Source organism: Eucalyptus grandis, chromosome 2 (assembly GCF_016545825.1).
Source record: "Eucalyptus grandis isolate ANBG69807.140 chromosome 2, ASM1654582v1, whole genome shotgun sequence".
NCBI classification, from domain to species: Eukaryota; Viridiplantae; Streptophyta; class Magnoliopsida; order Myrtales; family Myrtaceae; genus Eucalyptus; species Eucalyptus grandis.
In genome coordinates, this window is record NC_052613.1 from 55,820,774 (window position 1) to 55,881,339 (window position 60,566).

Genomic DNA, 60,566 nt, shown 5'->3' on the forward strand with positions numbered 1-60,566 from the left:
CTCGATCTAGAAAGGGTGTTTCGGCCTAAATTGCCAGGATCACTGGGGAAACTGATCCACTTGAGATACCTGGGGCTAAGGTGGGGAGTTCGATGCTAATGCGCGAAAGCGGTTTGAAAATACAGCCTTCGCAGCCCAAGCTTGACACGAGTATCCATCCAGGTGAAGACAAGGTCTGGGCTTGAGGTCCGGGCAACTTCACTCGGTAGATTCTCCCTGTAGAGGGGCTGCAGAACTCAGGTGCTTGGTTGTACACATAAGTCACGAGCCACGGGGCTTTCGACTTCACGTCGTACGTCTCCTTGACGGCGGCGGACCGCCATGAGGTGCACACCCCTCCAAAAGCTAGAAAGTCTTCTATGGCTAGCCGTTGAGGGATGAGCTTCAGGAGCTCGTGGGAGTTCTTCCCAATTCGCCATTACTTCTTAGCAGATTGAATGATCCGTTTTTCTGGTGTGCAACTTCTCTGATGAACTTCCTCAAAACACGAGGCGGGTCCTCTCTGATGCGACGAAAGATTAACTTTTGGGGATTTAGTTATCTTTTCGGTGTAGGATTTACCCTAATCTAAATTACGTCTTTCGACAAGTCCCTTCGGCTTTCTTCAAATGATGCATGAAATTGTGATTTAAAGCTAAATTGACCTTTAACACTTAAATAATAATTTCTTAAGTATTTTACACATTTTAAATTTAAACTCAGATCTTCATCGTGTTCCGAACTTTCGAAGAGTTGAATCCTATACTTTGTATATAAGTATGGGTTTATTTTCCTAAATAGACAAAACTTCAGATGTGTTTTTCCCACCACATTTATATTTATTATTTTTCTTTTGACACGCAATGTGTATGCTCTTTTGTCCTCAGCAATGTTTCAACATAAGGAAGGCTTCAAGTTACATAATTCTTTATCACGAGAAGACGAAGATTGCATAAAAAAAAGAGGTAAACAAGGAAGTAATGAGGATCCGTTGTTGGACCATAACATCTTATGCGGCGGGGCGGTGATGTTATTCACTAGCGACATGATTTTTTTAAAGGAATAATGATATCAATAGTCCTCAAATTCTAGTCTCGTGTACAATATCATCCTTCAGTGTTGTGTTTAACGTGACCCATCATAGAAATAATTAATTAATAACTTTGTATCAATAACGCATCTTTTTTTTTACCAAAAAAAAAAACACATATTTTTTTTTTTAGGGTTAATACCCTAAAAAACCCCAAACTGGTACACTTGTGACAAATTTACCTCAAACTATTTTTTTGACTACCAAAAACCCCAAACTTATATATTTTTGACAAATTTACCCCAAATTGGTACACTTATGACAAATTTACCCTCTATTAGTTTTCGTTAAATTTTGACTAAGTTAAATGACACGTAATAGTTGATTGGTATACTAATTTGCGATTTTATACTATTTTTGTCACAATTTACAATTTTTGTGATTTTTTTGTGGTATTAATCCAATTTAACGGAGTGTATATTTGTCACAAATTTATCAGTTTAGGATTTTTTACGGTCGAATAAATTAGTTTTGGGTAAATTTGTCATAAATGTACCAGTTTAGAGTTTTTTATGATCAATCGGAGTAAATTTGTCACAAGTATACCAGTTTGGGGTTTTTTATGGTAAAAAAAATAATTTGGGTAAATTTGTCACATGTGTACCAGTTTGGGGTTTTTCAGGATATTAACCATTTTTTTTATACCGAAAATCCGACCTAGCTCACCTTACAAGAGTACAGCACCGACTATACCTCGGGAGATTGGCCCAACAACCCATCACCGGGCCCCTGCTTAAATCATGAAACTACTCTGAAAGTCGTGAACAACTCAGAGAGTCAAACCCCTGACCTGGTGGCCAAATTAGGGGTACGCCTCAACCAGCGCCCATACGTGAGTGGGTTCAATAACACATCTTTTCACTATACTTGTGTCCAAAATAAAAAAAAAAATCGGTGGTTTAGATGGAGAGAGTGGTGAAAGTAATGCGTCAACAGTTGATGAGGGAAAAAGAAAAGTTATGGAGATACGGGAGAGTAGAGAAATGAGAAACAATAAAAACTACCGTACCATGTTGTCCAATTGGCTATGTTCAATCAGAAAAATTTGATAAATGGTGCGGTTTTTTTTTCGCAAGTTGCTAAGTTCTCTTAATCTATCGTTATCTATCTATCGTTATCTATCTATATTTATCTCTACTATATATAACAAATTTCTAGATGACCAAAATATCTTTCTCTCATCTCTCAGTTAAAAAAATAAAAAAGAGTAAAGAGGGCATCCGACATTATTTACAATTCAAATTTGATTTTCATAGGCAATTACTTTACAAATTGCCTTTTAAAATTTTGATGAACACATATCCTTAATATTTAAATTCATGTTCATTTCCCCTACTTAAATTTTCAAAAATTGAAATCTAGATAGGTGGTTACTAAGGGCGTGCATGGTTGTGTTTTTATTTTTTGTTCATGAACAGATTTTATGTTTTTTTGTTCCTGGAAAAAAAAAAAAGAATAGAAACGCGTTTGTTTGCGTTTTTGTTCCAAATCTGTTTTTTGTTCCCGGGAACAAATGTGGAACATAAACAAGAAACAAAAAAATTTGTTTCTTGTTTCTAGAACAATTTGGAGAAACACTTCTTTCTTTTCTTTTTCTTTTCTTCTTCTTTTTTTTTCTTTGGCCGGTCGCCGGCCTCGGAGCATGACCGGCAACCGGCCGTCGAGGGCCGGCAACCTCAGAGCGTTGCCAACGCAGGGCGAGGCTCGGCAAGCTTGGGCTCGCCAAGATCCGTCGAGGCCAAGCTCGTCCAGCCAAGGCAAGGCCACCGGTCCTCGTCGGCCAGTCACCGGCCATGGCGAAGCCGGCGACCGGCCAAAAGAAGAAAAAAAAATAAAGAAAAAAGTAAAAATAAAATAAAAATATTAAAAAATTAAAAAAAAAAAAAAAAGAACACAAATTTACCAAACGTATTTCTATTCTTTTTTTATTCCTGAACAAGTTTACCAAACACGTTTTCGATAAAAAATTGTTCCTTAGAACATACCCGGAACAATTTTTGAACAAAATACAAACAAATGCACCCTAAGCCAATTATGCACATCTTTTCTCACGAATTGTAGTAGATTCTTCTTTTAATCCACAGTAGCTAAAAATGCGATGTGAGGCTTAGTAAATTGTTTATAAACTCTAATACTATGGGCCTATTTGTTTATTTTTGTTTTTGTTCCCCAAAACAAAAATTTATGTTCCCCGGAACAAAAAATTCTATTCTTTTGTTCCGGGGAACAAAAAAAGAACAGAAACGCGTTTGTTTATACTTTTGTTTCCGATAACAAATTTGGAATAAAAACAAGCGGGAACACTCTTTGGAGAAATAAAAGAACAAAAACACAAACTTGTTTGGTTTTTTTCCTCCTTTTCTTCTTCTTTTTTCTATGGCCGGTCGCCAACCTCGACCATGGCCGGCGACCGGCCATTGAGGGCAGAGCATCGTTGGCCAACGCGAGGCCGAGCTCACCGGAGGCTCGCCTGGCCAACGGCGATCTCGCCAGGCCACCGGTGAGGCTTGGCCTCGCTAGATCTGGGCAAAGTCGAGCCTCACTAGTGGCCTGGCGAGGCTCACCGGGGCTCGCCTTGGCGGAGAGGCTCTAGCAAGCTGCCGGATGTTGCCCAGCCGGTCGCCGGCCAAAGAGAAAAAGAAAAAAAGGAAAAATATAATAAAAATATTTAAAAATTAAAAGAAACAAAAAAATTATACAAGTTTACCAAAATGTGTTTATGTTCTTTTTCTATATCGGAACATAAATTTTGTATGATTATCAAACATGCGTTCTTCTATTAAAAAATTGTTCCTCAAATGAAATAGATTTTTCTATTTCTATTTCCATAAATAATTTTTGAACGTAAACGTTACTAAACGCACTTTATGTGAGATTTTGTGAGACCATTATTAATTTCTAAAAGCTTAAGCTATTGAAAGAATACATTGTTTAATATTTAATTATTTCAACACTCCCCCTCATGCTTAATATGGTCTTTTTGCCTAATACTAAGCATGAACATATTTAATTAATGAAACAAATGGGACCTGGAAAAATTTGAATTCGGGACATCTAGCTCTAGTACCATGAAATAAATTGTAATTCACTTGTATTGCATACATATATTTGTGCAACATATTACTTAACAGAAAAGAGAGGAAAAGATCTACGCAATACCCCTAGCTAATTCTAAGAGATACACCAAATATTATGCTAACTAAAAGTGAAAACTAAATCCTAATCGATAATAAGAGATACGCAAAAAATTAGAAAAGAAAAACAGAATGTTCCGTAATATAATCCAATGACATGGTACCTGAAGCTTGGAATTCCGAAGAGGGAAAAAGATTCAGAAATCAGGTTGGAACCATTGGCGTTCATGACGGCACCATTGGCCTGCATGACCGTGATCAGTTGCATCGGAGAATGTCTCGACGTTTCCGTTATCCATGCTGTAAATCTTCTGCTTCTTCTCTTCTACGTAATAGACGTGGTTTGGCTTGATTCCGGGAAGGCAAGACCCAGCGTTAAACTCCACGGAGAAGGAAGAGTTGTCATTCAAGAAGAGAGACGCGTTCCCCAAGCTCTTGACCTCTTCCTGAGTTCCCTTCTCCAAATCCACTTCGAAAACTCGGAATCTATTCCCCTTGCCACCCCTTGTCTTCCAAGCCACCAGCAATGAACCCGAACATTCGACGAGATACGGCGCCCAACCTTTGAAATTCTGCCCTAGGACTAGTCGCGATTCCATGCGCCTCTCTCTCTCGTTGAGAGTCGTTATGTGATTTTCCGCATCCAAGGCCACGAATAGCCCATCGTAATAAATCAGTTGGAGGACTTTAGGCCAAGGAGGACCCGTCTCCGCCGGGCGACTCACTACCGTCCACTCATCTTCTCCTGATCTGTGGAAGGCAAGGCGTCCTCGTCCAAGATCCCAATTCACAGCGATCATGACAGCGTAGCTCCTGGACAAAGAAGGGCTCGAGGACAACGCGATCCTGTCGATTCTCAAGCAGACGCAAATGCGCTGCATCAGCCTGTCGAATTCCACGTGGAGACGTGACGTGCGGAGAAGCTTCTCCAAGGCAGGGAGTTCGATGCTGACGCTCGAAACCGGATTGAAGATACGGTATTCATGGTCCCAGTTTGACAGGAGCATCCATCCCCGTGGAGACAAGGTCTGGGCTCGAGTTCCCGGCGACTTCAGTGGGTAAATTCTCCCTCTAGAGGGGCTGCATAATTCAGGCATTTGTTTGTACGTACTAGTCACGAGCCACGGGACTTTCGACTTCGCGTCGTACATCTCCTTGGTGGCGACGGACCTCCATGAGGTGCACACCGCTCCAAAGGCTAGAAAGTCTTCTATGGCTAGCCGTTGAGCGATGAGTTCTAGGAGCTCTCGTGAGAGTTTTTCCCAATCCGCCATTACTGCAACTTCTTTGATGAACTTAATCCTCAAATAAGGTCCTTTCTTATGCGAGGAAAGACAAATTTTTAGAATTCGGTTTACCTTTTTGGCTTAGGATTACCCCAATCTAGATTACTTTTTTCAACAGGTCCTTTCGCAAAAATCTTAAAAGTTAGTTTCCTTTTCGAGCTTTCCTGGATAAAATCTGTAAAAGGATCCATACATATCATTTAATCAAGTGATAGCCACGCCATGGTGACTGATGCGTGAAATTGTAATTTAAAGGTAAATTGACCTTTAACACTTAAATAATAATTTTTTAGGTATTTTACACTTTTTAATTTAAATTTAGATTTTGTCATGTGTTTTGATGAGTTGAATCCTACAATTTGTTAGTGAGAGTATGGGTTTATTTTCCTAAATATACAACACTTCATATTTATATTTCTTATTTTTCTTTCGACATGCAAAATGTATCCTCTTTTCCTAGGCAATGTTTCAATAAACAAAAGCAACACTTCAAATTACGTAATTCTTTATCAAAACAAGATGAAGATAGCAAGAAAAAGAAGTAGCGGGGGACGATGTTTATACACCAATAACATTGTCTTTTTCAGGGAATAATGATAGTAATAATCTTCAAATTCTATTCTTGTGTACAATATCATCATTTAATAATGTGTTTAACGTTATCTATAACAAATAATCAATTAATAACTTCAAATCAATAACACATCTTTTCACTATACATACTTACGTCCCAAAAAAAAAAAAACAATCGGTGGCTCAGATAGAGAGGGCGGTGAAAGTAATCCATGAAAGTTGACACGGGAAAAAGTGAAGTTCTGGGGATGCGGGAGAGTGGAGAAACCGAGAAAAAAATAAAATCTACAACAATGACCTTCAATTAATTATATTTATCTTTTTTTTCTACAAAGAGCCTAACACGGAATGTTATTTTCTTTTTTTAAGAGAACTTGCCACCTATTGTTTAAAATAAAAATAGAGGAAAAATATAACTATTTCATTAATAAATAAATTGAATAGTCATGTCTCATTTTAAATGCGCTTTGTATTTATGTCATCTTACAACCTTTTTTTTACTTGATTACCACAGGTACCCATAATATTGATACGTGAATTATAATCAATTCAATAAATATGTCACCATTATAGATTTAGCGTTATGTACCTCAAAGCCACGTTTATTCCAATGTAGCTCATTTTTAGTTAGGTTAGTTATTATCTTAATATGCTTGATGTAAATATTGAAAGAAATTGTTGACATTGATTTAATTTTAAATCTTTTAAATTAGAAATTATTATATATCTTGAAGATGACAAGTTTTTGGTATTAACAAGCAATGTTTAGTTTTGCAAAATTTATTCAAAGTTAATCTATCACTTTTCAATCTACCTAATAAAAGTTAGCACTGGATCTGCCTAATGTGCCTGTCAGAAATACTCCTACGATCATTATATTAAAGTTTAAAGGGAACAAATTATTTACTTTTGTTAAAAAAATAATGTTTAATATAACTGCCTAAATAGAAAAAGATCATTGCCAAAACAGTGGTTACTTCTGCACAATCTCGAGTTTAGGAGGTAGTAATTGTTAATATAGACCGATGCGTATTGTAAAGATAATTAGGCTTTCAAGGCAAATCTTGGTTGGATTTCCATTTATCAAGATCAGTGTTCTCTTACTTAATTCAAATTGACGGTGAGAAGTGGTCTTAAAATACAAAAGTTGCTGATTTTCTTTTCTCTCTTGGGCACAGAGGATTTGTTTTTTCTGTTGGAGATGATAAACATCCACGTTTTGACTAACGCTTGAGCGTGTGTGCGATTTCATAAACCCATAGAAAAATTGAATGCAAATGATTGAGATATTGAGTTATCCAAACCAAACATAATCTTTATATTTTTGTTTTAAACCCAGGCACATGCAAAAGTTGGTTTGTCAGTCATCTTTATTGTAGCATTCTAGGTCATCGCTTGAGGTATTACTATAATGGAGACAGAGGTCGTTGCTACATTAAGTACTCGCAATATTGATGAGACTTTCATTTCTGTTTATATGCTTGAGTCGTCTTTCACTCTTTCTTGTAACATGATAAATTATAACATGTTTGATATGACATCTTGAAATTTATTAATAAAAGTGGCATGATATCTTGTGATAATCTTGACAAAAAATGATGATGGATATGAGTTACTCAGAAAGAATTCTTAATGCTTAGATCATTTATATGAAATTTTTCAATCTTACAACTCTCCTGGAAGTATTTGGAATGCCTTGAAGATCAAATACAACACTAACAAACAAGGTGCCGATAGATTTACTGTTTTGAAATATTTTGAATTTACCATGATTAATGGAAAATCTGTTTCTAAATTAATGACTATGTAGAAAGAACCACTCATTTTAATAATTATCTGTTTCTTATATAGTTACAAGCTTTGCTCACGCTAAGAGATCTAACAGACAAGATTGAATATCGGTGATCTAATGATTTTTAAAATTTAAAGGGTTTAACGCCTCAGCCACTTAGCATGCGTTTGGGAGAATTTTGGCATAATGAATTTGTATCTAGATAAAGTACTTTGCCTCTAAAGATTTTCCTTTAATGCAAATATTATTTGGTAATCAATGTGAAACACACTTCAGAAAGCAACTGGTAAAATTGAAATACACTTTAGCCGAACTTCTTTCTATGAAGTAGCAGCTCAGAGCGTACTACTGTCGGGACCTTCTTATAGGAGTTTCGTCAAAGAGAACTTCTTATAAGAGTAACGTCAAAAGAGAATTTTATGATAGACCAAGAGCACCATTACAAGGTCGTGAAATCAAGGCGGATGGACACAAACAAATCCGGCGCAAGGCAAAGTGTCAAAGAGAATGTTATGATAGATCGAGAGCACCATTTCTTATCATGCTTGGATCACCGTGTCTCGGGCATTTGTAGCTCGTACCACGTTCATCGATATGAGCGTTCAAGTTCACGCGGGACTTCAGCTGACAGATCAAGAAATATCGAGTTAGCCAATAGTCTAAACGATTTCTTAAGCTCTGTGAGGTATCTCATGGTCCTGGATGATGTGTGGATGACTGAAGATTGGGACATTTTACGAAGGCTTTGCCAAAGACCGGTATCGGAAGGCAGGACATCAAGGACAAACCAAATCATAGAGACCCTCCACGTCTGCAAGTTGGTGATCTGCGTATGCACAGACCAAACGATATGCTGAGAAGATTACCTATGAGCACCGAGACGAATCATCTTTAAAGAAACTACTTGATGTTGTTTTAAGGACATCAAGAATGAGTGACACTTGCTACCAGGTTGAGTTGGCTTGATGATTCTATATTTCATAGTTTTCAGTGGCCAAAAATTTGAATGCTGCATACCTGTGGAGAAAAAAAGAACAAGAAAAAAAACAATTGATCTTAGGCTAGGGAGTGTGACCGATGCATAACGAGAGCAAGGGAAATGGAGGCCCGTCCCAAAAGAACTAAACCATAAGAGAATCAATTAAAACTGATCATATTCGACCATCGAAACCCATGAAATGGAGGACTGTGCCACCATGCCGACTCCCCTTCGTTCGCAAGGTGTGAGATTGATCGCCTGGATAGACAACAACACAGAGAGTCTATATTCTTTGATTTCGTTTCCCATAAGATCAATATCACAACCAATCCAATGAGGTCTACAAGTTTAAGTAATATCCAATCTGATCATTTACTAAATAGTTAGATAATTATTTAACAACAACATTTTGAGGAAAGATATTAATAGATATGTGTAGTTGCCATGTATTGCCCAAACAATAAAATGTGATCGGGAAATGCACCTAAGATCAAATATTACGAATGAGAAATACAGACTTTCCTTTTGATGCAGCAATCACATAAAAACATAAGCTTTGAGATTCAATAGCTAAATACATGGCAATTAGATCATGAGCCACGATCATAAAGAGCATACCACTAGAGTAGAAAGTCAAATTAATATAATGAATTCAGAAGCTTCAAAACTCTTTTGTGCGAAAGAATCAAAACACATCAAATGATATCAGCCATACCTAACAATAGAAGTATTATGCAAAAATATGTGAAATTGTTCCTCCTAAAAAGATTATTCCAAAATAAATGGCAACAGTTAGGAGAGCTCGACCAACAGAAGCAAGTTATCAGATATCTGAGGAGAGTCCGGCCAAAACCACACATGCAAGTTTCCCTGTGGATGGCTCATATGTGATAACTTCTTTGAATTTGCATGATCTAGCAGACCGAACTTTAAGTGGGGATGCTCCCTCTAGCGTGAGCAGATTTTTCTTTTGGAACTAGCTAGGGATGGGCGCCACTATTCCAGCCCAAATCTAGTTGTCTTAAATAAGACTCGGGGATCTTCCTCAGCCCATGTCACCCTTCGCTCATTCATTCGGTGCCCTTCCTGTTGGGGCATCCCCTTACATTATCACTCTGGCTATTCTCATGAATATCCTCAACTTCGGTCGCCACTTGCTAGTGCTATAGAGCAAAGAAAAAGCCCATCTAAACTTTTGCTTATTGGCGATCACAATGCACAAAGTCACATCACATGTATTGGACTTGTGAGATGGGTGGATAGAGTCAAAAATGGTTCAACCCAAATTCACTCATTAAACTCACTATAACCCATTAAAAACCCATTTAAGAGCCAATAAGTTCTTAAATAAACCCATTTAAACTTGTCTTTAAAATCTAAGGCGACTCATTTATGACCCACACCATTAAACAGGACTTAAATCACATGTACATGTATATAAAAAGCATATAAACTCCACTATGGAATATTTAAAAGTGAGACGAAATCTAATTCCAATATTACGTGAGACTTCATAGAATCAAGCTATCTTTTGTAACTCGTGAAATTGATATCATTTTTTTTTTCTGCGACAATTCCTTCTTCTATTTTCACGGTTGCCAACAAGCTCAGGAATATTTGGTCAGTTTTTACTGAGAACTGAGAACTGAGAACTGGGCCTTTTTTTTTCCTGTTTTTTTACCAAAATAGAACCCGGGGTAAACGGGAGGCGCGCATCTTCTTTTACCGAGCCGGCACTCTCGCGCACGGTCTCTCTCTCTCTCTCTCTCGCTCTCTCGCAGATTCGCGCCCGCAATGAAAAAAAAAGTAGGGCGGTGACAAGGACAAAACATGGGGGACGTTTGATTAAAGCAAAACACCCGAAGATTTGATTAAAGCAAAAGACCAGCGAAGAGACGACGCAATGAGAAAGCAGAACCTTCTTCTTCGCTGCCACTTGTTCCGTTCCACCTTTTGCGCCCTCCCCCGTCTTCCTCCTCCGGACCGGCACCACATCGCCGCGAGCTCATGGCGGCCGGCTCCGGCGCCGATCGCCTGATCCGTAAGATCCACGGCTGCTTCCGCCCCCCTCCTCCTCCGCCAGGTCGGTGCTCCCTCTTCTGTCTCTCTCTCTCTCTCTCTCTGAGTGGTGTGTTCCGCGATCCGGAACTGAAGAGCTCGCCGCGCTTGATTCTGTCGCGTGACGTTTTCTGATTCGGGAGCAGTCCGTCGTGGTTCTCGCGTTGGAGAGTTGTTCAAGTGACGAGCAATTCGAGCGGAGGTGAGACTGCTCGTGGCCTCTGCTTTCCGGAATTTGTGCGTTCGGAGCGTGTCGCGTGCCTGATCCTCTTGGATAATTCGCGTGATTAGTTAGTACCGAGCGTCAAATCGCCAATCTCTGATGGGAGATGAAAACTTATTAGTGCGGAATTTCGTGAGAGTTCGAAGAGCAGTGAAGGTTTGCGATGTGGAGTTCGATGTGGATCTGGATGTCCGGACGTCGTGACGATACGAGCTGTTTGTTAGTTCTCTTCGTGTTAATTAAGATGGTTGTCCTTCGTGTCGCTTTCGAGTACTTGAATTTGATCGCTTCCATAAAGGTCGAATTACGTGCCAGTTCTTTTCCTTGTGACTATGTTCGAGTGAAAAATATGAAACGCTTTACCTACGAAACTTTTTCGACCTGTGTTGTGTGGCGATGGTTTCATTGAAATGATCACTGGTTCAGGCTTCTTCACCTGCAGTTTGCCTGAAGAAGTCCTTCTTACTATCTCCGTGCATGCTGCCCGTTGCCATCTTGTACTTACAGGTCCAGTTTCTTTTGTGAGGCACTACTCATACAAGGACATAAAGAAGGCAACGGGCAGTTTTTGCAGGATCATCTATAGCGATGCTCATGGGGCGGCTTACAGAGCCAACTTTGATGATGCTGGGCTTGCTTTGGTTAAGGAGGTTAAGGAATTTGATCAGAGTAATGAGGTCTTCTACAGAGAAGTGCAGCTCTTAGGCCGTTTGCATCACCGCCACCTCCTTGCACTTAGAGGGTTCTGTATGGGGCAAAAGAGGTATGACCCTCATCATTCAGGCGAATTTTGAAAACCTTTGTGATGTATTTCATTACAAGATTTTGTCTTTGAATGTGGGCAACTGCTTTTTTTAAATTTCTCTCCTGTTGGTCATCTTGCTTGTTCATCCAATGTACCTTAATTGAGCAAGTATCCCTTTTCCTGTGATTTGGAGGAAAACAATAACTATTCTACATAGTGGTTTATCTTCTACTTAATGAGAAATTGAACCCTCTCTGTTTAGCTGGAATTCTCACGATTAGATGACAAATGGTTCTACACCTTGCAGTTTGTTAGTGTTTGACAATGTCGAGAATGGAAGCTTGAAGGATCATCTCAATGGTAATTGTCAGTTAAAACATTTTCTATGTATTGGCTTGATAAAATTTGGTCTAAAGAGGGGTGCTCTTAGCAGATCCTCTTAGGACTCCTTTGAATTGGAGAACAAGATTACAGATAGCCAATGGTGTAGCTGCTGCATTGGTAAGTGAAGGAACTATTGTAACTTTTAACTTTAATTTTCATTTCTTACGTGGGAACAGAGACAAATCAAATTGGGAGGCTTTCCTAAAATATGAAACTGCTCAATTAGTGTGCCCTGCAATCTGGAACGGTCTATGGTAGACATGATTCAAAAACCTTACATGAATCTCGCTGGAGAGCTAGTTACTAGATGACCCGAGACATCGACCATATGTTTAGAACTTGTCCTTGGTAAAAGTATCGTAATCCTGGATGATCGCAAAAACATGAATGGACATATTGACTGTTGAATCAAGCTTTTGGTCTGCATGTTTTTATCTGTTGAATCAAATGACTTACAAGTTAGCACTACAAGATGTATTAGGCCAATCCTTCTGTCATGCTGAATTTGCTGGGAGGAAACTAGCTCCATCTTATGCGTACACAAGATAGTAGTTTGTTTTTTCACGGAAAGTCTGATTTCAAGTTGACAGAGGCTCAATCTGTCTGCAGGAATATTTGCTCCTATTTAATGATCCCCCAGTATATCATGTATCTGTCAACTCAAGCAATGTCATGTTGGATGAGAACTTCATTGCCAAGGTAGGGAATTTGTTTCATTTCTTTCATAGCATTAGTCCAGCATCTTCTTTGCCTTTTCTGAATCAGACTAGAGTTAATCTCAATTCACAAGTTTTTGGAATTCAATCAAATTGATACACTGTTGCCACATAGTCAAAAGCAAAAATGACATTTTCCTTGATTATCTCAGCTATCAGACGTTGGTTTTCTTGGTTATTCTGGGAATCACACAGGAACTACTCATCCAAAAGGTGATCTGTCGTCACCATACATGTTGTCTTTGCAATGATATGAATGTGCATCCTATTCCCTTCGATTAATATTTTTCAAAAATCCCTCATTCTCATTGCAGATTGTATTGAGGCAGAATCCAGAAACATCATTTTCCAGCTTGGCATGCTGATGCTGGAGCTCATCACTGGGCAATCATCAGAAGGGGGAGGCGCCAATCTGATCCAGTGGGTTCAAGAATATCATTTGGGTAGCTCCATTTATAAGCTGATAGACCCAGATCTTGGAAATGACTATGATTCGAGGGAGCTAAGAAATCTCCTGGAGGTAGCGAGACTATGTATCAAATCGAGGGACAAACCGGTGCTGTCGGCTGCTAGACTGTTTCGGTATCTCCAGAAGAAGATAGATAATCCAGTCAGTTAGTCCTTGAAGCCATTCGTTTATACTATTTTATTGGCTGTGTAAATTCATGCCTATAATCTCTATAGCTGTATCTTCCCTTCTTTCGTTTTTCCCCTTTAATTTCTTTTCATTTGAGAATCAGATGATGATAAAACACATGCGAGGGCATAGTGCTGGGTATCTTATGTCACGCAGGTTATAGCAGATAATGAAATGCTCTAGCACTTGAATAAGTGCCTTTGAAACGCCAAAACCCAAGGTGTCCCTCTGAAGCATCTACCCTGCTCTTCACTATCAAATGCGACTTGCAATTCACCGGTTCTATAATGTGAAAACACAATGGAATCGTTCACTTTTACGGCACCGAAAGAAGGATTTTTTATGACTTTCTTTTTGTAGTCCAATCGATTCTGTAGATCCTATACCCAGTTAAATTTATCCATCAAAAAACATACGTTTTTTTTTTTTTTTTAATCTTTTTTATCTTTTTGGGGATGACGGATGAAATTGCTTATTTAGACAAAGGAGAGCATCCGATGCTTAGGAAGGAATCTTAATCATACAACATGCAATTGACTAGTTTGTTGTTTTGTTGCATGTCCACCCGACAGCAAGTCGACGTCGCCGACGCTACTTACCCATTTCTCATCAGCGGTTTCTTTTGTCCTTTGTCCTCGCTCGTTCTTTAATTCCATCACCTCCACCTTCTCACATAATCCCCAGAGAGAGACACGCACACCGATATCGCCTTGAAAATTGAATTTTACTTTTCCTTGGTTCGATAAACCTTTCCCCAGAGAGAGAGAGAAAGAGAGAGAGATTCCTTCGCCTCGTAATCGATTGGGCAGATGGAGGACGAAGAAGGGTATCGGCGATGCGCTCTTGTGCTCGTTGCTGGCAATCGTCGGCTTTGATTCTGGAGAATTGAGCTCTGTGAGCTCTCTGTGCTTGATGATGTCTTTATTTTCTTTCAGCACTCGTTCTCCGTGTGGCATTTGTGTTGAGTTGTTAGGATTCAGCTTGCTTCATTTACATTCTTTCCTTTTGTGGGATATATAAACCTAGCAGGGAGAGCGAGCGGGAGTATGTTGTTTCGGTTGCGGCTGATGAATGCTGGCTTTTTTTTTATTTTTTTTGGGTCTACTTGCATGTGGTGGGCTAGCTGCTTCTTGATGGCTTTGTATTAACCTCGTTTTGATCATGGAGTGGAAATTTCTCCTCGTGCCGATCCAGTCCTTGTGGTCTTATGTACATGTGTGAGGACTGTGAGGACGGTGGTTGTGCAGCAGCCTGTGCAGCATTGTATTTGCTGCATTGCAGTTCATGATCGATTTGTCGATCCCTATTGTTTGTGCATTGTAATTGATTGTTTTGATGGCTCTGACAGTTCTGCGGTGAGTGTTGATATCATAGCGCATGCTGTTCGTGTCCTCCTCTGCAGCTATTTTCTTAGCATTACTTGGATCGAGCAATTGGACGTGTGCTCTGTAGTTTATGCAGATGCAGCCTATCGGCTATTTTCATTGGATGAGGACCAGTTTATTTTTTTGCTTGTGGTAGAGCTAGATGAGATTGGACACTGTTGAGATGACATTCGATCTGCAAAGCCATCCTGATTTTTCTATGCTTCTGCTTCAGGTCAGGAGTAGATGTTCCGACAATGAGAGGCTGTTGATTGCAATACTGAAGTTGCTGTAATTTAACTTCCAGGAAAGGACGGTTGATTTGCCTTAAGAGGTAATGCCAGCTTGGACTTGTAAAACAATTTACCAACTTGTAAAAGTCGGCTCATGATCGCTGTGAAATGTTCATGGCCTGAAATTGGTAGCAATTTGTGTGTAGTTCAAGAAATAACAACTTTCTTTTGGATTTTTTTTTTTTTAATTCCTTCCGCCCTTTCTTTCTACTATGAGGTGCAAAAACGTGGTAGCAATGGTCACAACCATCTTTTACTGGCAGGTTCTATTGATTGACACGATCCAACAGGCAGAATGGGCGTCTCTGGGAAATGGATCAAAGCCTTAGTTGGTTTGAAAAAATCACAAAAATCACCTTCAAATAAGGATGAAGAGGTGGGTATAAGGCTGGGTTCGTGCTACCCTACTGTTGAAGTTTGTATGTGCATCATTGCGAGCATGGTGGGCTAGGGGCTCCTGACTAAGCCAATTTGATGTGAAACAGTCTCATTATGGGGGAATGAGCGAAGTATGGGTAGTACCTTGTAACACCCTTCAACAGAGCCACAAAATGAAATGTAGAGCTTTTCCTGGAGGGACTCCTCTTTCACTGAATTTTATGTAGGATGAGTGGTGCCCTGCGAAGTCAATAAGTTATCCAACTTTGTCAAAGTGGAAAGGTCTGAATACTGAGAAGATACTGTTCAAGTCGGCAAAATATGAAGTAAACCTCTGGACGAGTATTGCGTAAAGACAGACTATGACTGCATGATATTCACATGCTAAACAATAATCTCTTCTTTTCTTTGAAGTCATGTTGTCCTAGCTCAAATATCACTCCTTTTATGATCTTTGTATGGTTTTTGAATTTCAGCCTCTTAATAACTACAGCATGATTTTGTACCCTTTACAGAAGGTGAATGGTAGCCAATCACATTCCAAGTCTCTGTGCTCTGCTAACTGTTCAGTTGGTACGGAGACCGAAAACATCCACGACCAGCTTAATTGCAATTATGCTTCTCATGTTGGGGATGCAAATGAACATTTCATCCCTGATCCTGCTTGTAGTCTTTCCACCTGCTTTGATGTACAGAAAACTGATCATCACCAGCAAATTTTAAGAGAAGAGTTGGCTGCAGCGCGCATCCAAACAGCTTTCCGGGGTTTCCTGGTATTGATTTTTGCAGCCAATTCGATCTACATATGATCTTCAGTCTTTATTGACCTGATGAGAGTCTCTTGAATAGAAGATTTTAGTAATTCCCAAGATGATTGACGGCATGCTCGGTCAGGTCAAAAGAAGTCGCTTTAGGAAGTTAGTGAAGCTCCTTTGTTCTGCTCACTTATTTTATCAATTTCATTTTCCCACTTGTCATATATTTAATTGACAGCCAAGGAATAGTATGGAAATGTCAAGGCATTTCAAGTGAATGAAAGTTCATGTGGAATGATCATGGCAAACAGTGAATTGAGAGCATGTTATGGATTTGTCTTGTAAGTGGTCGGCAATGTTGTGCTGGATAAGTATTTCATGGGTTCAACATATTAATGAAATGGTCATCATGACATGACAATTTCTTCACCAGTAACTGTATTCAGTATCTGATTTAAAATTCTTGAGGGCATTTCTCTTACAATCTTTTGAAACAGCATAAAATGGTATCATGATATCTGACAGAGCATATGAAGGTACCTCTACTTACAAATATCTCTTTTTCCATAAGGTTTTTCTTTATGATCACCAGCTGCTACTGCATAGTATCCTAGTCAGTCACATCATTCTCTTTCTACGAAACTTAACGACAAGCCAATTTAATCGATCAGGATGTCAATGGGAACTTGTAAAAATGGCTGTCAAATAGATGTTTTACCAAGAGCTTTTAATGAACTGAAAGTATTGGCAGAGCTATAGTTGTATCTCACTCAACTTAGTCTCATTGGTCAGTTTCATGGCTTCTGCACCAGGCAAGAAGAGCTTTAAGTGCTTTGAAGGGGTTGGTGAGGCTTCAGGCCCTTATCAGAGGTCATTCTGTGAGAAAGCAAGCTGCAATGACACTGCGTTGCATGCAAGCTTTAGTAAGAGTTCAAGCCCATGTACGGGCAAGGCGGGTGCGACTAGCATTGGAAAGTCAAACAGCAGAACAGAAATTTAAGCAACAAACTGCAAAGGAGGCTCAAGTTCGGCAGATTGAAGTATGCTGCTTTTATTGCAATTCTCATATTGAAGGGTCTGCATTTTCTTCCACCTCATTCATCATAGACGAGGAACTTTCGTTTTTTTTTTATGTATATCAATGATACAATATATTACCAGTTGAATGTCAGCTGTACAAAGCTGCATCTTCAAGGTCTAGTACTTGTGTTAATCCATTTAGAAATTATAATGATTACAGAACATCATGCTTAACCACAGAGGGACCACATATGCAGCAAAGGAAATCATTCAAGTATCGTGATTTCTTAAATTAGTTTGATGCACCTACCACAGTAACTGATGGGAGATAACAACTTATCAGATTTTCTTTAGATGGTTCCGATTATTTCACTTTATTTGCTGTCTTAAGGAGGCAGTCACACTCTCCACATGTTGAATGGATGCCACTGGATGTAGGTCCTGGACAGCATCAATAGTGGTTGAAACCGTTTGGGAGGGATGAAATTTTAGAACTTCTACTTAATGACTTTCCCTCCTAGCAATGAAAATGAAAAACATAATATATAAAAATCATGAAATGTTTAAGGTGCTTCGTGTTAATTTTATTTCCTCATCTTCACTGGCGGTGCTATCTTTTTTGAGAACACGGTGCCTCTAATTATGGTCTCAGTGTTAAATTGTTAAATGATGAACAAAATTCTGCCACATGAACATAGGAATAACTATTTACATGGTCATGTGCTAGTTTTAATGAGTGTTTTCGTTTCTCACATTTTAGCAGGAAGGTTGGTGTGACCACATAGGATCTGCAGAAGAAATTCAAGCCAAGTTAGTGAAGAGGCAGGAAGCTGCAGCTAAGCGCGAAAGAGCCATGGCTTATTCCTTAGCTCATCAGGTAAGCTATATTTGATATTACCATGGATATGTCTGTGAACTATGCTTTTCCTCCATCTTCTAGGGTGATGTCAGATTTTAAACTCAGTTTGACTAGAGCATATCAGATTTTAAACTCCGTCTTAGGCTTGCCAATTTAAGTGTGTGGACTCAACAGAAAGGTAAATTTGAGATGGAATAATTAACCTAAGAGCCCAATTAAATTCAATACCTTACAGTTCAGCCTTCAACTAAAATGGATGTGTTCTTCGTAGTTTATAGTAGTTTCAACTTTCAATGCAAAAATTTGCAGTATCGATTAGTCTCCACATGAATGTGGTACAGGATGCATCTTCTCTGGTTAGCTTAATATTTGCATCATCAAACAATGAAGTGCACCAGGATTGTGTATGCCTTAAAATGTATGCTCGCATCACTAAGTTGCACACTATATGTGAAATGAACAAAATTAACTTTGTCTTACAAGGTGCATGAATACATAATTACCCATTTTCTTACTGACAATTTACTGAAAACTAAGCAGATTCTATAATATGTGCTTAGGGAAGTGGACTTTATGCACGATTGCCATCTTTTCTTGACTATGCCGTGTCATTTTTTGCATGGTTAGAGCCTGAGACCATTACTGCAATCAAAATACAATCACAATCTAGCACTGAGTTTCATGAGCCTAAAACTCTCTTATAGTACTATGCAGTGGCAATTACAATTTCCTTGATTTTACTTCATAGTGGCCTTTTTTTTTTCTTCATGCAGTGGCAAGCAGGATCAAAACAACTGGCAGCACCTACAGGGTTTGAACCTGACAAAAGCAGCTGGGGATGGACCTGGTTGGAGAGATGGATGGCAGTTCGTCCATGGGAGAACCGATTTCTCGACATTAATATCGGTGATGGAATGACAATTCAAGAAAGTGGCTCGGCACAGAGTGCGGATGACACTAGAGCCCAGTCGAAGTCTGCCAGCAAGAAACCGGGTTCAACAAATCTTTGCAATCAGAAAAGAGGGTCTTCTCAGACTAATGTCGTTGGCTCTTCATCTAGTAAATCATTGAATAAGATGCCCTCTGATCAGGCAGTCCCTTCCAAGCCAGAGTCAAAGCTTGTCAATGATGGAATTCAATTGGCCCAAGCCAGGCTTGGTCGTAGTTCCAGATCGCAAAGTAATCCTAAAGAGAGATCAGTGCCATCTGATAAACAGGCAAAGAAGCGATTCTCTCTGCCTAATTCTGGTAAACTCCCTTTCTCCCTCTGTTTCTATCACAGATCCGCACACAGACATGTTCATACGAATAGAGGGATGTATGAATTGCACTGAACAACCGCCGCGGTTGTTAAAAAAATTTCCGCTTATAAACGTCAGGCTTGCAGCGCACATCCTCTACTTTTAACGCTGTGTTCGCATGTCTAATATGCCCGGTAGCCGGTCTTGCTTATAAACTCGTATTCCTGTTATCACAGAACATCATCGGGAATTAAGCTCATCTGAAGTTTAACTCGATTTTATCAGGATCGACCGTCGGGGCACCAACTGCTAAAAACCCCAGCAGAACTGCTGCATCGAGAAAATTGGATCTGCCGGCAAGACGTGTTTCCGAGGCGAACTGATTAGTAACCCTCTCGAATTATGAAGAACAAAAGGTCCAACCTCATTCCACTTTGAGGCTTTGCACATAATGCCCGAATTGCAACAGACGCAAGCAATTGCTTTCAAGCACGCACACCTTCCTCTCCCGTGACTTGTCAAGGCTTTTTTTTTTTTTCCAAAAGTGGCAGAGCAGAAGAGATTGCTTCGGCTCCTCGGCGTCCGCAGCTCTAGCTCTAGTACCGTCATGAATGCATCTCGTCTTTTTCCTTTTCCAGTTTCGGTTTTTAGTCGCCCGTGTACTCGTTGAGATGTGGTCGCTGTTTTCGGATCTATTTGGTTGCTGAAGGGATCGAAATTTCCTAGAGTCGTGACTTTTGGGTCCGTCCAATTCCTAACGCTCCCCCTCCTCTCTATCCTGGAAAAAAAAGAGAAAAAACGACTCGATGGGCGTTCCTCCGTCGCGGTCGATGATGGGGGTCGGGCTTCGATCGTGCGCTCGTCCATGATCACGACGACCTTATCTTCGGATTCCTTTCGCGGGCTACGTGCTACCTATCAAGATCCCCCCCGCTCTGACGCAGCGGCCAAGCGGTGACGGGCAGCGCAACAGGACAGCCACTTGACCCCCTTTTCACGCACGCGGGGTGTCCTCCCAGATCTGTCCGATCTGTCCGATCTGTCAGTAAGCGGAGACAATTTCTTCTCACCCCCTACCCCGACCAAAATTAATGCGGTCAAATTTCACAGTTACGTAATCACGAATTTATCCCGAAAATCTATCCTCGTGATCATGAGGAGATTAGAAAATCCAGCCTTTGCGATTCCTTTTTTTAAGCAAATTGCATTACGATCTTTTTTACAGAGAGAGTGGAGGAGGAGGAGGGGGAGAATTCTGAGCAGTATAAAGCAAAGAAATTAGAAAGAAGAGTCCAAGAAAAGAAAGAAAAAGAACGGAATCGCCCCTCCCGTCACGCCGTCAGAGAGAGAGAGAGAGAGAGAAGAAGAAGGGGCCTCCATACCCACCCCTCAACCCCTCAACCTCCATCGCCATCACTCCCCTCCTCCCTGCCTTCCCTCCATCTTCCTCCATCTCCATCATCTCCATCTTCGCCACCAAAACCTCTCTCTCTTTCTATCTCTATACCCTATGCCCTCCCACCTCCAAATCCAAAAACCCAAACCCAAACCCAAACCCTAACCCCCACCAATCTTGGATCTCCATCTGAAATTTCTCTTCATCGTCGCCGTCGCCGTCGCCGTCGGCGTCATCGTCATCGTCATCATCATCATCATCTGCATCTTGTTCGGCATTGATCGGGATCTTCTAAATGTACAGATCTCCATACATTCTCTCCCTCGCCCTCCTCCTCTCCCTCTCCCTCCTCTTCTTCCTCGGGCCCCGCCTCCTCGGCCCCGCGCCGCCGCTCCCCCTCCCCATCTCCCCCTCCGACGAGAGCGACGACCTCTCCCTCCTCCGCCGCGCCTCCTCCCCGACCTCCCCCTCCCGCCTCTCCTCCGCCTCCCGCCGCCCCAAGATCGCCTTCCTCTTCCTCACCAACACCCCCTCCACTTCGCCCCTCTCTGGCAGCGCTTCTTCTCCGGGTCCCCGCGCCACCGCCGCCTCTTCAACGTCTACGTCCACGCCGACCCCTCCTCCAACGTCTCCGCCCCCGCCGACGGCGTCTTCGCCGGCCGCTTCATCGCCGCCAAGCGCACCGCCCGCGCCTCCCCGACCCTCATCTCCGCCACCCGCCGCCTCCTCGCCACCGCCATCCTCGACGATCCCGCCAACACCTACTTCGCCCTCGTCTCCCAGTACTGCGTCCCGCTCCACTCCTTGGCCTACGTCTACCGGTCCCTCTTCGAGGCCCCCCGCTTCGACCTCACCGACCCCGATGCCTCCAGCAGCCACGGCGTCCTCCTCCGCTTCCGCAGCTACATCGAGATCCTCTCCCGGTCCAAGAGCCTCTGGAAGCGGTACACGTCCCGGGGGCGGTACGCGATGCTCCCCGAGGTCCCGTTCGAGCAGTTCCGGGTCGGATCCCAGTTCTTCGTCCTCACGCGCCGCCACGCCCGGGCCGTCGTGAGGGACCGCAAGCTCTGGAAGAAGTTCCGGCTGCCCTGCTACCAGGAGAACTCGTGCTATCCTGAGGAGCATTACTTCCCGACCCTCCTGTCCATGGAGGACCCTGGCGGCTGCACGCATTACACGCTGACCCGGGTCAATTGGACGGGCACCGTCAATGGGCACCCCCACACGTACCGGCCCCCGGAGGTCTCCCCCGACCTGATCCGCCGGCTCCGCTCGTCCAATTACTCGGAGTCGTACCTTTTCGCGAGGAAATTCTCGCCGGATTGCTTGGAGCCGTTGATGAGCATCGCCGACAAGGTCATTTTCCGCGACTGATCTCTTTTGCTGCTCAGGTGAGTGAGTAAGAACCGATCCAAGTTTCGTACTTTTCCAACTCCTTTTCCGATCGATGACTTTACCGAGTCTGCTGCGAGTTGAGCCGAGTCTGGGGTTTGGCGGGTTGGGCTCAACTCAGCGAGTCCTGTCGGTGACTCGGTTGTTGGTGCTTTTTGTCAAATAGGCGATGGGTGGTTTTAGCTAACCCTGGAAAGTTTGGATCTTTTGGCGATTCTTGGCCTGGTCAATCGGCATTTGTTGGTTGTTTGCTTTTTGGCAGGATTATTTTGTTTAGAAGCTGTCTGGCGTAAATTTTTGGTCGGATGATCCTTTTTTTTTTCTGAATAATTGTTGGACTTATGATCGGATGATCTCTTCCCTTTTTCTTAGCTGGTGCTCATTACTTAGATGCATCTTTTGCGAGTAGTTGTCCAATTCCCAGAATGTGCAGTGCACCACCGTAGGTAAATCATTTATGATGGTGCATTATTTGCTAGAAATTGCCCTTTATAAGATGGGGCCTAACAGCTGTCATGGGGATAGATTTTGATAGATCAATCCTTTCTCTTATTTGAAAATCCTCCGTCGAAGCTTTCTGCTGTGTCTCTTTCCTCTTCTTCAGAGGTTTAAACCGTATTTGCAGGCCTTCTTGTGTGGGCAACTGGTGTTAGATTAGAGCAAGAGAGCATCCGCAGGAGAATGCATTCTGAAAATTTTGACAAATGGGTTGAAAATAAACATGAGCTTGTTAAATTGTATGATGATTCAGTGTGGGTGGTAGCTTTTTTGGGGGGTAATGTGCGTACATAATAGTCTGGCAGATGCCGAAGATGTTTAAACACTATATCCCAAGTATAATGCTAATAATGCTGTGTAATCTTTCGCTGCGGGAGTGTGTAAATCATGCTATTCTGTTTGATGTTCTCACTTCTTTATGATCTGCTGTCCGGTATGCATTTCCCTATGGCTTGGTCCTTCTGTTGCATTTTGAAGTAAATATCCCGATTAAATGTCTTAAACAGGTTTACAAAGAGCAGGGGAAGAATTTTGTGCCACAAAGGCTGCGAGAACAATATTCGAGAGAACGCATGGGGAAAAATGGTTTGAAGCGGCGTCAACGTGCCCATGACCGAGAAAGCCTGCGTGCTCCATCTTGAGCCTCTCGCATCGAAGAGACAAAAATGTAGATTACCAGATTTAAGAAGTCCGAGCAGGTACTTCTATTAGAGTTTAGAGAGTGCAAAAAAAGAATTTTATGACGACAACTGTCATGGTATGCCAGTATTGTAATTAGGCTCCTTAGAGGTAAATTACCTCCCTTTTTTGTACATAGCGTATGGGGGAAGAATAATCCTCCTTGTACTCTCTTTACTCATTCAAGATGAGAGGTGAGCAAGAAAGATGGTGTAATGGGAAATTGGGAAAGAGAAAAAAGCCAAGAACCGATGGGGCTTTAGAGTGCAAAAGGTAGAAAGGGCGACTCCCCGAAGCTTTTTTGTTGCCTGGTGCTTTCCTTCTGCTGTTGGATAAATCTTCTTTCTAAAGTTATTCCTGATTCCAGTTCTCTCTCTCTCCTCTTTGATGTGTTTGCCCTTCGGAGGTATTACCCCGACAGGTTCCATGGGAGATAGGTCGTACCAAGCTTTCGGATAGGTTGTGGTGTCTTGCATCAGGTGTTCTGAATAATGCGGTGGTTTGTTGGCTAGTCTTCGTAGATTAGGACTAAAAGAATATCGTATCTCCATGTGGGAGTAGTCTAGGTTGGTGCATTCTCGCTTTCGCATTCGATTTATAATTTTATTTGCAAGTGCGGTGTTTTAAGACTGGGAAAGGGATTTTTATTTATGCATCGAGAGTATGTTTTAACGGGTGCTGGAAGGGTACTCAGATACCGCCGTGATAGTCGTCATCTTTCTCGCGTTTTTTCTTTTCTTTCCTGGGTTTGGAGTAATTAAATTTGCGGCCGAGGTCGTGATTTGTGGTCCACCAGTTGGTGGCCGGGGAACTTAAAAGACTGGTAGATGCACCGGTCTTGGAGAATTTAGTCGTGCGACATGCTGGTCGCAACGTCGCTTGGTGGCAACATCAAAAGCCGTAAAGCTTTGTGGGGGAAGAAGCTCTTTTGCTTCTAGAGGAGGGCTCGTTTTTCTCCTTTTGACTTTTGCGTTTTTGTTTATTTGGAGATGATGTGCGACAGCGGAAAGAGGAAGGAACGTCTGTCGGTGGTGGCTTTGCTCTGTTTTTCTCCTCCTTTGTTTAATCCACCGTAATAATGCTAAACACGGGTTTCTTTTCATTAGCCCGCTTTCTTGGACGGAGGCGGCACGAATGTTTGCTCTCTCTCTCTTCACTCCCTCGACACCTTTGACTTTTCGGGCGGTGTTCTGTGCTCCTTTTGTCTTTTCTTTGCTTTTTTCTCTAATTATTTCAAGACGTGGGGTAGTGGGGGGGAAATCTTGGGCGTGATTTTTCTATGGACCAGATCTTGGCGTTGGGCAGGATCGGCCGAGTTGCGGATCTGGGTAAAGCTAGATCTCCGGCCACCTAGACCGAGCTCCGCTTACGGCGAGGTGGGAACGGGCAGTGGCTCCTTCGACGATCTGCAGTCTCTCTCCTCTGGTTTGATTTTTTTTTTGTCTTTTTAAGTTTTTCTTCCTTTGATTTCTTTGATGATGTGGCATTTGCGGCGCCACTCCAGTTCACATCGTCCTTGAAAAGTATATATAATGCCAGGTCAATCGCGGCCTCAAATGTTTAATGGTGCTTATCAATGAAATCTTAATGAATATTAAATACGTCATGAAGATCAAGTTTAGAACTCTGGTTGTTATTAAAAAAAACTTAATGCGAATGTTTTACGTGATTATATAAATTTTGGGTTTTATGTCTTTTGCCTTAAATGTTTATCTATTCGAGATGGGTGGTAGATGGCATGCGTTAGAACTGACAAAAGAACCTTGCGCCCTTTCTTTATTCTAATTTCTTACCATCTCAGTCCGTTTCTGTACCGACCCAGAAAACAAAAATACAAAAAAAAAAAATCTGTTTCTGTCGTCTCTTTACCTGGGATCGGATCTAACGTTAATTTTGACTTTAATTAATGTCCATGTTGGGTCCCGAAAATTTCAGCACCCGCGGGGCTCCATGGGTAAATTCTCGAGGGTCTTGACTTCTCGTGGACCTGGGGGCACCGACCGCGACCGTCCGATCTGGTGAGTTCTCCACCGGAACGGCTGGGATCGGCTCGCCCGAGTCGCTAGGCGACGACTAGGTGTCTGCGCCAGATGACGTCATATTTGGCATTTTGGGGAATAAATTCCACGCGGTGCCGAGTAAAGAGCGCGTCCGACGTGACGTACAATTGCACCTTTTTTTTTGGTCGGATGTGACGAATTATTGTCCTTTGCTGGGACAGATCTGACACGTACGACATCGTTCTAGCGTTGCGTAGTCACGTCGGTGGGCGAGCCAACCCCTCTCTCTCTTTCTCGCTGACTCGCTCGATCGCTGACTCAGCTCACCGAACCGAGTCGGGACTCGGGAGGGCTGGGCTGGGGTGGGGTGGGGCCCGGGAAGGGGAACCCCGCCTCGGAATGCGCGCGCACTTGTGGGGTTTTTGCCAGTGCCGAGGAGGACAGGATCACCGTCAAAAGCGGGCCCCACACCCCCCTTGTTGTCGCGTAGCGAGGATGATAATAATAAAAAATGAAAAAATCGAGCGGGAAAATTGGGGGAAATTTCGTAAAATCGGAGTGGTGAGACCGTGAGAGTGATCGGGCGGTGGAGATGAATTAAGGGCTTTGAGATTACATGGCGGAAAACGATGGTCAGAGATGGAGGATGGTCCTCTCCATGTCTTGGTATGACAACTGTCATGCAAATCCTGATCTTCTACATCAAGCCCGTCCCACTTCTACACCCCCTTTTTTCCATTATCCCTATTTTTTTCTTCGATTGATTCAATATAAAAAGTCCAAATCGATTTGGTCATAACACATTTATTCTAAATTATTTCAAACCAGTATCACATTCAAGTTCCACCAACTCAGGGCGTGCTGTAGCATTCAGTTGATGAAACTTGGCATTCAAGCCAGCTACAGCCCGGGTTAGCTTGCGGCCAACCTCCACGTGGTCCTTGGGTAGCCTCGAATTAAATCGGTTAGCATCCAAGAAAAACCACCGCCTCCCCTTGTGAGGGAGACCTGCTGTTACCCCAGCAGCCGTGGACCCCTTGCTCCTCTCAGTATTGTTTCTCCCCTGAGATGCGGGATACGGGGACCCCACTTTAGGGACTCTCACCTCAGGGAGGTTTTCCCTCCAGTGGGGCTTTCCCTAAGTTAGTTTGGGGCCGCTCAAATCCAAGTCATAACACGTTTATTCTAAATTATTTCAAACCTAGTATCTCCACGACACTTTTCTCTCGAAAAAAATTAATCCTTGTCTTGCAAAAAAAAAAATATCTAAAGTGATTTTCCTAATTCAAATCTACCCTTCAACAGCATTCCATCCATTATCCTGTTTTCAATGCAACATGCACGGTAGATAGCTACAAAATAGATCGAACAAAAAGAAGGATAGATCCAACATGAAAATTTTGCGTGTATTGATACATGTGTTTTAGTGGAGGTGGATTTGAGTCGGTGATACTAATTTAAGATTCTTGCGAGATGAAAATTAGTTTGAAATAAATGTATTAAATAATATTAATTTGAGATTTACTATGACGCGAAAATTATCTTGGAGGTAAATGTGTTGTGAACATGTTAATTTTTTACATTTTTAATGATTTTAATCTTTTTTTCCTTCTTTCTTCTTTCTTTGCCTATGCATGATATCGACAAACCTTTGAACATGAAATCCAAAGTTGACGAGAAGAAAATAAGTTGCATATTTTCCCCCTTTTCTTTAAAGAAAATTAAATTGATGGCCCCTTGGGGCGAGTTTCTTTATAGGTTAGTTTCCATCTTGAAATTAAGAATTGAAACAGACAAATCAAGACCAGTTCTTTTTATCTTGAAAATGTATAGGACCTATTTGGCCAATACTAAATATGGTTCTTAGGACAACAAGGAAACCGATAGTGTTATTGTTATGATTATTAATCTATGGTTATGTTATAAATACTTTGCCTTCAATTGTATTTTAGGATTTCCGCTGTGACAAAAATAAATAAATATATATACACATCTCGTGCTAATTTCGCCAATTTCCACTATCATTTGCACCAATTGTTCATGATTGCATATTTCGGGATATGGAACCAACTATCCACACTGGAACTAGACTAGCCAATCCCAATATAGTCATAGGTTGACATAGGGACATGCGATGTTATTATTATTATTATTATTATTTTATGGTTTATGCTATAAATAAATTATCTTCAATTTTCGTTTTTAAGTTTGCCACTATAATATATACTATCAAAGTGGACGATAATCTCATTTCTTAATCCATAGCTAATGGGATTAGTTTTTGTCATTATGAGTTTGATATGAACGTTAAATGAGTTCACAATTTTCTCTTAGTATTACTGGATCTCATGCTCTCTTACTTCATGCTTTCACCTTAGTTAGGGAATCAATTTCCATATATTGAGTCAAATACATAAGTGTTTTGGTAATATGCGTTGGATTTGACATTGATCATTATAGTTGCATTGTGTGAAAATGAGTCAAAACGGCTTAGACAAATCAAATTGGGTTTGACCGGTCGCATATATGTATGCACACTCTAGATCGGTTCAATCTAGTCTATACAGATCATTTTTAGGGGCCGTGAATCATACCGATTATTTCATATACCAAAATTTTAGAGTTGGGAACCATACCAATTTTATCAAGAACCACTTAGAACCGGGCGATCTAATCCTATTCCCAGATCGAGCAGCCGGACCGGACCTTCTTTTAGACACTTCCAAATCGGCACTTCGCATAGGACGTTCCCAACAGATCTACCGTCTTAAAAGGCCGTACAGCGGAGTACCTGTACTTTACATTTCTGGTTCTTGATATCGAATGACTCGATTTTCAAAACCTCTCATGAGTGCGAAACGAAATGAAGCAATCATCAGAAAAAGTGAATTTGAGATGCGATGCGCTCTTCGGCTGTTAGACACGCGGAGTTCCGCTGGCCTTCCTTTTGCCGAATTGCGAAGCAATTGTGGCTCGGACGAATGGCACAACAGATCAGTGGGCCGTGAGCTTTGGAGCTCATCGAGCATACAAATTCCCGGCCCAAAAAGCCCATTCTAAATTCCCCGGTTGGTTCCTAGAGGAGGAAGAGAGTCAAGAGACATTCTCCCTCTTCTTCTTCTTGTATTTACGACGTCACGTTTGTTCGAAACAGAGCCCGCGCGGTTTTCTTGTTGATGGTGTGAAACAAAATGCATTTTGATTTCGTGAAAAATTGACATTTTTCGAGAGTTGGGAGGCCCTTTTCTAATTCCTTATCGTTTTTTTTTTTTTTTTTTGGGTCTATCTAATTCCTCATTGTTGAGTAGCAGGCAAACGAAAACGAGAAAAAGCTGACTGGTTTTTTAGGAGGGAAAGGAAAAATCACATGCGCAGTGCTAGCTCAAGTACGCAATTATACGTATAAGAAGTTCTAGGCACTATACCCTCTCATCGAGCCCGCATCAGGAAATTGATGTTAGTCCTTTTGGAAGGCCGATTTGATTATGTCACCTAGGAATGGTTAATCGAGTTTAATTAAATTCAATTTCCGAATTCACTCTCCATGATAAATAATCGAATCTCAAAACTTTTTTCGCCACTTTTGATTTCTCAAAATCCAACGGTTGAACCCATCGAATCATGTCTTTAAAGTATCGATATTCTTATAAATTGCTTTGTGTTATTTGGAGAGATTACGGTGGTTATTATCATGGTAACATGGGTATTTATTCAAAATATCGAAATAAATACATCTAGCTGAGTCTCGAGTTTTGAGTATGTAACGAGGGTCAAGAGTAGCAATTGACTATATCTAGCAATTGACCATGGGGTAGGGAAAAACTCGCCTGGGTGAGAGCATGTCTGGTTGTGGAAAATTGTCGTTGGAATTGTTTGTTATACCTAGGCAATTGGCTAGCAACTTAACAACATAAATTATTCGATGAAATTGCCTCCAGCTACGTGTGTGACGAGGCAAATCCCACTCTATCGATCTTGAATTACTAGAAGGCTTATGACCTGTGGAGTTTTCATAGGAAATTGAGTTATTCTGTAATGTCGACCGAAGAAGAAGCCTCTTCGCTGTGTCTCTGATCAAAGAACGAGGAATAGAAATCCTTTTTGAACCGACTCGAAAAGAAAATACTTCTCGCGGGTCGCAAGTCAAATAAAATCTTCCGAGTCAATGGTCATGCCCATCTCGAGCTACACGTGTGGGGAAATTCTACCCCATCGTTGTGGGAGTTTCGTTGAAATTGCTGCTTCTTCAATTTTCCAAAATAAATTATTTATTTTTTATAGAAAAATCCTAAAAAGGATCCGCATCGTCCTTAATTTTGACCGTCTCAAATAAGAATTTTGAATGTTCTCATTTTCTCAAATAAGAAAATGAAGTGAATTTTGTTTCAAATTAGGTTAATCTCAAAGAATAACTTGACCTCACTAACCGATTAAGGACATTTTGTCCCTCTGCCTTTTCTTATTTTCTTCCCTTATTTTCTTCTTGTCGAGGACATTTTTAAATTTTTGCTTTTTCTTATTTTCTTCCCTTATTTCTTTATTTTTTCCTTTTTCTTTTTTTTTCATAAAAAAAGACAAACTAAAAATGAAAAAAATCTATAAATTAAAAAGAAAAAAAACCCCACCACATCATCAGTGGGGTGTCGGCCTCCCCATCGGTGCCTAGGCGAGGGATCGGAAATGCAAAAGGATGGAAATGCCCTTAATCGATCAACAAGATCAAGTTATTCTTTAAGATTGGTAGGATTCTTATTTGAAATAAAGTTTAATTTAAACCTTTATTTTTTTAAAATGGCACTTTAGGTATTTATTTAAGATAATATTTACTTCAAATTCTTATTTAATAAATCGATAATACTTTGAGCCTTTATTTGAAAGTGTTCTTTAAAAAAAAAAAAAAGAAGAAAAAAAAAAAGGCATTCAAGAGCGCAGCAAAACGAGAGCAATGCTTTTGCTCCGGATCGTCTTTCCTTTTTTTTTTTCCCCAGGCCCATGCCGAGATTCTCTATCTATGATGAAGTGTTTGAATAATGAAAACTTGTCCACCTAAGTTTCTTATATAGGCCAGGGTCGAAGTACCAAAATCGAAAGTGGTCGTGCTCTCGCTGCGTGATGCCACGCGTCTCGAGAGCCCACCATGCCCATGAACGATTTCACATTGTCCCATCATGTGCTGTTTGCGTAGCCTGTTTAGATGGGATGGAGGATTTCGTGATATTCTCGTTGAGCACACTGGGTTTGTTTTCGGCACTTGGAGTTGGAGGCGCCCAAATTGGTGAAAGACCCGACCCGATTTTTAGCTCTTATTTAGTGGGCTGAATTGGATGCGATTGGTTAAGATTTTAAAAGTTAGATAATTATGAGTTTGGAATAACAAAGTTCGATTACATATGAATTTTAGTAAGTCTGTATCAAATTCCTCTACGATCCGTATTAATTATATAGGGAAAATGAATGCCATTCCCCTCTATACAAAAACGAAAGAGAATGCTTACACATTTAATGCACCCAAGCTGCCAAGTTGAGACTTGACCGTGAACATCTATGTCGAGCTAAACCTCATTCTTTGTTTATCGAGCTTGAGCCTGTTTCTAGATCTAATAGTGGTGGCTTGTCCATGGTTGCAAGATTCGATTGTAAGGCAAAGATCTTGAAGACCATGCACAAGCCATTGAGATTGTGGCAAGTTTTTAGGTGCAACGTCAGCGGCTTCATTGACGATGACATTTTAGAAGCCATTGTCAGTATTTAGTACACATTTCTTTATTTTCCTTATTACAAGTTTTTTATTTTTTAGCATTTTCCAATCTTTCCGTGCTTACGGGAATAGAACTTTGCATTATATATATCTTCTTGTGCATGATCTCATTTGCTATATTAGATTAATTTTTTTACCACTAGGAGAAATAGCAAGCGATATGTTCTTTTTTTTTTTTGGTTGGTAACAAGCAATATGATCAACTGGCTAGATTTGTCAAAATTTTCAATAATTTGTTTTATGTCAATTATTATTTTAAGTTGTTTTTAATTGATTATCTTTGAATATGGTAATTTCCATGATCAAGGAGAAAATTTGCTCCGAATTTGATATAATAAACTAATTTTGTTGAATTTATATAGTGGTGTTGCTGTAAAAAAAAGAAATGAAATATTGGACGTAAAAGGAATAGTTAAAAACAGAAATTTATTTTAGCCCCCAAAGTAATACCAATGCTCTTGAAAGCAAGATTACCGAGGCAAATTGGTGATTTGTATATAAAAAAAGAAAAACAAGTATTTTCTTCATCGATAAATTGTAATGGTGATAATTGTAAAAGGTAATTATTGAAAAAGAAAGCAAGATAAAATATCACCTAACTTGCTAATTTAAGCCTGTCTTAATCACCCGATCCCATCGGGGGAGCAATAAGTTAGCCGCTAATCATCTCATCAAAATCGTCACCCAAGGATAAGGAGCGCGGAAAAGAAAATCCAGTCCTCCTAGCGTTGACGCATTTCCAAGTAGGAACCAACATCCCACCCCACAGCACGGGCGGGGCCCACCCCACCCCACCCCGCGCGTGCGCCACACCCCCGCCCGCCCGAGCGTGGCTCGCGCGCCCTCCCTATCGGAGGCTATCGGCCCCACGTAAGTAGGAACCGGTTGATACCGTTACCGTTAAGCGCCCCGGCGCTCGTCCCGGTTCGTCCGGTCAAGCGCCGCCGGCCCGGTTTCCGTACGCTCGTCGACCGGTTCGGCCCGACCTAAATTTCGCAGCTTCGCCACTCTGGACTGACGAGAGACGACGCCCAGTGTGCGCCAATCACTGACCGCGCGAAGAGAGAGAGAGAGAGAGAGAGAAGACCGAAGAGAGAAAAACGCGGCGTTTCAATATTAATTTTTTTTTTTTTAGAAATCCGGGAAAAATAAGGCGGACTTTAGAAAAATCAGACGATTATTTAATTATGTCAATGATGCGCATCACTGAATGGACTAACTACTGTGGTTTTTTCAGTTAGAGAGGGAGGGGAAAATCGGAATAATAAAAAGCGCAGCGCATTTTCGTTTTCCGAAGAGAGAGAAAGTGAATTGGGTGTGTGTGTCTTCTCTCCTCTTCTTCGTGATTGTCTCCGTCCCGGTTCTATTCCTCGTCGTGCCTAGAGAGAGAAAGGGGAGAGAGAGAGAGAGAGAGAGAGAGAAGGGAATTAGAATCCTAAAACCTAAGGACCGGCGATTTTCTCTCTCTCCACTTCCCCATTTTCTCTCTTTTCCTTTTTCCCGGAAAAGTTTTTTTTCCCACCACCCCCGACGCTCTCATCGGATTCTGCATCCGCCCCCGACGAGGAGTTGCTTAGGGTTTGGCTTTTTTTTTTTTTTTTTTTTGGATTGGTGGAGCCGATTGGGGAATGTCGATCGGGAGCTCCAATTGGGGGAGCCGGTGAGTTCCGATCTCGAAGCTAGGGCTTGGAATCCGAAGGGTTTGCCGAATCCGATGGAGGTCGATTCCTCGATGGCGACCGATGCCGATCACGATCCGGCGGTCCAGAACCACAACAACGGCCCGTCCCCTCCGCCCGCGGAGCAGCCTCCGGCCGGGGGCGGATCCCCGGCGGCGCCCCCGCAGCCGCCGCCGTCGCAGCAGCAGGCGGGCGTGCAGCAGAGCCCCGTGGTCGGGCCGAGGCCGGCCCCGACGTACTCGGTGGTGAACGCGATATTGGAGAAGAAGGAGGACGGCCCCGGGCCGAGGTGTGGGCACACGTTAACCGCGGTGGCCGCGGTCGGGGAGGAGGGGACTCCCGGTTACATTGGGCCGAGGCTGATTCTGTTCGGCGGCGCAACTGCTCTCGAGGGCAATTCGGCGGCTTCAGGAGCTCCATCGTCAGCTGGGAACGCCGGAATCAGTATGCTGTGACTTTCTGTGTGGCTTTTGTCGCATCTCTTTCGCCTGTTTGATCTAGTGTTGAGAATGCCTCCTAGCTGCGGGAAGCAATGAGCTTGTTGGCGTATGGATGCCATATTTATTTGCGTTCGAATTCTAGTTTAGCGTTTGATGAAAGTTAATTAGTTTTGCTTGCCATCACGGGCATGAGTGAAAGTTTTCTTTGTGTTTGTCATCGAAGCATCAGGCTTGAGCGTTGGCATTTTGACTTTATTTATTTAGTTTTTTTGAAATCATCGCTAGTGCTAAATCTTCATGTTCTATGTGCCTGGGACTTTTTTTTTTTTCCAGATTAGTTATGACTGAGTATCATATGCAACTCATCTTATGTAGTAATATAGTAGTCGATGTGTTACTGCATTCCGAGCTCTCCATGACATCCTTGCACAGAGTCATTCTATTTCTCTTAGGATCCAAGAACATCATGTCACATCTTTATTCTTTTTGTTAACTTCCTTTAGTTTCTTCATGTCACCACCCGTGTTCATGTGCTCATTTAAAAGTGCTTTGTGGTAATGTTACTTATGACTCTCGAGATGCCTATGTACTGAAATTTGATTAGTTATGGAAAGAAATGTGCATGACATTTTTGTTCTGTATAGGGACAAGTGATTTTTGTTGAGTCCTTATTGGTTATAGTCGAAAAAAGAAACCATGGAAATTGAGGACCTGCATTCTAATAATCCTGTAATTTCATGTTTAAGTTATATTGTCTATTAATGCATTGGTAAGCAATATGCTATAGCGTCTTATGGGCGAGACAGTTATTTGTGAGAAATTTCTTAATCCAATTTCGTAGAAATGTTTGTGCTGTGAAATGTAATGACCATTTCTGGGGGTTGCAGGACTTGCTGGTGCCACTGCTGATGTGCACTGTTATGATGTCTTGACAAATAAATGGTCTAGGTAAACCCATGGGATAATATCTTCTCAACATACTCCGGGATTTCTATTTTTCAAGATTTCAGTGCTTACTTGATGCTATTTTGCAGGATTACTCCATTTGGAGAACCACCCACACCAAGAGCAGCCCATGTGGCTTGTGCCGTGGGAACTATGGTTGTCATTCAGGTTAGCACATGATTCATCCCTTGAAGTTCATTTGTCTTCCTTAATGTTGATGAAATCTCTGCTTGATATATCTTTTTGTCAAATCTTTTGTCCGCTGAGTTGCATTTAGAAGTCTAAGGACTTGCTTCAAGAGAACACCGTTTGTGCTGCAAAGTGCTGTTTATAGAGTACAACCCATTCATTTTAGTCTTCTTGGAGGAAATGTGATGTGTTTGCCACCCTCAACCCTGCTCTACTTTTTAGGCGAAAGACCTTTATGCTTCTTCCACTTGGACGATGAAGAATTATTAACCTTTTTTCTTCCACTTCATAATTTTCTCTAGTTCACTAGCATGTTATCAATCAGTGCCTTAGGTTCAGCAAAGTTAAACAGAGAAATTCGCCATTCACGTGCATTCTAATTAGGCCTCTTATGAGGATAGCACGGATAGTGAAAACTGTGTTTTGATTTTGACCCTGCCAAAAAGAAAGTAATTCTCTTATATGAAAGGATTCGATTGATGCAATAACAGGCTCCTAATATCTATGAAATCATTTGACATAACCTAGTGCCATAGGAATTGACACTAACAAATAACTTATCGTTTTGGAATTCTCAAATTGAAGTGTTTCATTGAACACAGGGTGGAATTGGTCCTGCTGGCTTGTCTGCTGAGGATCTTCATGTTCTCGATCTTACACAGCAAAGACCAAGATGGCATAGGTTGGATGCAGAGTGCTTTCATTTACGAAATTTCTTTTTCTTATATACATCATCCCCTTATGTAGCTGTTGGTTCTATCCAGAGTTGTTGTTCAAGGTCCTGGCCCAGGGCCACGGTATGGACATGTTATGGCCCTGGTGGGGCAAAGATATCTCATGGCAATTGGTGGAAATGACGGTAAGTCTTTTTATTGGATGGTAGTTATGTCGTTCGGCATAGGTCAGTTACTTATACGTTTCTGTGCATTCAAATAACACTGCGGTGGTTTTTGTGTTTTTCCTTTGCCAGGAAAGCGGCCTTTGGCTGATGTATGGGCCCTGGATACTGCTGCCAAACCCTATGAATGGAGGAAGTTAGAACCAGAAGGCGAGGGACCACCTCCTTGCATGTACATATGCTCAACCCTTCTGCTCCCCCCTCCTCACCCACCCTCGTTTGCATGGATTAGCCACATGTGCATATTATGACAATAAATTATCCTCATTTGCCTGTATATTCTCGACTCTTTTTTCCCTTGTGGAGCTAAGTATGCACACCATGACAATATATTAGTATGTTCTTTAACTTCTCAATTTCACATGTTTGTCCCAATGATAAAGCACTGTCCTGGCATTCGGTTGCAATGGTATTACAAACCCTTAAATTGTTGTTACAATTAAACGGTTTGTAATACAGTCATTCCGTTAGTTCTTGCTATTACTATAGATTGTTTCCATCTTTATAAAATCATTTTGTTTATTATTCTGTTATTGTTTTCACTTCCTGGGTAAATTTTCATTTTTGTGAACTGTTGTTGGAGCTCTAATTGCTTATGTCTTGTCATCCTTATTGGATTATGGCATGATATGGCTCTGTACTTGTGCTTAGGTATGCAACTGCTAGTGCACGTTCCGACGGTCTTCTTCTGCTTTGTGGAGGGAGGGATGCAAGTAGCGTGGTGAGTGCAAAATATCTTGCAGTTCTCAGCTTTAGTGAAGGGCTCTTTAATTGCAACCTTTCCTCTTTGCAACCTTCTTTGGACTTGCTATCCTTCTCTCTCTACACGCGTCTGGATGTGTATATTTATTTATCAGTTCGCATTTGCTTTAGCATGCTGACTGACCATCGCCCGAAATACTTGCTTCAACTAACTAATATGACTATAATGGTCCGCTTAGTATTTATCTCCAGGAATAGAGTTGATTTTTTCTCCTTTGGTGTTTTTCTTACTTTTGCAGCCCCTGGCAAGTGCATATGGACTCGCCAAACATAGGGATGGACGATGGGAATGGGCCATTGCCCCTGGTGTTTCCCCATCTCCAAGATACCAGCATGCAGCGGTGGGTTTTTCATGCATTTGTATATGTTTTTCTTAATTTAGGGATAAAGCTTCTCATTTTGATCTGACCAATAATTTAGGTCTTCGTTAATGCTCGTCTCCATGTATCTGGAGGTGCACTTGGCGGTGGACGAATGGTAGAGGACTCGTCAAGTGTGGCTGGTACTTGATTATTGCGTCTCTAATTTAAGAATTCCTTGCCTTTGGTATTGAAAATTTGCATTTGAAGGATTTACGCTTCAAATAATATCCTAGAGTTAAAGCAGAAAGAGATAATTTGCATGTAGTTTGGCATTTCCATTTCTAGTGCATGCAATATAGTTGCATTTCTTCAGGTTTGCAATTCTTTAACTGCTGCTTTCTTGCAGCAAATCTGATTCCCTTAGGGTTTGTTTGTTTTGCAGAAAATGAATGAGTTAGAAAATATTTTTCTGAAATTAATTGTTTGTATTGCTTGAAATAATTAGTCAAAGGAAAATTCTTTTCATTATGGACAGCAATTTTTTTCTAAATATTCTCATGGAGATGAAAATATTTTTCGTTCATTTTTTTTTTTGGTAAGGGAGACAAGTGATTGTTTTAGGGAAGTATTTTCCAAATCATTCATTTTTTGGCAAAACAAATAGAGCTTTAGTTCGATTGTTTTTTTCTGGTTAGGATGAAAATGAATGTTTACATACATAGGTTATTTTGATGAAACTTTTCAGGTTGTAGTTAGTCATAGAAAAGTGACTTATGATGTCGTTCACTTGCTCACTCTGAGATTTTAATTTTGGTTTGACATTCACTTGCTTTTTAGTGGACACGACTTGCATTCTGGAGAAAAGGTCAACAAAAGAGTTAGTTAAGTCTTATATGATTCACTTTGGGATCATATCTCTGTTGTTTCTCGCTGTCTCAATGGTAGTTAATCTTCCATTATGAAACATTGGAAGAGTACTAGCATTTACAAAATTTTCTGCAATGGTCAGTTTATTCTGTTTTGTTATTGCTGTATATTCTCAGGTGATATAGTTTTACATCTTAAGTGTCTCCCATTTTACAACTCATGCTTATTATTTAGTTGCTTCCTTGTGTTTGTAGTGTTGGATACTGCAGCTGGTGTTTGGTGTGATACCAAGTCCGTTGTTACTAGTCCTAGAACAGGCAGATACAGTGCTGACGCAGCTGGTGGCGATGCTGCAGTTGAGCTGACAAGGCGCTGCAGGCATGCAGCTGCTGCTGTTGGCGATCTAATATTTATTTATGGTGGCTTACGTGGTGGTAAGAGATAATTTTGCACATTGAGTTATTTCTGCCAATTTTGCTCTTTATTTGCACTAATTGGGATGTTATAGGAATAACGATCTGATAATGTCATGACTCATGGGTCAATTGGCTTGCATAAAATTAGATGATATATCTTCTGGCTAGAATTAGCCCAAGGCCGGGCCTAAAATTATTTGTCCAAGCCTGCCAAGCATGATGAAATCAAAGCCCAATTAGTGGACCTTAGTGGGCCTTTGAGACGATAACTTGCGTGGCTGTCTTCATTTTTTCATATGGCCTTGGTGCCAATGGGGCATAATCATGTCCAAGCCCAGCGCAACATATTGGATGAGCCTAACAGACTGTTGGTCTTGGAGGCCTATTATGAGGTCTACTGTTTGTTTGTATCTCTTAGCTTCTCTTGTATGCTCTGGTTTATAAGCATAGAAAAATCTGAAGATTATATTGTTCCTGGATCTCGGTAAATGTTCTGTTGCATGTGTGTATTCTAAAAACAGTTTTCTGGAAGTCGAGACCAATGATCTTAGAGTTTGGTTTTGGTGTATAGCATGTGTTAGGGTGTAATTGCAGACTACGAATCATTTACTTGCATTGACTTTGAAAATTGTTCTTTGAATGAGTTAGTGATGCACATGTTAGATGAAATGTAATAGGAAACAGTTGATGCTACTCTTAACTAAAAGTGAAGATAGAAAGTCTGAAGATTCTGCAAGTTGACCTTAGGGGAGCCCCCCTGCGGCTTTGGTAGGTGATAATGAGTTTTCCCTTCCTGTATTTAGGAGGGGGAGAATTCTCATCCCTGCAAAAGTGTGTTGTATAGACAATTCTAAGCATGCATCAAAATTTGAGCAGATATCATATCCTAGAATGCAGATAAATAAGATAGTTGTATCCATTCTCTTTAAAGATCCTGACTCACTTTTCAATTTTCATCAATTGTCTCTCTCTCAGGGAGATAACAGTTTTGTGTACTCAACGGGATTCTTGAGTAAAGATCTTGTTTGGTGCTTGGTGTAGTCTGTCAAATCATGATCTGAAACTGCAATTTGTTCTTCTGCCACAGTTTGTATAGTGATATATCATACAGTAGCATTGTGATGCGTGGTATTGTGATAGGTGTCTTGCTGGATGACCTGCTTGTTGCTGAAGATCTGGCTGCCGCAGAAACGACTACTGCAGCTTCACATGCTGCTGCTGCAGCTGCTTCATCGAATTCTCAATCACCTCGGCTAACAGGAAGATATGGTTATGTTGATGAAAGAACAAGACAGATGATTGAGGCAGTCCCGGATGGTGCAGTTGTGCTCGGAAACCCAGTTGCTCCCCCTGTAAATGGTGACATGTATACTGACATAAGCACTGAAAATGCTATGCTTCAGGGATCACGGTAAAGTAGCATTCTGCCATTTTGTGGCATGACATAAAAATCACATTGCTTTTGTCTCTTCAATTAATTCAGGGAACTAATGGTTGGTGATGCTCTGCAGGAGAATGGCTAAGAGTGTTGAAGACTTGGTTAAAGCATCAGCAGCAGAAGCTGAGGCTATTAGTGCTACTTTAGCAGCTGCAAAGGCCCGGCAAAGTAATGGAGAAGTTGAATCGCCGGATAGGGATCGTGGTGCAGAGGCTACTCCCAGTGGGAAGCAATTATCTTCTTCTGTTAAAATACCTGATTCTGCTGGACCAAATATTATTGCCCCAGCTGGAGTGCGGCTGCATCATAGAGCTGTTAGTATCTGCCATTTCTCATTGTATCAGTGGCTATTATAGGTGTATTATCTCAGAAATTAATTTGCATGTTTCTTTATGTTGTTTTCTCTATAAATTTTCAGGTGGTTGTAGCTGCAGAAACTGGTGGAGCTTTGGGTGGCATGGTCAGACAACTTTCAATAGATCAGTTCGAAAATGAAGGCAGGCGGGTCAGCTATGGAACGCCGGAGAGTGCTTCTGCAGCAAGGAAGTTGCTAGATCGACAAATGTCAATTAACAATGTGCCCAAGAAGGTAGTGAGGATCCTTATAATAATGTGTATGACATTTGATGGGCTGTGGCAAAGTTATCCATGAATTGGTCATAGTAACTAGGTTTGTGTCAATGGACATTTGAAACATCTTTAGCGAAGTGATCCATGCAATGACTGCAATTAGTTATACTTACTAGGTTGATCTTGTCATCATATCTAGCCTTCATGAGATAACTCCTCTTATTTGTACTTCACTTTATCTAAATTCTTCAGCATCAGACTTGCTGAATAATAATCTTCTCGTGGGTACTTGCTTTAGCATTTTGGGTTGCATGTTTTGGTCTCATTGATCCTATGATATTTCGTCTCCAATCATTGCTTCATCTTTTGCGATTTAGTCATCTATTCCTGAATGAATATAAGCTGGTATTACTGTTGCTTTTGTATTTATAGATGCGCAATTTTGAAAATTGCACCTGTGAAGTGTGCATAGAGAAGACTGCTTGGATGCATTTGAGTGGCCATGGTTAAATTTTCCTTTTGTTAATCTGAGGGTCAAGGCAGTGTGCATGGTCCATATCGGACAGATGTGTTTAATTGATAATGGTTATAGCTTTTATTGAGAATGCTATTCAAGTTCGGAACTAAGTTCGTGCATTTTTCTTGCTGCATCAATTAAGGTCATCGCACATCTTTTAAAGCCTCGTGGATGGAAGCCTCCAGTGCGCCGGCAGTTTTTCTTAGATTGCAATGAAATTGCTGATCTTTGCGACAGTGCTGAGAAGATATTCTCTAGTGAACCTAGTGTGTTACAGCTTAAGGCTCCTATAAAAATTTTTGGTGATTTGCATGGCCAATTTGGAGATCTCATGCGTCTTTTTGATGAGTATGGGGCACCTTCAACTGCTGGGGATATTGCGTAAGTTTTTCTTCATAGATTATATCCCTGTTCTGAATCTGGATGTCTAAATTTTATCCAGAGATGTTATTAAGTAAATAATGTGTCACTTGCTAAGTTTTGTATGGTCTGATCTCTGATCTGTTCATTATATACATCGATTTACCCACAAACTGCACATTGCCCACTGAAGTTTTCTTCCTTGTAGATTGATCCAATGTAAATTATATTACTAGTATGATGGGACCCGTCATTGTACACAGTGCACAAGCTTGTGAATAGTCTATGTAGATACTAAATACTTGGGATTTGTGGCATTTGGAGCAACTTTGTACTGATGTTTACTGCTGGATATTTTTGCAACGATGTCATGAGTTTGTCTATTCTCTGGTTTCATCCTTCAATTTTTTCTTTTTCCTTTGACTGTTTTATCCCATGCTCAGACACTCCTTTAAATCTATGAATGAAATACTTGATTGTACTTATTATGCTCAGAGTCTGAAAAGTGTTATTAATTTCATGGTCACCATGAAGGTTAAACATTACACTCCCCCTTTAAGCTTCATTATCAATATTTTTGACTGGCTGAAAGTGTGTGATCCTGTGAGAACTATATGAGACGATATTCATGAAAGCAGTACGAAATTGTGAATCCATCTTTATTTCATGGCATTAGTTATAATGGTATTCCTGTTGCACTCGCAATAAATTCTCTTTGAGACTTCTTAATTGAACATTGTTCAGAATAGGCAATGCAGTAGGCATCCTAGTTTTGGACGCACCCTCATGTACGGGTGATCTTATGTGGCTTCTACCTCTTGAGTAACTACTTATTTATTCATGCCTGCTGGCTTAAATGCACCAAATATTTATAAATATCAATGTGTCTGCCTATCAGTCGTGCCTATGAAAGAAATGCCTCATCTCCTAACCATTGCAATCCATGTTAACACCTGGGTGCTCTTTGTGTGATTTTTAGACTTTGGAAATTACTAATTCTTGTTAATATCTTATAGAAAATGTTGGTGAATGTATGCAGATATATTGATTATCTCTTCTTAGGAGATTATGTTGACCGTGGCCAACATAGTTTGGAAACCATCACTCTTCTGCTTGCTTTGAAGGTAATTCCTTGGAGTAGATGATGATCTCCATAATATTGTCTATATAACATCATAAAGTTATTAATGCACTTTCATTATTTAAAATGGGGCATATTTTTCAAGGGGCAAAAAAGATTGATCCTCACCTTGAAGAAAAATAAGATGGGGGGTCAGACCTTTTAACTACTATGATAAAGTGTACTAATCAGAGAAGGTTTCTGAACCCAAAAAGAAATCAGAAGGTTTTTAGAAAGAACAAAAATTAAAGTTCATCTTTCTTAATAAAGTTAAGTTAAATAAAATGATGAAAATAACAATTTCTTTTTCTAAGAAGAAAGATCAACTAAGATGCAAACAAATGACAAAGTACATTAAGTAAACTAAAAACTGAACCGAGTTATTCTGGTATGAAAATGAAGAAAAATAGTAACTCAAATATAAACAATATGATATGAGAAAATGTAAGTTAATTAGATTTTGAATTCTCTTTTCTTATATTATTAATTTTCTATTTTTTGAGAATTATATCATGCATTGCCAGCCCATGCTATTAGCCTATTTATATTTTATTGTTGTTTAGCTGAATGGCACAAAAGAGTCACCCCTTGGTTCGTTGTCTCAGGTCGAATATCCTAGTAATGTGCATTTAATTCGAGGGAACCATGAAGCTGCAGATATCAATGCCCTCTTTGGCTTCAGGATCGAGTGCATTGAGCGCATGGTACAGGATATTATGCACTGGAGGTTGTCTCTTGTCCATAATAGAGTAAATATCTCACGGCTATTAATTTTTCTAACTTGCTGAACAGGGTGAGAGAGATGGCATCTGGGCATGGCATCGGATAAATCGTCTGTTTAATTGGCTTCCTCTAGCTGCCCTAATTGAGAAGAAGATCATTTGCATGCATGGTGGTATTGGACGGTCCATAAATCATGTGGAGCAGATTGAAAGTATCCAACGTCCTATTACCATGGAGGCTGGGTCTATCGTTCTCATGGATTTGTTATGGTAAGTGGCTGCCTATTGTGTGTTTCTTGTCAAAACAAGGTTGGTTGTCCTGTGATTTACCTGCAACTTGTCATTTCTCTTCAGGTCTGACCCAACTGAAAATGACAGTGTAGAAGGTCTTAGGCCAAATGCCAGAGGTCCAGGGTTGGTTACTTTTGGGGTGAGTGTCAACTTGTTGATCATCATGTATAGATCTCTCTTTTAGTATGAGATGGAGGTGAATACTCCACTATTGGAATTTCCAATGTTACCTTAATAGATGTCCGTTGCCCTACATCACAGGCGGCTTTATTGTCCTTTGAGGCTGAATATCATGCTTCATTGTATGATAGTAATGTCAGTTTAGTCTTTATCTTTTCACATTACCTAATGGAACTTTGTTTGCAGCCTGATCGAGTGATGGAATTCTGCAACATCAATGATCTGCAGTTGATCGTGCGTGCTCACGAATGTGTGATGGATGGTTTTGAGCGTTTTGCTCAGGGACATTTAATTACTCTATTCTCGGCAACAAATTACTGTGGTATGGTCCTAATAGATATTTTAGTCTATCCAAAGCTGCACATGGAATGATTTTTATTTTTATTTAAAAAAAAAAAAAAAAAAAAAAACTGTTTTGCTTATGTAACTTCTGTTTGATAGTGAAGGCTTTGAATTTTTAAGCCCACAGCTTTTGATATTTAAGTCATCTGAAGTCCTGTAGAAATATTTCACATTCTTTAGAATTTAAAGACACTATTTTGTTTCTGTGGGGAAGTCAAGATGTGCTTTTCTGCTGATAATAAGCTGACCCAAACAGCTCACCTCCTGTTCATAATGTGTCCTATGCTACCAGGTACTGCGAATAATGCGGGGGCAATATTGGTTTTGGGAAGAGATCTTGTTGTCGTGCCTAAACTCATTCATCCTTTGCCACCAGCCATCTCATCACCAGAAACATCACCCGAACGCCACATAGAAGACACATGGATGCAGGTACTGCCATCTCTACAGCTTTTGTTCTAGTCATAATCTCTCTCTCTCTCTCTCTCTCTCTCTCTCTCGTTTTAACTAGTTTGTTGGCTTCTTGATGAGATACAGGAGCTCAATGCAAATAGACCTCCGACACCAACCAGAGGACGCCCTCAAGTCGCAACTGATCGGGGTTCTCTTGCTTGGATTTAACAACAGATGCTCTAGGTTGTCATTGTATACTCAAATCTGGCCTGCACTCCCAGCTGTGGTCCACTGTGTCTGGAGCACGATGACCATATTATTGAGAACACGACTTGTATTTTCAGTCGATGGCAGGAAGTTCTGGTTTGGCTGAATTGAAATTTTGCCGTGATGGGTGGTGCATCGAGATGAGAATACAAGCTCGTGGACAAGTTGCAGGCGGAGGATTAGATTTTTGTATGTTTGATGTGCCAGGAGCTGCAGTTTGGGTCTGCCAGCCACACTGTAAATTGAGCCACAGAGTAGAAGTTACAGTCTTGGTTGTTCATGGGGTTTATATTGGGGGCGATATTCTTCCCCGTCAGTTTTATAATTTTTTTTTTTTTTTTTTTTTTTTTTTGGTTTTTGTTCTCGGTTTTCCTCGTTTAGGCCTATTATTATTCTTATAATTTTTTTTTTCACAAACGTTCAAGAGGACTTGGGTTGTCTTGATGAGATATAATTATAGTTACCGTGGGAGTCTTATGTATCATATGATGGGTATTGCTTCGTGTAATTTGTACAATGTAACTTAGTGTGAAGGACAAGGAATTGCTTTTGTCGGCATCGTTTTGGAAGCTCCGTATTTTACCTCGTCCGACCTGTTCGTTTTCAAAATCGATTGATGAAGTTGTATTGGCTTGCTCCCTTGCGATGGTTTCGGTGACGTGAGAATCTTGCGGTATGGATTTCTAGGCGATGTAACTCCCTAACTCAAAAGAGTGGTGTTCAATGTGAAACGGAGCAGCAAATGTTTCCCAAGTGGTGACGTTGTGAAAGTTTGAGCCTACGCTGAAGCATTAAAGGGGCATTCTCTGGTAAGTTTTGTGAGCTAAAAATGTCCGCCGCCATTCCTCATAAGATCATTGCAAAGGGACTGGAACGGGGGTCCTCGCGCTGGTCGCACCGTCTCGGGTCTGGCCAATGATCTACTTTGCGCTATCGACGGATTGATGCAAGGACTGCCTAATTCGATGGAATGTTCGTAGTTAAAGCCCGTCCAGGGGATGTCGGCCTGAGATAAGGCGCAGGCGCTTTTCTCGACTGGTCAAGGATTATATCCAAGTTGTTGCATTGGGCCACCTCCTTGGGATGGGGAAGACCTCAAAAGCGCATTTTTTGACCAGGCCTCGCAAGGAAAACATTAATTGGCCTTGCAAAGTGAAACCAGCGACTCCCGTTTTGGGTCTAAACCAATCCCAACGCATCGCACGCTAGCAAGCTCCCTTCTTTTTGGGAGTAAAAAGGATGAGTCAACCCTTAACATCTCTTCCTTTCTGAGAAGATTGTCTTGAGGTGATGGACTGGGTGGGTTGCACACGGCGAGTGTAGTTGGGTAACCTTTGGATTTGTTTCCTAAAATCAAGGAGATAAGTCGTATGAAGACCATGGACATTATTATTCGAGCCGAATAAGGGGACTGAAACATTTAAAGACTAATAATACGATGTGAGGACACGGTCGCAATTGAGCTTAGTGACAAGCCTCCCAACTAACGCCCCAGAAACATGCCCATTATTCAATCTAATATGGGCTCTTGGGATTCGGAGCATCATTCATCAAGTGGGTCCAAGGAACTATTCTTCCCAAGTTGTTTGTTATTAGGTCATAAGAGATAGCGAACTTTGTAATTCTTTCATGTTACGTGACTTAGCACTGTAATTATGATCAAACTGACCAGATCACAAACGGTTGTTACCCGAGAGATCAGTCCTTTATGAAAATGCCCAATATTTTCTCTTTGTTTTCACTGATAGTCAATATATATTTCGTGTTGATATGTGTATCTCCCGGTGCTAATGTTTTCCTATTCGTCCATCGAAAACTTTTCAAATATGGACTGAATCAGGGACGGTGTCACATCAGATGAGTGATTTCTATACATGATTTAGGACCAAACGCAACCTTCATGAACATCATTTCTGTACATTATTTGGGACCAAACGCAACCTTCATTAACAGCTTGGGCGCACAATAACCCAACGTTCGTGTAAGTTTGAGTGGCGACGGTTGAGGGAACAAAATGCCAAGTTTTCAGATAAAGAATTTAGCAGAGATTGGGATAATGGTCATGTTCCCAACTTGAAAGATGAATGGGGAATTTGAGGATTGGGCATGGCCTTGCAATTTGCATGGCGTGGTCCTTGACGTGAAGGCACCGCTCCTCATTCATGAACCAACGAGAGAGAGAGAGAGAGAGAGAGAGAGAGAGAGAGAGAGACTATCTTAAATGGAATTCACGCATTAAGAGTGACATACAGAGAGCTGTACCCACGTCAAGAAATAAAGAGAAGCCGAATGCTACAGAGACCGCAGCATGTAGCAATACGATTGCATGTGACTGGCCTGGTCCTTGGATGAGATTGTTCTTTACACCATCGCAGAAGCTTGAAAAATGTGAAATGGATAAGGGTCTTCCAATTCGCAAACCATCTCTATACCATACGTTCTCTACAATTAACATTAAAACCCTAGCTTTGAATGTGGGCGTTTTAGATTTCGCAAGGAACTCTAAGCGCTCGGAGCCATTCTTACGAAATTTTTATCCCACAGCTCTACAATATGTGTTGCTAGACGCAGGCGCCACAGACGAATCGTATTGCAACTCCAACTATGCCGAACGGATCTAAGGATACGGTTATTCAAGATTTCATCGATTTCCGCTTTATTTTTCCCCTCCTTTTCGAAGGAACTTTTGACGTGGAAGGGGACATACACAAAACCAAGGCATAGTTGTGATTCAGGTAACATGGTATCGCTCCCTATCCATTGGCATAGCGGTGATTCAGGTAACATGCTATCGCTCCCTACCCATTGAAATTTGTACCAATCTGTTAGTCAACGAATATGATCCGAGAGCAAATGACTCTAAGAGTAAGCGACTAAACCTGATATTTGATGGGCCGAGTTATTGTATGAATTAGTTATATTTAATAAATGAGTCATAAATAAATTTATAATAGTAAAACCCAAATAATATGTTCACAATTTACTTAGACCAAACCCATTTCTATGGCTTTCTTTTTACTCTCTCACCCTTAGTTAATCTCATGCTCGCTCGCTCCACACTGTCATCTCAATCTATGTGTGAGTTTTTTAGATTAGATTAAATATGGAAGTATTTTGACAATATAGGTCGGGTTGAGTTAGGTATGAGTAATTAGATTTGGAAGATAAATTAAAACAGATTAAGTAAGTCAATTCGAATTAGAATTCAACCCATCTGTTTGATGAATTTATAAATAATTTCTGACTGTCTACGAGAAAGATGCAAAGAATCACAAAGGTTCCCAGATCTTGAGGAGACAAAGGCGAAGGGGAACCGCCCGAATCGATTAGACTCGGGTCACCCCTGGCGCGCGGCTCTAAATCCGAGTACTTACGCACCCGGTGATAAAAAAAAAAGACGTCAGAAATGTCAAATGAGAAGAAGAGTTTAATCCTTCAAAGAGACGGCAGGCGAGAGAGAGTGCGGTGGCGAAGACACGTGAGCCCCATGAGACGCTGTCGGCGACGGGGCATTGCCGCCCTCGCACAGCCCCCCCCCCCCGTCATTCAATATTCAGGCCCGCAGAAAGTCAAAACGTGCAGATGATCTGCAGATGCACGAGAGATCTCTCTCTCTCCCCCTCTTTCGAGTTATCGTTCGTTCAGCGTTTATTTTAATGCCTTAAAGAACGGTCGTCGCAGCACTGCTAGCAACGCCGACGCTCCTCCCGATTCGTCCAATTAATCGCCCCCAGCTCGCTGTTCCGCAAAAGAAAGTCTACGAGTTGGAGCTTTTCTCCTTCCGAAACCTTGGAATTGGTCCCTAATTAATTCCCTCTCTTCTCTCTCTCTTCCCTGTTTTTTCCGTGTGTTGACTTTATCGTTTTGAACAACTGGGCGTCACCTCTTGCTTCGCCTGCAATATATATATAAAGAATATATATATAAAGAATATATAAGCTCACGTTCTGGGTCAGATATCCACTCTTCAAGAAGCCCTCGAGAGAACCAGGCATTTATCACCGGTCGAGCCTCATTGCAGTCCTTGAGAAACCCGGAGGAGGCCATCACGTTTTCATCACCTCTCTCTCTCTCTGTCCGATGCGTGCTTCGACCACGAGCGCATCAATGGAGGACGGCGGCAACGGTAACGATGTCGATGTGCCAGTCCATTTCCTTTGCCCCATCTCCTTGCAGCTCATGAGAGATCCCGTCACCGCCTCCACCGGCATAACCTACGACCGGGAGAGCATCGAGCGGTGGCTGTTGGCGTTCAAGAGCAGCACTTGCCCCGTCACCAAGCAGCCGTTGAGCTCCGACGCCGACCTCACCCCGAACCACACCCTCCGCCGCCTTATCCAGGCCTGGTGCACCCTCAACGCCTTCGAGCGCATCCCCACCCCGAAGCCGCCCCTCGACAAGGCGGCCATTGTCAAGATCCTCGACGACGCCAAGAAGACCCCCCGCGCGAGGCTCGCGTGCCTCCAGCGGCTCCGGTCCATCGCCCTCGAAGGTGACGGCGCGAGGAACAAGAAGTGCTTGGATCAAGTCTCGGCTGGGGTCGTTGAATTCTTGGCTTCGATCATCAAGAACGACGAGTCAACGCTCGTCGAGGTCATTGATTCGAGCGATGGTACCGAGCTGGCACGAGCGAGCGATGAGGCACTCAACGTCCTATGCCATCTGAATGTCTCCGGATCGGATCTCAAGAGGCTGATGATCAATGACGATCTCACGGGATCGCTGATGCGTGTGCTCAGAAGCGGAAGCTATCAATCTAGGGCATACGCGACGATGATCCTGAAGTCAGCCTATGAGGCGGCGGATCCAATCCAACTGATGAACGTCGGATCCGAATTCTTCGGCGAGCTGGTCAGAGTGCTCAAGGACCAGATCTCACAGCAGGCATCGAAGGCCGCACTGAAGTTATTGGTGGAGCTCTGCCCGTGGGGGAGGAACCGGATCAAGGCGGTCGAGGGCGGTGCGGTCCCGGTCCTGGTCGAGCTCCTGCTCGACACAAACAGCGCATCGGCAGACTCGAAGCGGGCCTGCGAGCTGATCCTGATGGTGCTGGACCTGCTGTGTGGGTCCGCAGAGGGGAGGGCGGAGCTGGTGGCGCATGGAGCGGGGCTTGCGGTGGTGGCAAAGAAGGTACTGAGGGTGTCGCATGCGGCGAGCGACCGCGCGGTGAGAATACTGGCATCGGTGTCGAGGTTCTCGGCGAGCGCTCGGGTGCTGCAGGAGATGTTGCAGGTCGGGGCCGTGGCGAAGCTGTGCCTGGTGTTGCAGGTGGACAGCGGGTCGAGGACGAGGGAGAGGGCGAGGGACATTCTCAGGTGGCACTCTAGGGTTTGGAGGAGCTCTCCCTGCGTTCCTCTTCACTTGCTCCCGTCTTTTCCAACGCCATCTTCTTGAGAAGAAAGAGAAAAAAGGAATGATCAAGCCATGTGTACAGATTCATATACGGGGGTGGAAATTTTGGTGCTTGTTTTCTTTCATCGTTATCAGAGCCTCTTTGGAATTCTGTTCCAATACGATAGACAGACTGAAAGTCTACTGAAAGCTTCGTTTTCCTTTTCCTTCAATGACATAAAACTCACCTTCGGTGGAATATCTGGGGAGCTGGTAACGTCGTAAATGGCAATAGAGAGTTGATCTTGTTGCTGTCCTTTTCTTCTTCTTCATCTTCTCTCTCTCTCTCTCTACCTTAATTTTTTATTTCCTCCGGTGATGATAGTACAAGTTGCAGCTACAAGGATGTACTTGTTTACGAGTGCATGGATACTTGTTTAGCAGTCTCTTGGAACTGGTAGAATGATTAAACTAGAGCAATGTGATTAGTCCAATCTCAACTCCCTATCTCTACTCCTGCTCAAATCCAATGTTAATGAGCTAGCGAGGGATGTTAATCAAAGTCAACCTCGAGCACAAGTATTTGATAGAAAGAGAAACCCACATAATCGAAAATGGTTATGAGATATTGAATTCGACACTTGCAACTCGGATATATCAAAATAAAATTACGTATGCCAAGCAAACCAAAAAAAAAGGAGGAGATAAAGTCAAGTATGTAACCATTCATTTTAAAAGTTTAAGGCGTAGAAAATCATGAGTTGTTTATATTTTGTAGCAAAACATTATGCAATCCATAACTATTGCGGAGTACTTTCAATATCCCATACTTAAGCCAAAGTTCAACTAGGGCTCTAATAGTTTGTTAAAAAAAAAAAAAAAAAAAACTAGGGCTCTAATATGATATTAAAATCGAAAAATTCTCAAACAATCACGTATTTTTATCAAGATCTAAGTGTTGCTATTCGAGTCTACTCAAATAGATTTCCGAGGATAACTGTTTCGTCATTTTGGTCTCCACCCTTCTAAAATCTCTTACCAAGAACATGAAACCCGAATGGGAACGATCTCTCTTGCTATTGCTAATTTCCCATAAGTTTCTGTATTGAAGGAAGTTCAAGTTTTCTTTCCTCTTTTTTGCCAAGGACGAGGCGAATTAATGAAGTTTTGACTTTGTGGGAAGCTTCGAAAGGAGCATCATGGACTTTTTCCCCATTTCGTGGGCGAAAGAGTGGGCGGAAAAAGAAAAAAGAACCATTTTATAAATCTTTTTTTTGAGCAAAAGACATTTTATAAAATTGAATTGTCTAGGTTAATCTCTAAGATGATTCTCTGTTTCTCGAGGATCGAATTGTCAAGAAAAACCCCATTCAATGGTGCAGCGATGAACGAAAGGAATGCGGTTAGAACCATTCGATGGCTTTATTACAAAGCTTCGAGATTTCACTGGCGAGCCAAAACCGGACGAATTCTTTTGAACCGGGTCAATTGCAGAGAGAATCGGTTAAGAAAATATTAGATTATTATATAATAATGAGAGACATTTAATAATAATACACGACTCGATGACCCTCTTTTTTGGGCTTTTCACTCCTAAAACCCGTTCAAAAAGATATTCAAAAAGATGGTCAGCACCTCCTACACTTCCCAACTTCTTTTTTTAGCCCCGAGGTTTCTTTTTTTTTTTTTTTTTTTGGGCTAATTGGTGTTGACATTTTGAGAATGTGGAAGATTCAATTCTCTCCCGAACCGTCCTTCACTTTGCCGTCCATACAAAGCAAGAGTGGTCCGGCATGACAATGACACTCGAAGAAAATAAAATTTACGTATAAATTGAGCTCTTCCGAACTTAATCATGTGTAAGATTGATTAGGATTTATATTACATAGGCATTATCCTTGATTTGATATGTTGATAATTCAAAAAGATGGTTAGCACTTCCTATACTTCTCAACTTTTTTAGCCCGAAGTTTTTTTTTTTTTTTTTTTTGGCTAATTGATTTTGACATTTCGAGAACGTTGAAAGATCTTCACTTTGCCGGCCATACATAGCATGATCAACAACACGTGAAGAAATAAAATTCAATAAATAGAGCTCTTCGGAACTTAATCATGCATGGGATTGACTGGGATTCGTATTACGCGAGCATTGCCATTGACTTGATATGTCGATAATTCGCCTTTGACGTCGCCAATGATGGGTGGATCATGGACTAAGGGTAAGCATGGACGATGCATGTTGAGGCCAAGAAGGCATATGACAAAAAGTCCATATTTTTTTTCGGTAAAAGTAAACGCAAAACCCATCTGTCCAATTCAGTGCATGTAAATGGAGTTTGTCTCAACCTGCCTTCAACTTCAATGATTTTTTTTTCCCTATCATATATTCTCATGCAATAATTGCAATTCCAGTTTTACCCTTTTAACATAAAAAAAAAAAAAGCTATAATTCCAATCTATTTTATGCTGTAAAGGAACATAGACTGAACCCTCCCTTGTTTTTCCTTTCTTCTTCCCCCGTCGGCTTTGTGGCTCAATCGTTGCATCTTTACACCGCAGAAGAATGTTGTCGGCTTCCTGACACCAGCTTCAATCGTCAATTCGTTTGTCAAAGGTGAGAATATTTTTCTTTATCTCTCTCAAATAAGTTTAGATGTTCAGATTTAAGCTGATAATAATCTACAAGGCGATATCTCATGCTTGGCATCTAAGTCGAATCAACCTGGGCACCCCGCATTATGTTTTGGGGAGAGAAAGAGCACGTATAGGGGAAAATAATATGCAAATGACCTTCACGTAAAAAGGCAAAAATGACATCAACGCATCACGGTAATATATTTCGAAAAGAAGGGTATTTTAGGGATTTCATGCAAAATTGGCCACTTTCTTTTTATATAGTAAAAGAGAGCTTTGAATTGGGCCACGCATTGGAGGACCAAGCCCAAAATCCGATCGGGCTTACTTGGGCTCGACCGGTATCCAGTTCAGTTTAGGGTTTTAAGCTAAACCTGCATGGCTGCACTCTGCAAAACCCCGAATACCGAACCAGAAGAAGAAGAGGAGGAGGAGGAGGACGAAGAGAAGGAAGGAGGAATCGATGGGGAAGACGACGTACAAGAGGGTGAAAGGGAGCCAGAGCCTGAGGCAGAGGCTGCTCCTCTCCACCCTCGCCTCCACCGCCGTCATCGTCGAGGACATCCGCTCCGACCACACGTGGCCCGGCCTCCGCCCTCACGAGGTCTCCCTCCTCCGTCTCCTCGAGAAGGTCTGCGACGACTGCGTCGTCGAGATCAACGAGACCGGTACGTCCTTCCGGCCATGTACCTGCTCTTCTAAAGCGCCTTTATTTATTTATTTATTTATTTATTTATTTTTGTTTACCTAGTTTTTGGCTGGTTCCAGCTTTAGAGATGTAGGCCTGGTATAGGAGAAGGATGTCGTGCCGGGAAGTTGGAATTGTTGCTGGAAAAATTGCCAGGATTGGCAATTGAGCCATGCGAGGGGAAAGGGAATACTGATTGATTGAGTTAGTTGAAGCGTTGAACAGTGAGCTTTTTTATATGGGGTTTGGGTCGGTTGGCTCCGTGAGTTTGCCATGAGGAGTCTTCAGTGATGAAGACCTGATTTTGATTGTGTTCAGTTCTAAGAGGTAGCTTATGAGAAGCATCCTCTTAAGAAACTAGTTACTAGTTTAGTTTTTTTAAAAATTGCCAAAATTGCAGTACTAGCATTTGTCTCGAGTTTGACGTGTCGTCTCCATTCTGTCGCCTGTCTATACGGGATTTAGCTTTCCTGGTTAACTGATAGAGAGAAAATGTGCTAGACTAATGGCCAATGGTATTGTTCCTTGTCATATACATGAAGGATATACCGGCATGAAGGATCTTTGCCTTGTTAGAATGTTTCGATGAGTTGGATGAAGGCCCTCCCTCTGAGAGGCTCTTCTAGAAGTTGCAACTGTTGTTAATAAATAACCTCAATTCTGTTTATTTTAATTTATGACATGCTCCAATTCCTGTCACAGGAACGAAACTTAAGTATAAACCTGGTATCATAATGGGCGGGAAACATCTTGTTCATGATTGTGGTGTCAGCCGTTCTATTGGTTATTTCTTGGAGCCTTTGATTGTACTCGGCTTGTTTGCGAAGAAACCTCTCTCCATAAGGCTCAAAGGTACATATTTCACCAAACTTTTGAAGACGCTGCACTTCCGATGTGTTACGACAGGAGTCAATGGATGTCGTAGATTTTCAATTTTTTCGTACTTCTTCAATACTTTTGGGAAGGTTTAAGCATTTGTATCTGTTGCCGTGACAGGAATCACGAATGACTCTAAGGACCCATCTGTCGATACATTTCGCTCCACTACCTTACCCATCCTGAAGCGTTTTGGAGTTCCTGCTGAAGCTTTGGAGTTAAAGATAGAGAGCCGTGGAGTGCCTCCTCAGGGTGGTGGAGAAATTGTCTTGTCAGTTCCCAGTGTCCAGAGTCTAGCAGTGAGTACCTTCATCAACCTCTTGTGCATTTTATGTAATAAAATATTTGGCACATCATATTTCTAAAGCTCCTCGATTAACAGGCAGTCACATGGATCGATGAAGGAATGGTCAAGAGGATTAGAGGGGTCACTTTCTCTACACGTGTTTCTGCACAATTTGAGAATACCATGATACATGCAGCTCGTGGAATATTCAATCGTTTACTTCCGGATGTTCACATCTTTACTGATCACAGAGCTGGCCCACAGGCCGGAAAGTATGTCTTCTATTTTTTCTTTTGCTTTTTTTGAATTATGCAGAGCCATAATTTTCTACTCATGCAATTTGGAGTGCCACTTGATGGTCCGTATTTATCTCCGCCTGTTTTGTCATTTTCTAGTGTACTCTGATATATTGAAGTGATCTCGTGGCAGATCTCCTGGCTACGGAATTTCATTGGTTGCAGAAAGTACTTCTGGTTGCTGCATATCTTGTGATACTACAGTATCTCACAGACTAGAAGAAGGGGATGAGATTGAAGGGGAGGAGAAAAAGGAGTTAACGCCCCCAGAGGATGTTGGTGAACAAACTGCATCTGTTCTGCTCAGTGAAATTGAGCAAGGTGGAGTGGTGGATTCAACACACCAGGTGTGTTTTCTCTGCTCACTCTACTCCTATACCATTTGTTTTCTGGAATAAATTACAGTAGAAAAGTACTTCCAATGCTCAATTTACTTGTCATTCTGTGATTACAGTAATTGTTTTTTCTTCTTTTTGTAAGATGAGGGGCTAACTTTGATTATATTGGATATATCAGAAATCATGCTGCAGTGAAGAATATGCCATTTTGCCTGTGTACCCTTCCTTTACCTACCGTGTCCATTCTGTTTCATCCCCTGCTGTGTTGTGTTTTATTGAAATTTACCTGTGCTGGTGAAAGGGGAGATGGTAGGCATCTTTCCTGATGGGGAAGAAAACAGCATAGAGCTTACCTGTCGGCTGCGCATGCAGAAATTTTAGATGTCGATAACTTTAACCAGTTCATCTTTTTTTATGCTCTCGTCTGTTAAGTGTGTTGATGAGTTTCCAAACCCCCATCACTCCCTCCCACACAAACACATGGTGCGTGCACCCACACACACACAGAACCTCGGGACTCTATTATTACATCCTGAGATTTTCAGTAAATAAAGAAGTTCCTTCTTTTGGGGGAAAAAAGCCAAAAGAAAAAACTCTGGATTTGAAAGGAACACATCTTTGATGTATAAGCTAATCATTGGCTATCCCTGGCAATAAGTTACTTTCTTGAAGAAGACACAGTATAATCTGAAAGAAATGTACGAATTTACTTTCAGTGACCACCTTCGGCCTCATTTCCCATTACCCCTGAAAACAGAACCAGTGGACATCAAGTTTATAATGCCTACGAATTAATCTGTGCTTATGTGTGTGGTACTGGTGAAACTGAGTTTCTCTAAGATTAGAATTAGTTTATCTTGGCTCTCCCTTATTTTCAGTTCTATGCCCATACCAGTCTCTGAATATCTTTACTGACTTCATTTCATTAGTGAATCTCTTCGCACAAAGAATCACCTGGTTAGATGTAACTTGTATGTACAACTGATCATCTTGAAACTAGTTTCAGATCAGGTTTTTAGATAATTTCATACAAAACCATCGGATTTTCTAACAGCTGTTACGAGTTTGTAATTCCTAGTTTATACATTAATTGTACTGTATAAGCAAATTTTTGAGCTGCAGCAGCTGGCTTCCTCATCTTCATTCCACTTACTTTTTTATGGAGGTTTTTCGCATGAGATTCTTTTAGCTTGATTGATTGCTAAGGTGTGGGTTCTGTCCCAGATAAATTGTATGTTCAGTTGTGAAATCGAGCATGTGGCAATAGTGACAATGCCGCATGATGAAGATGCAATATATGCTTTCAGCCACTTACAATGCATCGATCATTCTTAATATATTTTCTCTCCTCTTCAGGGTCTCTTGTTTCTTTTGTGTGCATTAAGCCCACAGGATGTTTCGAAGGTTCGCGTTGGCAAGCTTTCACCGTATGGAATAGAAACTCTCAGGAACATCAGAGATTTCCTTGGGGTCAAATTTGTTATCAAGCCAGATCCTTCAACAGAGACAGTTATACTTAAATGTGTTGGATGTGGAATGAAGAACCTGTCAAGGAAGGTTTCTTGATGACGATTTGGGAGGATCTTGTATCTAATGCATGCATTGGGGTCTTGCTTGATGGCGTGGTGCGAGGCCTCTGGTGGTTCTCCTGTTGAGCGGAATTTACCTTTTCCTTGGTACCCTGCAGAGAAGAATTGCTATGATCATTGCGCCGCAGCAATCGTTCACCTATGGGATACTGAAATTGAGTCATAGGGAGCCATGCTCATGTTATATTTTTGTCTTGGATCAGAGCGCTGGCTGCGATGCAATTGAGTTATAGCCGTATGCACGCAAAAATTTTGTTCATTGAATTTTTTTATTTAAACTCGTGTAAACATCTCAGATGTTAAATGCGATCTTGATATACATACTCTGGAGAAAGAAGATTGGTGGCTATTTCGGCTTCACGTTGTATTTCTCTCCTTTTATATCATCGTTAGTCAGACTCCAGAACTCCTCTACCTCATGATGAATGATGAGATTGACTTACTATCTAACGAAGCAACGTGGTAATCAAGGTTCTCAGTCTACTCCTAAACCGCAGAAATGGAATAGGATAAATGGAAATATAGAGATGGGCATTGCGAAATTGGCTCTGGGAAGGATAAATTTTGGCGCGAGTGGTGAAAATGCCTTTGTGATTCAGCTGGGAAAACGAGTCGAAAGATGCACCAGGCACCTTCGACATGCCAAACGTAGGATCCGTTCAGGCGAGTGCTATATATGATGTAGGTAAACATGTGTTTTCACGTCTTTAGAAAACTCATCGATCACTTGAAATCTCAATTGTCAGTCTTCACCCCAAGCATCATCCCTCAGTTGATGCCTCCTCACAATGCGGTCCTTTCTGGCTTCTTCCTGTTTCCTAAATTCTGTTGAACCAAAGGATGAGAGAGGCAACTTCAACCCCATTCCCTGAGCAATGAGCCTCTGAGCAGTCCGGGCAGATGTTTGCGGCCTTGGCTTTGGAGGTTCCAAGTCTGAAACACGAGACCAAAATGAAAATATTGTTGTGATGAAGATTTACTTCACAACGTGTGACACTCTTCGAAAACAGTATAAAACATGCGATTCAAGGTCTGACTAAAAAATTCAATGAAGTGGAGCTTGTCACTGGTCGTTGCAGTCAATGATTTTGTAACAGAGGCATCACAGCAAACAGAATAACCCTTGGTTCTTCCAAGCATGCAAAGCATATAATGCAGAATTCCAACTTTCAAATGGAACTTCTTGAAAAAAGCAGATCAAAAGAGTAAATTACCCATTGCTGGAATTGAACTCAAGAGGGAATCCTCCTCCTCCAGTATTCGTACAGTGAATGGAAATTGAATACTGCTAAGAGCCTCAAGTGCTGCATTAGATGATTGGCATTTCAAAGAAGGTTAGAAGGAATCATATCTTTTAAACATTAGCAAATAGAGACTATAGTTTTTTCGACAGATTTGTTAAAAACAAAATAAGACAAAAAATAATGGAAAAAGGATGTGTGAGGCTTGCAACAATTCTGGACTCCCCACCGTATGTTCCAAAGTTATCACATTCTACTCAATAGTCAATGCAAAAAGAGGTCAACAAATCATGCTATCCAACACCGAGAACAGAATTGAAAAGATAGGAAAACATAATTACCAATTACTGGTGTTCGAAATACTGCAAGAGCGGTAGTATCATTGACCCAACGAATCACTACCCCTTGATTTCTGAAGGCCTCGAGAAGCTTCTCTAGCTCTGTTGTTCTAGTGCTTGGAGGAAACCCAGCGAGAACAAGAACATGACTAGTGCCATATTTAGCTGCGCAGACATGGAAAATTTTTATTTTCTTAAGCCCATCAAATTCCCAGCTCATTAAAGGAAAAGGAATGAGAAATTGATCAATAATTTATGTCCTACAACAATCTTAAACAATCCAGGTATTGGCACTAGACTCCATATATTAAGAATGTTTCCCAATAAAGATGCACTACAAAATGCTTGAACAACATATCCTGATATGTGCAGATAGAAGATGTAGTTATCCAATAAGAGACTTCAATCTATCTCTATTTTCACCTAAGAAAAACGAACTCATTTACAACTGAGACAAGTGTCATAACATACCCTAACAAAGAGAAGAAACTAACATTACACAACTTCAGCTGAATGGACGACACTGACTTACAGGGTCTCAATATGGGCTTTTCTTCTGAATTATGAGATTGACCTTCGTCATCCACTTCATCAATGGTCAAATCATTTGATACCCGATCACTATACAATTCATCTTTCTTATAAGTAAAAGTGCCCCTCCCACGCCTTTTAGGGGCTTTAGTATTTTTGCCATCTTCCAGAGAAAGCTTTGATACTTCAGGTAAGGATTCTGCAGGGAGTAACTCGTTTGGCGAACGATCTGCCATAGCTTCCCAGTCTGCCATTTTTGTAAACGAAGCACAACAAATAAGCATTTTAAAACCATACGGATATAACTTAGAAAAAGCATACAACAGCTGACATTGGCTTTTATCTAGGCAAAGAAGTAACAATCTTACAGGGAAAACATCATTCGTGATTGTCACAAATCATGAAATTGCAATCACCACCTAAATAACCAGAGATAAGCGAAAGTTCCTTTCTACACGATCTTCCTTCCCTTTAATTCCATTATTGATCAACAGGACAAAAATTTAGACTTCATGTAAGTATAGAAGTTCCTCAAATATTATTGCTCATGCTCACTTCTTAAGCTTGTGAGACAGATCATCAATCTATATATACCATCATCTAAAATCATACAAACTTATAGCTGCAACTGGTTTATTCTCAGTGGATATTGCATTGTGGTGTTAGTAACCCCTAGAGAATCACTGCGAGTATTTTGAGAAGGAGGTGCCGCATAAAAGAACTGTATGAAAATCATATCTAAGCATTAAGAAAAATACCATCACCATCTCGTTCCATTATGATATCCCTCAAAAACCTCGCTTACAAGCCTAAAGGCCCCAAATTTGAAATGCACTTCTGCCATAGAATCGCACTTTTGCCCCATAATCTTGCCTAAAGCAAAGGCTTTTAGCCTCAAAGAAAGACAAAATCTCTTCAAGATGCCACATTCGATCGACATGAATAAATGCAAATGGTGAGTGGAACAGTAACATCAGCTTGAGAAAACGTACCATCCTCTGAAGTTGCATCGCAAGCTGCTTCATCATCAGGCGCGATCGTCGGATGCTGAACGTGCCCTTCGGGAAAAAGAAATTACAACAAATGAGTTAATAAAGTCGATTCTTGGACAAGCGATCACTTAAAGAAATCAGAAAAACAGGCATCGACTTGATTCACACAAAACGAAATGACTTTCGATAAACGACCGGAAAACGTAAAAATGCACCTTCGGCGGAAGATCCCAAGGAGTCAATGCAGGTCAGGGCAGCACTCGGCGATGCGCCTCGATCGTCCTTCAAGTCCTCCGCTGCGATCTCTGCATCACTGAAGAGCGGCGACAGGATCAAGAAACAACGCTCAAAGCAGTACACAGAGCGAGCACGAGCGCGCGCGCACACTCAAGAAAGCCACGCGGTCAATATAACGGTCGAGAGAAACAGCGATTTCCGCGAGCCGCCCCTGAGGACGGAATCAGCATCTCGGGGGTGGGGGGACAAGAGGAGGAGGAGGAGGAGGATGCGACGTGTACCGAGAGGGAGAGCCCCGGCGGCCGCGTTCCTTGAGGGCCGAGGATCGAGCGAGGAGCTGATCGGACTTGAGAGAGAAGCCCTGGGAAGAGTAGAGGCGGGCCAATTCGGCGAGGGCGGAGGCCAATTGGAGATTGGCGGAGGACGGGTCCTCCTCCTCTTGTTGCGGCCGCGATTCGAGCCTGGAGACGAGGGACTCGAGGAAGGCGATGGCCGAGGAGACCTCGCCGGCGGACACCAGGTCCTCCACTTCTTCGCTCCAGTTGGCGGCGGTGGCGGTGGCGGGGGCGGTGTGGTGTTCTTCTCTTTGAGTCTCCATTTTCGCTCGGAGTACGATAAACAGAGAGTCGCTTCCGGTTTGATCTTTGGGAGTGGGCTCCTTTCATTTTGTCTCCTATTTATGTTCGTGTGGATACGTCGCCGTTTCGAACGCGGCCCAAGATCAACGCTTCTAACGACATAAATAGTCCCTAAACTTTTGTCAAATACACTATGTAATTCCTAAAATTTTAATTTATTCAATATATTCCTTGAACTTTTTATGCATGTTTAATTTAGTCTCTACACTGTATAATAATGTCCATTGTTGTTATTTTGTTAATTTAAGTTTGAGGATAATATTAATTTATTTTTAATTTATGGACTAAATTAAATATGTATAAAAAAATCAAGGATTACATTAAATAAATTAAAATTTCAGAGACGACATTACACATTGGGCTAGAGTTTAGGGATTATATTGAACAAATTTCAAATTTATGGACCACATTACATATTTAACTGAAGTTCATGATTAGCCAATCATTTTGTGATGTTGAATAATACCTTGCAACAAGTCTCTTTCTGAAACATAGTAAGTTATAATTGATTAGTCGCTATTGAATAATTGATACACCATGCTTGATATCGAATGGTCCATCCCACGAGAAATGTGTCAAGTACTCTACCCTATTCCTTCATCTCTCTACAATGTTTCGGATGCAA

At 41.4% G+C, this 60,566-nt stretch overlaps 8 protein-coding genes across 9 annotated transcripts; 6 read left to right on the forward strand and 2 right to left on the reverse strand.

The window, feature by feature from the left end:
- Positions 1-4,400: 4,400 nt before the first annotated feature.
- On the reverse strand, positions 4,401-5,477 carry LOC104435715 (probable F-box protein At1g65740). Its single transcript, XM_010048416.2, has one exon. The coding sequence runs from the start codon at positions 5,475-5,477 to the stop codon at positions 4,401-4,403; it is 1,077 nt and encodes a 358-aa protein (XP_010046718.2).
- A 5,213-nt stretch (positions 5,478-10,690) lies between these two features.
- LOC104433943 (probable receptor-like protein kinase At1g49730) lies at positions 10,691-13,810 on the forward strand. Its single transcript, XM_010046865.3, has 7 exons — positions 10,691-10,916; positions 11,622-11,877; positions 12,167-12,219; positions 12,293-12,360; positions 12,853-12,942; positions 13,112-13,172; positions 13,274-13,810. The coding sequence occupies exons 1-7, from the start codon at positions 10,841-10,843 to the stop codon at positions 13,576-13,578; spliced, it is 909 nt and encodes a 302-aa protein (XP_010045167.1). The 5' UTR covers positions 10,691-10,840; the 3' UTR covers positions 13,579-13,810.
- A 337-nt stretch (positions 13,811-14,147) lies between these two features.
- On the forward strand, positions 14,148-20,250 carry LOC104433944 (protein IQ-DOMAIN 1). Of its 2 annotated transcripts, none has more exons than XM_010046867.3 (8): positions 14,148-14,490; positions 15,196-15,294; positions 15,517-15,629; positions 16,147-16,404; positions 17,199-17,426; positions 18,170-18,283; positions 19,039-19,513; positions 19,792-20,250. In XM_010046867.3, exons 3-8 carry the CDS (start codon positions 15,549-15,551, stop codon positions 19,887-19,889), a joined length of 1,254 nt encoding a protein of 417 aa, XP_010045169.2. In that variant the 5' UTR covers positions 14,148-14,490; positions 15,196-15,294; positions 15,517-15,548; the 3' UTR covers positions 19,890-20,250. The 2 variants fall into 2 exon arrangements, with proteins under 2 accessions (XP_010045169.2, XP_010045168.2); XM_010046866.3 differs by having other exon boundaries at positions 14,149-14,490; positions 18,167-18,283.
- A 500-nt stretch (positions 20,251-20,750) lies between these two features.
- On the forward strand, positions 20,751-23,840 carry LOC104433945 (glycosyltransferase BC10). Its single transcript, XM_039307588.1, is given in 3 exon segments — positions 20,751-21,429; positions 21,432-22,293; positions 23,299-23,840. Coding segments are annotated over 2 exon segments (1,077 nt in total). The 5' UTR covers positions 20,751-21,197; the 3' UTR covers positions 22,277-22,293; positions 23,299-23,840.
- An 8,702-nt stretch (positions 23,841-32,542) lies between these two features.
- LOC104433946 (serine/threonine-protein phosphatase BSL3) lies at positions 32,543-44,495 on the forward strand. Its single transcript, XM_010046868.3, has 21 exons — positions 32,543-33,351; positions 34,235-34,295; positions 34,382-34,460; positions 35,084-35,163; positions 35,246-35,340; positions 35,452-35,551; positions 36,031-36,100; positions 36,381-36,482; positions 36,562-36,643; positions 37,565-37,744; positions 38,867-39,137; positions 39,238-39,478; positions 39,583-39,753; positions 40,394-40,632; positions 41,651-41,735; positions 42,337-42,435; positions 42,524-42,723; positions 42,808-42,883; positions 43,111-43,246; positions 43,559-43,698; positions 43,804-44,495. The coding sequence occupies exons 1-21, from the start codon at positions 32,943-32,945 to the stop codon at positions 43,885-43,887; spliced, it is 3,000 nt and encodes a 999-aa protein (XP_010045170.1). The 5' UTR covers positions 32,543-32,942; the 3' UTR covers positions 43,888-44,495.
- A 3,380-nt stretch (positions 44,496-47,875) lies between these two features.
- On the forward strand, positions 47,876-49,573 carry LOC104433947 (E3 ubiquitin-protein ligase PUB23). The gene has a single exon (XM_010046871.3). The coding sequence runs from the start codon at positions 48,007-48,009 to the stop codon at positions 49,318-49,320; it is 1,314 nt and encodes a 437-aa protein (XP_010045173.2). The 5' UTR covers positions 47,876-48,006; the 3' UTR covers positions 49,321-49,573.
- A 2,713-nt stretch (positions 49,574-52,286) lies between these two features.
- On the forward strand, positions 52,287-56,324 carry LOC104433948 (probable RNA 3'-terminal phosphate cyclase-like protein). Its single transcript, XM_010046872.3, has 6 exons — positions 52,287-52,559; positions 53,282-53,431; positions 53,576-53,754; positions 53,838-54,013; positions 54,171-54,384; positions 55,732-56,324. The coding sequence occupies exons 1-6, from the start codon at positions 52,355-52,357 to the stop codon at positions 55,939-55,941; spliced, it is 1,134 nt and encodes a 377-aa protein (XP_010045174.1). The 5' UTR covers positions 52,287-52,354; the 3' UTR covers positions 55,942-56,324.
- A 187-nt stretch (positions 56,325-56,511) lies between these two features.
- LOC104433949 (coiled-coil domain-containing protein R3HCC1L) lies at positions 56,512-59,942 on the reverse strand. The gene is made up of 7 exons (XM_010046873.3): positions 59,585-59,942; positions 59,282-59,379; positions 59,067-59,132; positions 58,076-58,321; positions 57,547-57,708; positions 57,179-57,268; positions 56,512-56,897 (listed from the first exon to the last, which is right to left on the reverse strand). The coding sequence occupies exons 1-7, from the start codon at positions 59,899-59,901 to the stop codon at positions 56,707-56,709; spliced, it is 1,170 nt and encodes a 389-aa protein (XP_010045175.1). The 5' UTR covers positions 59,902-59,942; the 3' UTR covers positions 56,512-56,706.
- Between the last annotated feature and the right edge of the window lie 624 nt (positions 59,943-60,566).

Excerpts from the sequence above, each read along its gene's own strand:
- LOC104433944 (XM_010046866.3), top strand. The coding sequence starts at position 15,549 with ATGGGCGTCTCTGGGAAATGGATCAAAGCCTTAGTTGGTTTGAAAAAA. Across the intron at positions 15,630-16,146 it reads CTTCAAATAAGGATGAAGAG|AAGGTGAATGGTAGCCAATC; the intron begins GTGGGTATAAGG and ends TACCCTTTACAG. Across the intron at positions 16,405-17,198 it reads CAGCTTTCCGGGGTTTCCTG|GCAAGAAGAGCTTTAAGTGC; the intron begins GTATTGATTTTT and ends CTTCTGCACCAG.
- LOC104433946 (XM_010046868.3), top strand. The coding sequence starts at position 32,943 with ATGGAGGTCGATTCCTCGATGGCGACCGATGCCGATCACGATCCGGCG. Across the intron at positions 40,633-41,650 it reads TCAACTGCTGGGGATATTGC|ATATATTGATTATCTCTTCT; the intron begins GTAAGTTTTTCT and ends GAATGTATGCAG. Across the intron at positions 42,884-43,110 it reads CAGGGTTGGTTACTTTTGGG|CCTGATCGAGTGATGGAATT; the intron begins GTGAGTGTCAAC and ends CTTTGTTTGCAG.
- LOC104433948 (XM_010046872.3), top strand. The coding sequence starts at position 52,355 with ATGGGGAAGACGACGTACAAGAGGGTGAAAGGGAGCCAGAGCCTGAGG. Across the intron at positions 53,755-53,837 it reads CCAGTGTCCAGAGTCTAGCA|GCAGTCACATGGATCGATGA; the intron begins GTGAGTACCTTC and ends CTCGATTAACAG. Across the intron at positions 54,014-54,170 it reads GCTGGCCCACAGGCCGGAAA|ATCTCCTGGCTACGGAATTT; the intron begins GTATGTCTTCTA and ends ATCTCGTGGCAG.
- LOC104433947 (XM_010046871.3), top strand. The coding sequence starts at position 48,007 with ATGCGTGCTTCGACCACGAGCGCATCAATGGAGGACGGCGGCAACGGT.
- LOC104433949 (XM_010046873.3), bottom strand. The coding sequence starts at position 59,901 with ATGGAGACTCAAAGAGAAGAACACCACACCGCCCCCGCCACCGCCACC. Across the intron at positions 59,380-59,584 it reads CGCCGGGGCTCTCCCTCTCG|TGATGCAGAGATCGCAGCGG; the intron begins GTACACGTCGCA and ends GCCGCTCTTCAG. Across the intron at positions 56,898-57,178 it reads GAGTTCAATTCCAGCAATGG|ACTTGGAACCTCCAAAGCCA; the intron begins GTAATTTACTCT and ends CTCGTGTTTCAG.
- LOC104435715 (XM_010048416.2), bottom strand. The coding sequence starts at position 5,477 with ATGGCGGATTGGGAAAAACTCTCACGAGAGCTCCTAGAACTCATCGCT.
- LOC104433943 (XM_010046865.3), top strand. The coding sequence starts at position 10,841 with ATGGCGGCCGGCTCCGGCGCCGATCGCCTGATCCGTAAGATCCACGGC. Across the intron at positions 10,917-11,621 it reads CCCCCCTCCTCCTCCGCCAG|GTCCAGTTTCTTTTGTGAGG; the intron begins GTCGGTGCTCCC and ends TTGTACTTACAG. Across the intron at positions 12,361-12,852 it reads ATGGTGTAGCTGCTGCATTG|GAATATTTGCTCCTATTTAA; the intron begins GTAAGTGAAGGA and ends ATCTGTCTGCAG.